The sequence below is a fragment of the Pongo pygmaeus genome, chromosome 1 (genome assembly GCF_028885625.2).
Source record: "Pongo pygmaeus isolate AG05252 chromosome 1, NHGRI_mPonPyg2-v2.0_pri, whole genome shotgun sequence".
NCBI lineage: Eukaryota > Metazoa > Chordata > Mammalia > Primates > Hominidae > Pongo > Pongo pygmaeus.
In genome coordinates, this window is record NC_072373.2 from 187,728,164 (window position 1) to 187,780,859 (window position 52,696).

The window sequence follows — 52,696 nt, forward strand, 5'->3', positions numbered from 1 at the left end:
TGGCTGAAACATGGATCAAAAGATGGCCCATGATGAGCAAGTTGGAAATGCCCGATCTCTCTGGTTTAATGTAGAGGAAGGGATTCAAAGCCTTGGGGAAATTTGAATGTTACAATGGATTTGTCACTTAAGACCTACTAACCCATACAAAGAGAGTCCAGAAGACATATCTTGCACAATACTTCTAAAAATAAATTTATGAGGGTGTAATCCCAGCACTTGGGGAGACCAAGGCAGGCAAATCAGTTGAGGTCAGGAGTTTGAGATCAGCCTGGCCAACATGGTGAAATCCCGTCTCTACTAAAAGTACATACACAAAAAATTAGCTGGGTGTGGTGGTGGATGCCTGTAATCCCAGCTACTCAGGAGGCTGAGGCAGGAGAATCACTTGAACCCAGGAGGCAGAGGTTGCAGTGAGCCTAGATCACACCACTGCACTCCAGCTTGGGCAACAGAGCAAGACTCCATCTCTAAATAAATAAATAAATAAATGAAATTTATGAAGGGATCTCCAACATCCTTGATCACTGTCCTCTGTAGGCCAGATTTTACAGTGGGAATCACAGCCACTGAACTGGAAAACAAAGGTAGTCAGAGTAATTAGATTATGTGGTGGCAGGGGCCAAGTAGCAGCACTAAACTACCAAAGGTATGTGGGCATAGTTACTATAATGGACAGCAGAGTCAAAGCAGCAATAGGAATAGCCTGACTCCTGCAGACTTATGGCATTGACTAGTTAATCATGGTGTTCCTAGAAGTGATCTGTATAAGCAGAAAGGTTCCAGGTCAGGTGAGCAATAAGTCTAACTCAAATCATTTTAAAAAAGAGTCACAATCCCTAAAGGAATTCCCAGACTTGAGCCAGTTTACAGATCCAGAACCCCTTGAATTAAGGGAAATCCAGGTCCCCTGGAGGAAGGATCTTGGTGCACTACCAAAAATTTATGCTGTTCATCTTTCCCTCAACCTTCCTCTAAGGGACCTATAGTCTTTCATCACAGTAACTGCGCACTGGGGAAAATAAAATCATCAGATCTTTCAGAGACTACTGGACACTGGCTCTGAACTGACCTTGATTCCAGGAGACTCAAAATGTCACTGTGGCACTCCAATCAGAGTAGGGGATTATGGGGGCCAGGTGATTAATGGAATTTCAGTTCATGTCCATCTGTCAGTGGGCCCAGTGGGTCCCCAACCCATCCTGTAGTTATTTCCCCAGTTTCAGGATGCATAAGGAACAGATATACTTAGAAGTTAGTAGAAGCTCCACATTGGTTCCCTGACAATGAAATGAGGGATATTATCATGGAAAAGGCCACTAGAAGCCACTAGAACTGCCTCCACCTAGGAAAACAATAAAACAGAAGCAATACTGCGTTCCTTTCATTGCAGAGATTAGTGACACCAGATGCAGGGGTGGTGATTCTCACTACATCTCATTCAACTCTCCTAATTGGCCTGTGCAGAAGACAAATGATCTTACAGAATTAGAGTGGATTATCATAAGCTTAACCAACTGATGACTCCAACTGCACCTGCTATACTAGATGTGGTTTCATTGCTTGAACAAATGAACACTTCCTCTGGTACCTGGTATGCATCTATTGATCTGGGAAACGCCTTTTGCCAGCCCTGTCTATAAAGCCTACCAGAAACTATTTTCTTCTGGCTGGAAGATCAGAAATATACCTTCACCATCCTACCTCAGGGGTACATCAACTTGCAGTCCTGCCATAATTTAGTTTTCAGGGATCTTGATCATTTTTTTCATTCTACAAGATATCGCACTCTTCCATTACATAGATGACATTATGCTAATTGGACCTAGTGAACAAGAAGTATACTTGAGACTTAGTGGTAAGACATTTGCATGTCAGAGGGTGGGAAATAAATGCCACTAATATTCAGGAGCCTTCTATGCAGTGGAATTTCTAGAAGGCTAGTGGTGTGGGACATATCCCTTCTAAGGTAAAAAATAAGTTGTAGCATTTGGTCCCTCCTACAACCAAGAAAGAGGCACAATACCTGGTGGGCCTCTTTGGATTTTGGATTTTGCCTCCAAAATGGTCCATTTACAAAGCAACCCAAAAAGTTGCTAGTTTTAAATGAGGCCCAGAACAAAAGAAGACTCTATAATAGGTTCAGCCTGCTGTGCAAACTGCTCTGCCACTTGGCCCATATGATCCAGCAGATCCTATGGTGCTTGGTGAGTCTATGGCAGATAGGGATGCTGTTGGGAGCCTATTTAGCAGGCATGCATAGATGAATCACAGTGCAGGCCTTTAGGATTTGGAGCAAGGCCGTCCATTATTGGCAGATAACTACAGTCATGAGTCACTTAATGACAAGGATATGTTCTGAGAAATGTGTTGTTAGGCGATTTTGCCATTGTGCAAATATCATAGAGTTTACTTACAGAAACCTAGATATTATAGCCTACTCTACTAGACTATTGCACCTAGACTATAAACCTGTACAGCATGTTACTGTACTAAATACTGTAGGCAACTGCAATACAATGGTAAGTATTCATGTATCTAAACATAGAAAAATACAGTACAAAATACAGTATTATGATTTTATGGAACCACAGCAGTATATGTGGTCCATCATTGACTGAAACATTACACAGTGCACGACTGTACTATTCTTTTGAGAGACAGCTCTTAGCCTGTTACCGTGCCTTAGTAGAAACTAAACACCTGGAATAGGAACAGCTCCGGTCTACAGCTCCCAGCGTGAGCGACGCAGAAGACGGGTGATTTCTGCATTTCCATCTGAGGTACCGTGTTCATCTCACTAGGGAGTGCCAGACAGTGGGCGCAGGTCAGTGGGTGAGTGCACCGTTCACCAGCCGAAGCAGGGGTGAGGCATTGCCCCACTCGGGAAGCGCAAGGGGTCAGGGAGTTCCCTTTCCAGGGGTGACAGATGGCACCTGGAAAATCGGGCCACTCCCACTCGAATACTGTGCTTTTCCAACAGGCTTAGGAAATGGTGCACCAGGAGATTATAGCCCGCACCTGGCTCAGAGGGTCCTACGCCCACGGAGTCTCACTGATTGCTAGCACAGCAGTCTGAGATCAAACAGCAAAGCGGCAGCGAGGCTGGGGGAGGGGTGCCCGCCATTGCCCAGGCTCGCTTAGGTAAACAAAGCAGCCGGGAAGCTTGAACTGGGTGGAGCCCACCACAGCTCAAGGAGGCCTGCCTGCTTCTGTAGGCTCCACCTCTGGGGGCAGGGCACAGACAAACAAAAAGACAGCAGTAACCTCTGCAGACTTAAGTGTCCCTGTCTGACAGCTTTGAGGAGAGCAGTGGTTCTCCCGCCACGCAGCTGGAGATCTGAGAACAGGCAGACTGCCTCCTCAAGTCTCCTGACCCCCGAGCAGCCTAACTGGGAGGCACCCCCCAGCAGGGGCAGACTGACACCTCACACAGCCGGCCGGGTACTCCAACAGACCTGCAGCTGAGGGTCCTGTCTGTTAGAAGGAAAACTAACAGAAAGGACATCCACACCAAAAGCCCATCTGTACATCACCATCATCAAAGACCAAAAGTAGATAAAACCACAAAGATGGGGAAAAAAACAGAGCAGAAAAACTGGAAACTCTAAAAAGCAGAGTGTCTCTCCTCCTCCAAAGGAACGCAGTTCCTCACCAGCAACGGAACAAAGCTGGAGGGAGAATGACTTTGACGAGCTGAGAGAAGAAGGGTTCAGACGATCAAATTACTCCGAGCTACGGGAGGATATTCAAACCAAAGGCAAAGAAGTTGAAAACTTTGAAAAAAATTTAGAGGAATATATAACTAGAATAACCAATACAGAGAAGTGCTTAAAGGAGCTGATGGAGCTGAAAACCAAGGCTCGAGAAGTACGTGAAGAATGCAGAAGCCTCAGGAGCCGATGCGATCAAATGGAAGAAAGGGTATCAGCCATGGAAGATGAAATGAATGAAATGAAGTGAGAAGGGAAGTTTAGAGAGAAAAGAATAAAAAGAAATGAGCAAAGCCTCCAAGAAATGTGGGACTATGTGAAAAGACCAAATCTACATTTGATTGGTGTACCTGAAAGTGACGGGGAGAATGGAACCAAGTTGGAAAACACTCTGCAGGATATTATCCAGGAGAACTTCCCCAATCTAGCAAGGCAGGCCAACATTCAAATTCAGGAAATACAGAGAACGCCACAAAGATACTCCTTGAGAAGAGCAACTCCAAGACACATAATTGTCAGATTCACCAAAGTTGAAATGAAGGAAAAAATGTTAAGGGCAGCCAGAGAGAAAGGTCGGGTTACCCTCAAAGGGAAGCCCATCAGACTAACAGTGGATCTCTCAGCAGAAACCCTACAAGCCAGAAGAGAGTGGGGGCCAATATTCAACATTCTTAAAGAAAAGAATTTTCAACCCAGAATTTCATATCCAGCCAAACTAAGCTTCATAAGTGAAGGAGAAATAAAATACTTTACAGACAAGCAAATGCTGAGAGATTTTGTCACCACCAGGCCTGCCCTAAAAGAGCTCCTGAAGGAAGCGCTAAACATGGAAAGGCACAACCGGTACCAGCCACTGCAAAATCATGCCAAAATGTAAAGACCATCGAGACTAGGAAGAGACTGCATCAACTAATGAGCAAAATAACCAGCTAACATCATAAGACAGGATCAAATTCACGCATAACAATATTAACTTTAAATGTAAATGGACTAAATGCTCCAATTAAAAGACACAGACTGGCAAATTGGATAAAGACTCAAGACCCATCAGTGTGCTGTATTCAGGAAACCCATCTCACATGCAGAGACACACATAGGCTCAAAATAAAAGGATGGAGGAAGATCTACCAAGCAAATGGAAAACAAAAAAAAGCAGGGGTTGCAATCCTAGTCTCTGATAAAACAGACTTTAAACCAACAAAGATCAAAAGAGACAAAGAAGGCCATTACATAATGGTAAAGGGATTAATTCAACAAGAAGAGCTAACTATCCTAAATATATATGCCCCCAATACAGGAGCACCCAGATTCATAAAGCAAGTCCTGAGTGACCTACAAAGAGACTTAGACTCCCACACATTAATAATGGGAGACTTTAACACCCCACTGTCAACATTAGACAGATCAACCAGACAGAAAGTCAACAAGGATACCCAGGAATTGAACTCAGCTCTGCACCAAGCGGACCTAATAGACATCTACAGAACTCTCCACCCCAAATCAACAGAATATACATTTTTTTCAGCACCACACCACACCTATTCCAAAATTGACCACATACTTGGAAGTAAAGCTCTCCTCAGTAAATGCAAAAGAACAGAAATTATAACAAACTATCTCTCAGATCACAGTGCAATCAAGCTAGAACTCAGGATTAAGAATCTCACTCAAAACCGCTCAACTACATGGAAACTGAACAAACCTGCTCCTGAATGACTACTGGGTACATAACGAAATGAAGGCAGAAATAAAGATGTTCTTTGAAACCAACGAGAACCAAGACACAACATACCAGAATCTCTGGGACACATTCAAAGCAGTGTGTAGAGGGAAATTTATAGCACTAAATGCCCATAAGAGAAAGCAGGAAAGATCCAAAATTGACACCCTAACATCACAATTAAAAGAACTAGAAAAGCAAGAGCAAACACATTCAAAAGCTAGCAGAAGGCAAGAAATAACTAAAATCAGAGCAGAACTGAAGAAAATAGAGACACAAAAAACCCTTCAAAAAATTAATGAATCCAGGAGCTGGTTTTTTGAAAGGATCAACAAAATTGATAGACTGCTTGCAAGATTAATAAAGAAAAAAAGAGAGAAGAATCAAATAGATGCAATAAAAAATGATAAAGGGGATATCACCACTGATCCCACAGAAATACAAACTACCATCAGAGAATACTACAAACACCTCTACGCAAATAAACTAGAAAATGTAGAAGAAATGGATAAATTCCTCAACACATACACCCTCCCAAGACTAAACCAGGAAGAAGTTGAATCTCTGAATAGACCAATAACAGGAGCTGAAATTGTGGCAATAATCAATAGCTTACCAACCAAAAAAAGTCCAGGACCAGATGGATTCACAGCCGAATTCTACCAGAGGTACAAGGAGGAACTCGTACCATTCCTTCTGAAACTATTCCAATCAATAGAAAAAGAAGGAATCCTCCCTAACTCATTTTATGAGGCCAGCATCATCCTGATACCAAAGCCGGGCAGAGACACAACCAAAAAAGAGAATTTTAGACCAATATCCTTGATGAACATTGATGCAAAAATCCTCAATAAAATACTGGCAAACCGAATCCAGCAGCACATCTAAAAGCTTATCCACTACGATCAAGTCAGCTTCATCCCTGGGATGAAAGGCTGGTTCAATATACGCAAATCAATAAATGTAATCCAGCATATAAACAGAACCAAAGACAAAAATCACATGATTATCTCAATAGATGCAGAAAAGGCCTTTGACAAAATTCAACAACCCTTCATGCTAAAAACTCTCAATAAATTAGGTATTGATGGGACATATCTCAAAATAATAAGAGCTATCTATGACAAACCCACAGCCAATATCATACTGAATGGGCAAAAACTGGAAGCATTCCCTTTGAAAACTGGCACAAGACAGGGATGCCCTCTCTCACCACTTCTATTCAACATAGTGTTGGAAGTTCTGGCCAGGGCAATTAGGCAGGAGAAGGAAATAAAGGGTATTCAATTAGGAAAAGAGGAAGTCAAATTGTCCCTGTTTGCAGATGACATGATTGTATATCTAGAAAACCCCATTGTCTCAGCCCAAAATCTCCTTAAGCTGATAAGCAACTTCAGCAAAGTCTCAGGATACAAAATCAATGTACAAAAATCACAAGCATTCTTATACACCAATAACAGACAAACAGAGAGCCAAATCATGAGTGAACTCCCATTCACAATTGCTTCAAAGAGAATAAAATACCTAGGAATCCAAATTACAAGGGACGTGAAGGACCTCTTCAAGGAGAACTACAAACCACTGCTCCAGGAAATAAAAGAGGATACAAACAAATGGAAGAACATTCCATGCTCATGGGTAGAAAGAATCAATATCGTGAAAATGGCCATACTGCCCAAGGTAATTTATAGATTCAATGCCATCCCCATCAAGCTGCCAATGACTTTCTTCACAGAATTGGAAAAAACTACTTTAAAGTTCATATGGAACCAAAAAAGAGCCCGCATCGCCAAGTCAATCCTAAGCCAAAAGAACAAAGCTGGAGGCATCACGCTACCTGACTTCAAACTATACTACAAGGCTACAGTAACCAAAACAGCATGGTACTGGTACCAAAACAGAGATATAGATCAATGGAACAGAACAGAGCCCTCAGAAGTAACGCCACATATCTACAACTATCTGATCTTTGACAAACCTGAGAAAAACAAGAAATGGGGAAAGGATTCCCTATTTAATAAATGGTGCTGGGAAAACTGGCTAGCCATATGGAGAAAGCTGAAACTGGATCCCTTCCTTACACCTTATACAAAAATCAATTCAAGATGGATTAAAGACTTAAACGTTAGACCTAAAACCATAAAAACCCTAGAAGAAAACCTAGGCATTACCATTCAGGACATAGGCATGGGCAAGGACTTCATGTCTAAAACACCAAAAGCAATGGCAACAAAAGCCAAAATTGACAAATGGGATCTAATTAAACTAAAGAGCTTCTGCACAGCAAAAGAAACTACCATCAGAGTGAAGAGGCAACCTACAAAATGGGAGAAAATTTTTGCAACCTACTCATCTGACAAAGGGCTAATATCCAGAATCTACAATAAACTCCAACAAATTTACAAGAAAAAAACAAACAACCCCATCCAAAAGTGGGCAAAGGACATGAACAGACACTTCTCAAAAGAAGACATTTATGCAGCCAAAAAACATGAAAAAATGCTCACCATCACTGGCCATCAGAGAAATGCAAATCAAAACCACAATAAGATACCATCTCACACCAGTTAGAATGGCAATCATTAAAAAGTCAGGAAACAACAGGTGCTGGAGAGGATGTGGAGAAATAGGAACACTTTTACACTGTTGGTGGGACTGTAAACTAGTTCAACCCTTGTGGAAGTCAGTGTGGCGATTCCTCAGGGATCTAGAACTAGAAATTCCATTTGACCCAGCCATCCCATTACTGGGTATGTACCCAAAGGACTATAAATCATGCTGCTATAAAGACACATGCACACATATGTTGATTGTGGCATTATTCACAATAGCAAAGACTTGGAACCAACCCAAATGTCCAACAATGATAGACTGGATTAAGAAAATGTGGCACATATACACCACGGAATACTATGCAGCCATAAAAAATGATGAGTTCATGTCCTTTGTAGGGACATGGATGAAATTGGAAATCATCATTCTCAGTAAACTATCGCAAGAACAAAAAACCAAACACCGCATATTCTCACTCACAGGTGGGAATTGAACAATGAGAACACATGGACACAGGAAGGGGAACATCACACTTCGGGGACTGTTGTGGGGTGGGGGGAGGGGGGAGGGATAGCATTGGGAGATATACCTAATGCTAGATGACGAGTTAGTGGGTGCAGCGCACCAGCATGGCACATGTATACATATGTAACTAACCTGCACATTGCGCACATGTACCATAAAACCTAAAGTATAATAATAATAAAAAAAAAGAACTTGGTAAACAAAATGTCAATATTTACAAATGTGCTATTTATGTTAAGATCTTATAGGTGTGAAAATTGCTAATAAAAATTATGACTTACTGGAGTTTAAAAAAAAAAAAAAAAGAAACTAAACACCTGACCATAGGCCACCAAGTTACCATGTATGTTACCTGGGCTGCCCATCATGGATGAGGTGTTATCCGACTCACCAAGCCATAAAGTTGGGTGTGCATAGCAGCTCCCCATCATCATATAGAAGTGTTATATACGCAGTAAGTCCAGAGCAATCCCTAAAGGCACTAGTAAGTTACATGATTAAGTGGCCCAAATGCCCATGGTCACTCTTACTACACTGCTTTCTTTCTCTCTCTCAGCCTATACCTATGGGCTCATGGGGAGTTCCCTATGATCAGCTGACAGAGAAAGAGAAGGTTTGGGCCTGGTTTAAAGATGGTTCTGTACAATATGCAGGCACCACTTGAAAGTGGACAGGTACAGCACTACAGCCCCTCTCTGGGACATCCTTGAAGGACAGTGCTGAAAGGGAATCTTCCCAGTGTTAGAACAACAGGCAGTGTACTTGGTTCTACACTTTGCTTGGAAGAAGAAATGGCCAGATGTGCGATAATATACTGATTCATGGGCTATAGCCAATGGTTTGGCTGGATGGCCAGGGACTGGGAAGGAACATGGTTGGAATATTGGTGACAAAGAAATTTGGGGAAGGAGTATATGGAAAGACTGCTCTGAATGGGCAAAAGATATGAAGATATTTGTGTTCCATATGAATGATCACCAAAGGATGACCTCAGCAGAGAAGGATTTTAATAACTGAGTGAAGAAGGTGATCCATTTTGTGGATATCAGTCAGCCTCTTTCCCCAGCCACCCATGTCAACACCCAATGGGCTCATGAACAAAGTGGCTATAGTGACAGGGAGGGAGGTTATGTGTAGGCTTAGCAGCATGGATCTCCACTCACCAAGGTCAACCTGGCTATAGCCACTTCTGAGTGCTCAATCTGTCAAGAGCAAAGACCAACACTGAGCCCCTGATATAGGACCATTCCCCAGGATGATCAGCCAGCTACCTGGTGGCAGGTTGATTATAATGGACCATTTCCATTATGAAAGCAGGAACATTTTGTCCTTACTGGAATAGACATTTACTCTGGATACATATTTGCCTTCCCTGCATGCAATGCTTCTGTCAGCTACCATTCAGGGACTTACACCTTGCCTTATCCACCATTGTGGCATTCTATGCAGCATTGTTTCTGTCCAGGAAACTCACCTCACAGCCAAAGAAGTGCAACAGTGGGCCCATGTTCATGGAATTCATCGGTCTTGTCGTGTTCCCTACAACCTGAAGCAGCTGGCTTGATAGAATAGTGGAATGGCCTTTTGAAGACTCACTTACAGAGCCAGCTAAGTGACAATACTTTGCAAGGAAGAAGCAAGGTTCTCCAGAAGGCTGTATGTGTTCTGAATCAATGTCCAACATACAGTACTCTTTCTCTCATAGTCAGGATTTATAGGTCCAGGAATCAAGGGGTAGAAATGGGAAGGGCACCACATACTAATTCCCTAGTGACCCACTAAAAAAAATTTTGCTTCCTGTTTCTACAAAGGTATGCTCTGCTGGATCCAGAGGGAGGACTGCTTCTACCAGGAGACACAATTGAACTAAATTCCATTGAACTAGAAGTTAAGACTGCCATCCAACCACTTTGGGCTCCTCATGCCTCTGAGTCAACAGGCCAATAAGGCCTTACGGTGTTGGCTGGGGTAATTGATCCAGACTACCATGGGGAAATCTGACATAAAAGAGGTAAAAAAGAATATGTCTGGAACACAGGAGATCTCTTAGGGTGTCTCAGTATTACCATGTCCTGTGGTTAAAGTCAATGGAAAACTACAACAACCCAAACCAGGCAAGACTATGAATAGCCCAGACCTTTAGGAATGAAGGTTTGGTTTACCTCCCCTCCACCCCCATAACAACCTTGGTCTCCTAGGTTAAGAAGCATGACCAGCTGACGTTCTTGCTGAAGGCAAAGGGAATACAGTATGGGTAGTTGAAGATGGTAGTTGTAAGTATGAGCTACAGCCATGTCATCAGTTACAGAAAAGACTGTAATTGTCATGAGTATTTCATCGCTATTTTTTTAAAGAATGTGTGTATGTACACATATATTAAACAAATATCTTTGTTTTCTTTCCTTTCTTATCCCTTATCATGTAACATAAGATGTATTGACTTTATACTAGTATTCTATGTACTAGTATTGTTAATACTTAAAATACATCTTAGTATTTTAAGTATGGGATATCAGAAGACTACATATCACTCACAGACTTTACCTCCTCTTCTGGAAAAGGGATTACTGCATTTTTTGTTGTATGCAGGATAGTTGTATCAATGTTAAGTGTAATTATGACCCTGTTATGGTCATTATTTGGAGAATAGCTATGGTTTAAGGAGATACATAAGGATGCCAAGTTCACAAGGGGCAGACTTGTGATGGTTAATTTTATATGTCAACTTGACTGGGTTAAGGGATGCCCAGATAGCTAGTCAAACATTATTTCTGGGTGAGTCTATGCTGGTGTTCCCAGAGGAGATTAGCATTTGAATCAGCAGACTGAGTAAAAAAGATCCACTGACACTAGAGTGAGCAGTTATTATGTAATCCATTAAGGGTCCACTTGAGTAAAACCAAAAGGCGGCCAGGCGCGGTGGCTCATGCCTGTAATCCTAGTGCTTCGGGAGGCCAAGGTGGGTAGATCACGAGGTCAGGAGTTCGAGATCAGCCTGGCCAACATGGTGAAACCTTGTCCCTACTGAAAATACAAAAAATTAGCTAGGCATGGTGGCAGGCACCAGTAATCCCAGCTACTCAGGAGGCTGAGGCAGGAGAATCGCTTGAGCCTGGGAGGTGGAGCTTGCCGTGAGCTGAGATTGTGCCACTGCACTCCAGCCTGGGCAACCGAGCGAGACTCTGTCTCAAAAAAAAAAAAAAGAGGAAGAAAGTTTTCTCTTTCCCTTCTTGAGCCATGACATCCATCTTCTTTTGCCCTTGAACATCAGAGTTCCTGATTCTCAGGCCTTCACACTCCAGGACTTATACCAGCAGTTCCCTGCACCACTCCCCACCCACTTCCAGTTCTCAGGCCTTCAGCCTTGGACTGGTAGTAATACCATCAGCTACCCTCATTCTCAGGCCTTTGAATTTGGACTGAATTGCACCACTTGCTTTTCTAGTTCTTTAGCTTGCAGAGAGCATAATGTGGGACTTCTTGGCCTCTGCAATCATGTGAGCCAATTTCCATAATGAACCTCCATTAGGGTTTTCAAGAGAAACAGAACAAATATATAATCTATTTGTTCTGTTTCTCTTGAAAACCCTAATGGAGGTTCATTATGTTTCTCTTGAAAACCCTAATAGAAGTGGTGAGAAATGGACAGCTGTCGTGAGCCCAGATATAATAGCATCAGGGTTTGTGTTTGGCCAGGAGGGTAGGCTATTCCCTCTTCACTCCCAGAAGTCCACCTCCACCTTTATCTCAGACCCACATATGCTGAGAAAGGAGTGTCACAGTGGCTATCTTCCCTTGCTAGCTCCTCCCTCCAGGGAGGTAGGAGGGAAAGGCAACATGAGCTGTTCTTTCCTGGAGTCTGCATGGCTCCTCTTCCGGCTCTGCTCCTATTTTCCCATACTTTCATTTTTAAAAATTTTTTAAAATTCTACTTGTTTTCTTTTTTTAAAAATTTTTATCTTTGATGACAGTACAACATGAACATAATTTCCACATTGTTTAAAAATCCACATAACTCTTTTAATAAATAAAGCATATTCATGGCTTAGATTTTAAATCACATTTACAGATGAGAGAAAATTTCTAGGCCTAAACAGGTAACGGTGAAGCGACTACTGTTGGAAGGAGTGGTGTGCCACATGCGCCTTAAGCCTCAAGAGTGGGGACTGCAGGGCCGAGAACACCAAAAACATCACCTCTAGGCCAGATGGAGAGCCAAGACCCAGGAAGCCCATGCAACCACCATCTGCCCCCTCCCCTAGTGCTGCAGAACCAACCGGACGCTGTGTTACTTTCAGATGAACTGGAGGTGGGTCCTGATCATATTACATGAAGCTTTCCACCATTGTGAATAATTAGGCAAGGCGTTAGTGACAGAGGAGGATCACTGATAAATACAAAGCAATATTGGATCAGTAAAGAGGAAGCTACAGAAACATTCGTGTTTCTTCAAATATCAGAATCTTCCACATCACAGCAGGAGAGCTGAGAATGTGCTCCACCTCCTGAAGGCTTAGTCCAAAAATTTCCTGTTGGCATTTGCACCATACAAGGCTCCCCGGACTTCTGGCATCATCTGCTGAGCTGTGAGATCCAGCCGGCTTTCTGGGGTTTTGGAAACCTTTATTTTATGATTCCCATTATAGATCTCAACACCACCAGCTATATCCTCAGGCAGGTAGGACTCCTGGTCGATTTGGACATCAACATTGTTTTTGGTGGCAATTTTGTACATAGGGATTGCCTTTTGCACCGCAGCCTTTACCAGAGGAAGGTCTTGTTTCTTGCAACGAACAATCATTCGGTGCTCCAGCAACTTGTACAAACCCTGGAGAACCAGTCCATCTAGCAGCACTTGATACCTGGTTGTATCTTTTACCACCTTGCTGAGTCTCTGTTTTGCTTCATTTAGTAGGTCTGTGATAAGGTCATCTCTCGCTCTGAGGACTTTGAGCCTTGCTTGATTCATCAAATTGGACATCTGAATTTTCTTCTGCTGCTCAATCTGTTTCTCTTTCTTCTCATAATATTCCACAATCTTTAGTCTTTGGGTTTGCACAAGCCAGCCTTTCTCTATGTTGAACTCTTCTTCTGCCTTTGCATCTATTTCTTCTGCTTTCTCATTGGCTTCTTACTCAATGAAAGCCATCATATGCTTTATCTGCTTTTGCACGTCAGCATCACTGACAGCTATGGCAAGAGTAATGCTAGGCCAGAGAGCAGCAGGCTCGAGTTTAGGTTTGAAGGGGAATGTGGGAGGATTGGGCAGAGGAAATCCCTGTGTAGATCTTTACTTTATCAATTTCCTTTACTTTATCAATTTCCACACTTTCTAAGCAAGCCTTGGCTTCAAAGTGACCACAGTCAGGTTCTCCAAATGAGTACAATTTTTTATAGATGTCTTTCCTCTGCACAGCCAAAGTAAAAAGTATGAGCAATTCTACTAAACTGAGTCTCAAGCCCAGACACCCCTCACAGCCTCCCTCTGAAACTGGGCAGTAATGTTTCCATCTCAGGAGTCATGCTGTCTTTGGGAAAATGCACTGTTTCACTGGGTGCCTGGCAGCATGGTCTCTGCTTTATCCCAGTCTGCCCCTATGTCTGTGCTTTGGTGAGTATCTCAATCTCTCTTTTTAGGTAGGTTCCTCACGCTGTTAACAGAGTAATGGGTATAACCCTGAGTCAAGACCTGGGCCTATCCTGGGAGTCTTCTGACCTGCTTATTCCCATGCCCCAGGCTCTAAGTGTCAAGAATTTGACAGGAATGCTCAATAAATGAAAAATAACAACCTTTAACTCAACCAACATCATATATGGCAACCCAAACCTTCTCCAGGACTCAATCTATTACCAAGGCTCTAGGCAATCCATAATAACCTAGATCTAGGCCAAAACCAAATCACAGTAACAAATACCCTTCATCTAGTCTCTTCCTCTAGACTAGTTGCTCTTTGTCTTTTGTTTGTTTTTAAGACAGAGTCTTGCTCTGTTACCCAGGCCGGAGTGCATGGCACAGTCACGGCTCACTGCAGCCTCAGCCTCTCAGGCTCAAGCAATCCTCCCACCTCAGCCTCCCGAGTAGCTGGGACTACAGGTGCAAGTCACCACACCTGGCTTAGACTGGTTGCTCTTTGAAAGCCACTGGAACACTGTCCCCAAGAGAGATCAGCCCAACAAAAAGAAGTTATCAATAAGCGTTTAGTGAATTTGACTTTTCCTCCATACACTACAGAGCTACCACCTACAATACCCTAAAAACACTTTTCCAACATTTCTTCTCTTAAGTAACAAACCCAGTCGCCTGTAATCTAGGTTTTATTCATTTAGACAAGCATTTACCTAGGTCGCTGAAGAAAAGCAAGACAGATATCCCTTGCCTTCAACATGCAGTCACAGGAGAAATAAAGGACACACAATTAAGTTATAGTGTAGTATCATGATTCTTGGCCAAAAGAAAGAGTAAATGTCAGCAGTAAATATGAATGATATAGTGAGGTACTACAAAGAACTTTGAAGTAAGAGAGGTAAGGTTGCCCACCATACTGGACATCTATTTTGGCTGCCTGCCATCCAATCACCCTTTTCAAGGAAGATTGCTCCTTCCCTACTCTCAGTCCATATGTTTATGGTATAGTTAACTCCATCCCAAACTCCAAGGGTCAACTTCTGACCCCAGGCATGACCATTAAAGCATCACCTTCCCCTGGTCACAGTGATTAGTTCCAGAATGGACCCATTACCCACCCATTAGTGAGACGCAATGATTCTTTTGTGAGAACAATTAAAAGAGAGGCAGTCCATGTTTTAGCTATACTTTAGCCCAGAGGGATAGCTCCAGCAGTCTTGTACCACAAAGGGAAAGAAAGCCTGTCTCTGAATGAAGCCAACACAGTCTGTAGCTACCATGTCTGAGACCAGACTTTTCAGCTACATGAGCCAAAAAATTATCTTTCCTTGAACTGAAATTGACTGCTTAGCTATAAAATCAATCTATAATACATATAATCAGACCTTGGTAAAGTTACTTCAAAAAATTTTATGTAATTGTTCCCAAGTCACCTGGCTCTCTAGGGGGTTGGTCAGTCAAGGAAGCCATATGTTCAGTGGGGACACAGGTTTTAGAGCCAGACATTCATGGAGCTGATTCTGGCTTCTTAACCTTTCTGAGTGTTAGTTTCTTCATCTGTTAAATGTAGATAACAATAGTGTCATGTAATTTTTTTTTTCATGTCTGAGGGCAGATTCTGTGAGCACAAAATAAAAGACTACTTACAGGAGCTTAGGTTTTAAGTTAATATTTAATTTATTAATTTAAAACTCAATACCTAGGTTTATTTATGTCTTAAAATTCAGTCCATAAGTATACTAGTCTATCTGTAAGTCTATTATATATATATCTATTATATAGATTTACAGATAGAATGGTATACTTATAAACTGAACTTATACAAAATAATAATTCAGTTTAAGGGGATCTTTTATAATTGTTCAAGTAACTCAGACAGAACTATCTAAACTCTTAAACGGTCTCACTTATAAGCTTATACAACATAATTATACTAGAATTTTAAACTGAATTTGTAAATTTCTTATAGTCTTTTTTCATTCTATACCTGTCATACGCCTAACCAATCAAGTTCCATCCCTGAGGAGGCAGGACTAGATTGCAGCTCTGAGTCTGATGGACAGAGCAGCATGTGGAGGCTCGCATGGTGAATTTTGGCTCCAGAACCACTGCAGGAATAAGTCAGGAATCCTGTGAGGACCCACAGACCCTCTGAAGGAAGTGAACTGCTCTTGCAGGACCTAGGAGACACCCCAAATACTGTGAATGCCCAAACTGCGGAAGTGGGAAAGGGAGATCCTCTGCCCCTGAACACATGCCGCCACCAGGGAAACTGAAGGTCTAGTTTTTGGGAGAAGATTTCGACCTTACCTGGAGCTGAGTCAATTTAGAGAGCTGAGTGAAATACAGGGGTAGAGGAAGCAGTGGGAAAGGCCCTGGGAGCTCGCTGAGTCCCTAAGCAGGCCATTCCTGCCTGGCATCACAGGGCTCGTTTGAGAGGGTGGCCAGAGATGCAGGGAAAATGCCACAGAGAGAAGAAAGTCTCCAGATGAACTTTGTAACAATTTGGAATAGTTGAGAAGCCTCCTGACCAGAACTTGGGGGAGGGTGTGAATCCTGTGTGCAGACTCCACCGGTGCGGGAAGAACTAAAGACCTTTCCTTTCACAGCTGGGAGGCAGGTAGCCTGGGGCAAGTTCTCAGCCCTGCTTACCCACTGCCTGGAAACAGACTCGGTGCTGTTAGCAGGGGCATAGTGGGAGTGAGAGCAGTCCTTTGGATTTTCTGGGAGCTGGGTGAGGCTTGTGACTGCCAGCTTTCCCCCACTTCCCTGACAACCTGCGTGACTCAGCAGAGGCAGCCATAATCCTCCTAGGAACATAACTCCGTTGACCTGGGAACCTCACTCCCATCCCCCACAGAAGCCGCAGCAAGACCCATCCAAGCAGAGTCTGAGCTCAGACATCCCTAGCCCTGCCCACACCTGGTGGTCCTTCCCTACCCACCCTGGTAGCTGAAGACAAATGACATATATTTTTGAGAGTTCTAGGGCCCCACCCACCACCAGTTCCTCTTCATACTACCACAGCTGATGCTCTCTGGAAAGCACTACCTCCCAGCAGAAGGCCAGCCACACAAAGATACAGCATTAAACCACAAAAGCTAAGAACCCTCATAGAGTCCACTTCACCACCCTGCCACCTCCACTGGAACAGGAGCTGGTATCCACAGCTGAGAGACCCATAGATGGTTCACATCACAGGACTCTGTGAAGACAACCCCCAGTATTACCACAGAGCCTGGTAGACTTGCTGGGTGGCTAGACCCAGAAGACAGATGACAATCACTATAGCTCGGCTCTCAGGAAGCCACATCCATAGGGAAGAGGGGAGAGTACTACATCAAAGGAACACCCCTTTGGACAAAAGAATCTGAACAACTGCCTCCAGCCCTAGACCTTCCCTTTGACAGAGCCTACCCAAATGAGAAGGAACCAGAAAAGCAATCCTGGTAATATGACAAAACAAGGTTCTTAAACACCCCCCAAAAGTCACACTAGCTCACTAGCAATGAATCCAAATCAAGAAGAAATCCCTGATTTACCTGAAAACAAATTCAGGAGGTTAGTTATTAAGCTAATCAGGAAGGCACCAGAGAAAGGTGAAGCCCCATCCAAGCAAATCCAAAAAACGATACACGAAGTGAAGAGAGAAATATTCAAGAAATAGATAGCATAAAGAAAAAGCGATCAAAACTTCAGAAAACATTGGACAAACTTAGAGAAATGCAAAATGCTCTGGAAAGTCTCAGCAATAGAATTGAACAAGTAGAAGAAAGAAATTCAGAGCTCAAAGACAAGGTCTTCAAATTAACCCAGTCCAACAAAGACAAAGAAAAAAGATTAAGAAAACATGAACAAAGCCTTCAAGAAGTCTAGGATTATGTTAAACGACCAAACCTAAGAATAGTTGGTGTTCCTGAGGAAGAAGAGAAATCTAAAAGTTTGGAAAATATATTTGGTGGAATAATCAAGGAAAACTTCCCCAGCCTTGCTAGAAACCTAGACATCCAAATACAAGAAGTGCAAAGAACACCTGGGAAGTTCATTGCAAAAAGATCATCACCTAGGCACATTGTCATCAGGTTATCTAAAGTTAAGATGAAGGAAAATATCCTAAGAGCTGTGAGACAAAAGCACCAGGTAACCTAAAAGGGAAAACCTATCAGATTAACAGCATATTTCTATGCAGAAACCCTATAAGCTAGAAGGTATTGGGGCCCTATCTTCAGCCTTCTCAAACAAAACAATTATCAGCCAAGAATTTTGTATCCAGCAAAACTAAGCAGCATATAGAAGGAAAGATACAGTCTTTTTCAGACAAACAAATGCTGAGAGAATTCTCCACTACCAAGCCACCACTACAAGAACTGCTCAAAGGAGCTCTAAATCTTGAAACAAATCCTGGAAACACATGAAAACAAAACCTCTTTAAAGCATAAATCTCATAGGACCTATAAAACAACAACAACAACAACAAACATCAAAGTACACAGGCAACAAATAGCATGATGAATGGAATGGTACCTCACATCTCAATACTAACATAGAATGTAAATGGCCTAAATGCTCCACTTAAAAGATACAGAACTGCAGAATGGATAAGAATTCACCAGCCAATTTGTCTGCTGCCTTCAAGAGACTCACCTAACACATAAGGACTCACGTAAACTTGTAAAAGTGTGGAAAAAGGCATTTCATGCAAATGGACACCAAAAGCAAGCAGGGGTAGCTATTCTTATATCAGACAAAACAAACTTTAAAGCAACAGCAGTTAAAAAAGAGACATTATATAATGGTAAAAACCCTTATCCAACAGGAAAATATCACAATTCTAAACATATATGCACTTAGGCAAACTGTGACCTGTCCGGGCAACTACCCCTCCACCTACACAGAATCACCAAAGGCCAGCAGAGAAGATTGAGGATGCAGAAATCACACCTGGTGTGATGATGGGCTTGCCCATCCATTACTGCTATAATCAATGCCAGTCTTGGAGTTTGGCCAGTCTTGTTTTTTAGGCACCTTTGCATGATAATGACTCTTGAGCAGAGCAAAAAACAAGGAGGATTATGTGTGACTGGGTGGCCTGGTAGAATCCTCCCATGTTTTGAATATTTTATGCCTTTTTTTTGTTGTCATTTTCTATGTCATTTCTTGTACCATAGCACAAATCCTAGCGGACCCTAGGAGCAAAGAGGGGGGCAGACCTCATGCCTAACACTGTTCTGTTTTTATATAAGACTCAAGACCAGGCCTCATTCCAGGGCACAGTCCCAAAATTACTGATCATGTGCACTTGTACAGTATATTACTGTGACCACAAGGATGTGGCAAAGATTCTCATCTTTCTTCAAGAGGCTTTTGCTCATCTGATTGAGAATTAATCAGATCATGTTGGCTACATAAGGAAACAGAAGGAGGGATTTCAGGAGAGGCTGGCTCCTCCACAAGGTTAGTCCTCAGACTCAGAAAGTGAAACCTTATTGGGAAAAATTGGACTGCCCTGAATTTAGCACCAATTGCATTAACACACATCTCTTCCACAAATAACAGACTTAAAATAACAGTGTCCTTCGTATTAATATCTGTGCCATTCATTTAGAATTAGCAGAGCTAATATGAAGGGGCTGAACTAGTAGCCACATCTTGTCCATCACATAGACTAATAGAAAGGAGGCTGTGGCTAAAGCAGAAATGGAACTTCTGGATCTGAAATTAGCCAATATAATGTTCTTCTGTATTTGGGTATTTTTCATCTTAATTTTTACAGCATATACTCTTCTTACCACTATCCTTAGAATCCGAATGTCTAGATAAGTTGAGGACACATACCTGCATTGTTGAGCTTCTCTACTGGGGACGCCCCTGGCATTATTTTATTCCCAAGCCAGCAGACTGGCCCAGACAGCCAGGCTGTGGCTGGTCCAAACCAACTCCTATGGTGGAAAATGCAGCTTCCAGGTCCCACTACCCTGACATTTCCTTGGAAGGAAGAATCTGGTGGCCTGTGGAGGAAACCAGCTTTCTATGAGAAAGGACTGAAGGATTGCGCACCCTGCACAAGTACAGATTGACCAGGAAATGACAAGTGTCTTCTGTGTGTCACAGGGAGAGCCAGGAGTGGCCTTCTCTGCAGGCCAGCAAGCCTGCAGCAGCAGGTGCCCCCAAGTCAGGTGCTGACTGTCTGCTGTCCGCTCCTGTAGAAGGTAGGGAGCACAATACCTAGGGACTAAGGGATGTTTGCTAGTTATGTTTTTTTTTTTTTTCTTGGTTAAGAAATCAAATTTGCAGAATTTAATCTAAAAGTTGTATTATGCTTTGAAAACTCCATCCCTCCTAAGAATCTTAAAAAACTTGAAATGTTCGCCAAATGTCCCCATGGGATTTTTGACCAAAAGTAAGGTCATAACTGAAGAAATTTTTAGTTCTTTGATCACTTCAGTGACAATACCCACTGATGAATCTTCTCCATGATTCGGGTTTTTTTTTCGTTGTTGTTTTTTACACTTCTTAACCTGTTGATCTATTTGAGGTCTTTTGTGTTTATCAAACTTATTCTTAAGTTTAAAAAGGAAATTAAAAGGGTGATTTTTTAAGATTTTAAAGTTTGCTAACATATTAAAAATCTTCATATGCTTATTAAATAGAGCAGTTCTTGTCACCCAGTGTTGTATTCTGTCTTTAGCTAGCCAAATTGTCCTTGAATTTGGGTTTTCCACAACCTCAAAGGGTTATTTAAAATCTTTTGTTGTATTTTAAAATATTTTTTGGAAGAGCTGCTAATTTTATTTTAAAAAACAAAGTTGTGAAAATATGCCTCCTTTTTAAAAAATAACCCCTCCATCCGGGATATGGAATCCAGCACCACAGTGCACAGGTCAGGGCTTGGAGGGAGCCTCTGTGCAGATGTGCTTTCTTTACAGTGGCTGTAAAAAGTTTGTATTTATTATGTATAAAATGTTGAATAATAAACATATATGCACCTAACACTGGGGCTCCCAAATTTATAAAACAATTACTAATAGACCTAAGAAATGAGATACACACCAACACAATAATAGTAGGAGACTTCAATACTCCACTGACAGCACTAGATAGGTCATCAAGACAGAAAGTCAACAAAGAAACAATGAATTTAAACTATACCTCAGAACAAATGGACTTAACAGATATATACAGAATGTTCCATCCAACAACCCCAGAATACAGATCCTATTCAACAGTGAATGGAACTTTCTCCAAGATAGACCATATGATAGGCCACAAAAGGAGCCTCAATAAATTTAAGAAAATTGAAATTATATTAAGCACTCTCTCAGACCACAGTGGAATAAAACTGGAAATCATCTCCTAAAGAAACCTTCAAAACCAGGTAAATACATTGAAATTAAATAAACTACTCCTGAATGATCACTGGGTCAAAAACAAAATCAAGATGGAAATTAAAAAATTCTTTGAACTGAACAACAATAATGACACAACCTATTAAAACCTCTGGGATATAGCAAAGGCAGTGCTAAGAGGAAAGTTCATAGCCCTAAACGCCTACATCAAAAAGACTGAAAGAGCACAAACTGACATTCTAAAGTCACACTTCAAGGAACTAGAGAAACAAGAACAAACCAAATGCAAATCCAGCAGAAGAAAGGAAATAACCAAGATCAGGGAAGAACTAAATGAAATTGAAATGAAAAAAATACAAAAGATAAATGAAGCAAGAAGCTGGTTCTTTGAAAAGATAAATAAAATTGATAGACCATTAGCAAGATTAACCAAGAAAATAAGAGAGAAAATCCAAATAACCTCAATAAGAAATGAAATGGGAGATATTACAATTGACACCACAGAAATACACAAGATCATTCAAGGCTACTATGAACACCTTTATGCACATAAACTAGAAAACCTAGAAGAGATGGATAAATTCCTAGAAAAATACAACCCTCCTAGCTTAAATCAGGAAGAATTAGATACCCTGAACAGACCAATAACAAGCAGTGAGATTAAAGTGGTAATTAGAAAGTTACCGACAACAACAAAAAAAAAAGTACAGGACCAGACAAATTCACAGCAGAATTCTACCAGACATTCAAAGAATTGGTACCAATCCTTTTGACACTATTCCACAAGATAGAGAAAGAGGGAACCCTCCCTAATTCATTCTATGAAGCCAGTATCAACCTAATACCAAAACCAGGAAAGGACAAAACCAAAAAAGAAAACTGCAGACCGATACCCTGATTAACATAGATGCTAAAATCTTTAACAAAATACTAGCTAACCGAATCCAACAACATATCAAAAAGATAATCCACCATGATCAAGTGGGTTTCATACCAGGGATGCAAGGAGGGCTTAACATAGGCAAGCCAATAAATGTGATACATCACAGAAACAGGATTTAAAAAATCACATGATCATCTCAATAAAGGCAGAAAAAGCATTTGACAAAATCCAGCATCCATTTGTGATTAAAACTCTCAGCAAAATCAGCATGCAAGGGACATACCTCAGTGTAATAAAAACCATCTATGGCAAACCCACAGCTAACACAATACTGAATGGGGAAAAGTTGAAAGCATTCCCTCTGAGAACTGGAACAAGATAAGGATGCCCACTCTCACCATTTCTCTTCGACATAGTACTGGAAGTCCTAGCCAGAACAACCAGACAAGAGAAAGAAATAAAGGGCATCCAAATCAGTAAAGAGGAAGTCAAACTGTCACTGTTTGCTGACAATATGATTGTTTACCTCGAAAACCCCAAAGACCCCTCCAGAAAGCTCCTTGAACTGATCAAAGAATTCAGCAAATTTTCCAGATACAAGATTAATGTACACAAATCAGTAGCTCTTCTATACACCAACAGAAACCAAGCAGAGAACAAAATCAACAACTCAACCCCCTTTACAATAGCTGCAAAAATAAATAAATAAATAAAATACTTAGGAATATACCTAAACAATGAAGCAAAAGACCTCTACAAGGAAAATACAAACACTGCTGAAAGAAATCATAGATAATACAAACAAATGGAAACACATCCCATGCTCATGGATGGGTAGAATCAATATTGTGAAAATGACCACACTGCCAAAAGCAATCTACAAATTCAGTGCAATTCCCATCAAAATACCACCATCATTCTTCACAGAATTATTTAAAAATTCTAAAATTCATATGGAACCAATAAAAAGCCCACATAGCCAAAGCAAGACTAAGCAAAAAGAACAAATCTGGAGGCATAACACTACCTGATTTCAAACTATACTATAAGGCCATTATCACCAAAACAGCATAGTACTAGTACAAACATAGGCACATAGACCAATGGAACAGAATAGAGAACCCAAAAATAAACCAAATACTTACAGCCAACTGATCTTCAACAAAGCAAACAAAAACATAAAGTGGGGAAAGGACACCCTTTTCAACACATGGCACCAGGATAATTGGCTAGCCACAAGTAGGAGAATGAAACTGGATCCTCATCTCTCACCTTATACCAGAATCAACCCACGACGGATTAAGGACTTAAATCTAAGACCTGACACTAGAAAAATACTAGAAGATAACACTGGAAAAACCCTTCTAGACATTGGCTTAAGGATTTCATGACCAAGAACCCAAAAGCAAAGGCAATAAAAACAAAGATAAATAGCTGGAACTTAATTAAACTAACGAGCTTTTGCATGGCAAAAGGAACAGTCAGCAGAATAAACAGGCAACCCACAGAGTGGGAAAAAATCTTCACAATCTATGCATTTGACAAAGGACTAATATCCAGAATCTACGATGAACTCAAACAAATCAGCAAGAAAAAAAACAAACAATCCCATCAAAAAGTGGACTAAGGACATGAATAGACAATTCTCAAAAGAAGATATACAAATGCCCAACAAACATATGAAAAAATTGCTCAACATCACTAATGATCAGGGTAATGCAAATCAAAACCACAAGGTGATATCACCTTACTCCTGCAAGAATGGCCATAATCAAAAAATAAAAAACAGTAGATGTTGGCATGGATGAGATGATCAGGGAACATTTCTACACTGCTAGTGGGAATGTAAACTAGTACAACCACTGTGGAAAACAGTATGAAGACTCCTTAAGGAACTAAAAGTAGAACCACCATTTGATCCAGCAATCCTACTACTGGGTATCTACCCATAGGAAAAGAAGTCATTATATGAAAAGGATACTTGCACACACATGTTTATAGCAGCACAATTCGCAATTGCAAAATCATAGAACAAACCCAAATGCCCATCAATCGATGAGTGAATAAAGAAACTGTGGCATATATATGCAAAGGAATACTACTCACCCATAAAAAGGAATGAATTAACAGCATTTGCAGCGACCTGGATGAGATTGGAGACTGTTATTCTAAGTGAAGTAACTTAGGAATGGAAAACCAAACATTGTATGTTCTCACTGATATGTGGGAACTAAGCTGTGAGAATGCAAAGGCATAAGAATGACACAATGGGCCAGGTGCGGTGGCTCACGCCTGTAATCCCAGCACTTTGGGAGGCCTAGGCGGGCGGATCATGAGGTCAGGAGATCGAGACCATCCTGGCTAACACGGTGAAACCCCAACTCTACTAAAAATACAAAAAATTAGCCAGGCGTGGTGGCGGGTGCCTGTAGTCCCAGCTACTCAGGAGGCTGAGGCAGAATGGCGTGAACCCGGGAGGCAGAGCTTGCAGTGAGCGGAGATTGTGCCACTACACTCCAGCCTGGGTGACAGAGCAAGACTCTGTCTCAAAAAAAAAAACAAAAGAATGATACAATGGACTTTGGGGACTTGGGGAGAAGGGTGGGAGGGGGCGAGGGATAAAAGACTACAAATAGGGTGCAGTGTATACTGATCAGGTGATGGGTGCACCAAAATCTCACAAATCACCACTAAAGAACTTACTCATGTAACCAAACAACACCTGTACCCCAATAACCTATGGAAAAATTTTTAAAATAAATATAAATTAAAAAAAAAATAAAGATTTTCCATGCTGATAAGCAAATCCTTCCCAAGTACTCAACTAAAAGTTATTATGTATATTAGACATGTAAATCTATTAGGTCTAATTGTCAAATATTCCAATACTATTTATAACTCTAATTAAATTTTCATACACCTCACAGGTCTAATTGATCAAATTAAGCTAATCTATTGGATTCTTCAATATGCCATATTACATTAAAATTATACTTTAAGTATCATACTCCCCCACACATGAACTTATTATAAACACAAAATTATTAACATAATAGGTTTGACTTATTTATCATCTCTATTTTTAATTCTAAGCCTTTTCAGGTTTGAAAAGCCACTCGCTCACTGAGTTCTAGCATCTCCAGGGAGTTCGGATTACTAGGTCGAGAATTCACAACCGTGATAGAGTTACTATCTCAGGGGGCCAAGTTGAGGTGACTGGCTCAACAGTTCATGGCTATGAGATAGTTACCTTGTCAGGAAAACTGAGGTTGATATCTTAAACAAGTTGAAGCTATACAGTCGACAATTTATTAACACAATAAGGTCATTATCCATTAGAGATTTGACATTGGGGAGCAGGATCTGAGCTTTGCAGGCTTCCAGACTGATTCTACCTGAGCTACATGTGGATACAGTGAATCCTTTTTGTAGTCACCATGACAACAGAGGACTTCTAGTTCATATCCTTCTACTGGATTCAAATTACACCCTTCTGTAATTCATCTGGTCAAAGTTTGCAACCTCACTCAGGTTGCAAGAATAGAAACTTCTACCACAATTTGAGTAGATACGTGAGCCTCTTAAGATTTTTTTTTTTTTTTTTTTGAGACAAAGTCTCACTCTGTCGCCTAGGCTGGAATGCTTTCAGCTCAGTGCAACCTCCACCTCCTGGGTTCAAGTGATTCTTCTGCCTCAGCCTTCCGAATAGTTGGGATTACAGGTGCATGCCACCCAACTCAGTTAATTTTTGTATTTTTAGTAGAGATCGTGTCTCACCATGTTGGCCAGGCTGGTCTCGATCTCCTGACCTCAAGTGATCCACCCACCTTGGCCTTCCAAAGGCTGGCATTACAGGCGTGAGCCACTGTGCCTGGCCATCTTATGATATTTTAATGTATTTTTACATTTTACATTTTTACATTTTTACATATGATATTTAATGTATTTTTAACAACTACGTGGGTGACCTTTCCACCCATCTCCCAAAATTCTGCTGTAATTGGTCTGGCTAAAGCCTAGGCATCAGGATTTTTCAAATCTCCTCTGGTGGCTCTAATGTACAGCCAATGTTGAGAATCACTGATATGCCTTCTCCTTCAGCTCTAAAGACATATTAATTTTATTCCATCAGAGCTTGAATACCTCTCATACCTCTTTGTCTGCCATGAAATTGTGTTGATGACAGTAAGTTATAATATGGGATAGTGGTTGAAACTTCAGGCCCTAGAAACAAACTGTTTAGGTTTAATCTTGAGTGAATTTCTTACCTTCTCTGTGCCTTAGCATCACTAATTGTAAAATGGGAATAATAATTGTGCTATCATAAACAATAATGGTGGACGCTGCAGCTCCCAGAACAACAGCCACAACATCAGGAGCAGGAGTGGCAGTGATGGCAGGTCACCTGCAGGTATTTTATGCATGGGGTTTGTAAGAAGGAGATAACTGTTGCCACTCGTATGGCCTCTCTGACAGTCCGTGTGGTGTAGTGTGCAATTATTTTCAGCAAGGGTACTGTATTTATGGAGACCGCTGCAGATATGAGCATAGCAAGCCACTGAAACAGGAAGAAGCAACTGCTACAGAGTTAACTACAGTGTCATCCCTTGCTGCTTCCTCAAGTCTCTCATCGATAGTTGGACCACTGTATTTGAAATGAATACAGGCAAAGCTGAGTCAAGAAATTCAAACTTTGCAACTGTATGAGCGGGTTCAGAGGACTGGGTGAATACTACTGAGTTTGTTCCTGGGCAACCCTACTGTGGCTGTACTGCGCCTTCCTGCACTGAAGCTCCCCTACAGGGCTCAGTGACCAAGGAAGAATCAGAGAAAGAGCAAACCGCTGTGGAAACAAAGAAGCAGCTGTGCCCCTATGCTGCAGTGGGAGAGTGTCAGTATGGGGAGAACTGTGTGTTATCTCCAAGGAGATTCGTGTGACATGTGTGGGGTGCAGGTCCTGCATCCGATGGATGCTGCCTAGAGATCACAGCATATAAAATCGTGCATTGAGGCTCATGAGAAGGACGTGGAGTTCTCATTGGCTGTGCAGCACATCAAGGACATGGTGTGTGGGATCTGCATGGAGGTAGGCAGTCTATGAGAAAGCCAACCCCAGCAAGTGCCACTTCAGGATCCTCTCCAAAGGCAACCACACCTACTCTCTCAAGTGCATTTGCAAGTGGAGAAGTGCTAAGCAATTTGAGAGCAAGATCATAAAGTCCTGCTCAGAATGCCATATCACATCTAACTTTGTCATTCCAGGTGAGTACTGGGAGGAGGAGAAAGAAGAGAAGTAGAAACTCATTCAGAAATACAAGGAGGCGATGAGGAACAAGGCGTACAGGTATTGTGGTAAAGAACATGGGAGCTGCGCATTTAGAGGGAACTGTTTTTACAAGCATGTGTACCCTGGTGGCCATAGAAACGAGCTACAGAGACAGAAAGTGGGAACATCAAGCAGATACTGGGCCCAGAAGGAACCACTTCTGGGAACTCATTGAGGAAAGAGAGAACAGCAATCCCTCTGACAACGATGAAGAAGAGGTTGTCACCTCTGAGCTGGGCGAGATGTTGCTTATGCTTTGGGCTGCAGGTAGGGACGATAAACTGACAGACTCTGAAGATGAGTGGGACTTGTTTCATGATGAGCTGGAAGATTTTTATGACTTGCATCTATAGCAACCTTGAATGGCATGTGAACTGGTCTGCTGACCCCAGACAGCAGCTGTGCCCTGTGGTGGTGTGGCAGTGCCTGTGTTCTCTCCTAGGCAGGCCTATCAACTCCAGGTGCTGCGGTAAGAATTTTTACCCAGGGCCTGTCTTCTCAACCCCTACCCTTTCCCTGAGGAGTGTGTTTTCCCTGTTGAAAAAACTTACAAAAATAAATCTTAAAGTTAGTTTTTTGTAACATGAACGTAACTGTCAGTTAGTGTAGGTGTGTTGCGCCATCTGTTTTCAACCAGATTGTGTTTATGGACTTTTCACACACTCATTTTGAGGACCCCAGGTTCAAAAGTAAAAGCAGTGGTCCTGCTTTGGGGTCCAAGAATAGGAGTGATGGGTGAAGGGACCTAAGCTGGCCAATAGACTTCTGCTCCAGACATGGGACGTGGATCCTTGAGGTTTCTGGTGAAATCTGCACATCTGTGTTTTTATATCTGTTCCCTACCCTGTAATCCCTACCACGTGCACTTGTTCTGTGGTTTTTGGTCTCTTGTTTAATTGCACACAAGTGATACTACTGGGTAACCAGAACCAGGTGCAAATGTGTTGAGATTTCTACTGTTTTGCATGCCAGGAAAATTGAGAAAGAATACATATAAAATATGCAGAGGCATAACATCAATGCAGAGTTGGAAGTTGACTCCCAAGGGCTGACATGGTGTATGAGAGTGTGGGTGTGTGAAAAGCTTCTCATCCCTGCATAGATGCAGTATTCTTAGCCTTAGCAGAAAAAAAGTGGTTTAGTGGTTTAAGCCTTGTACGGCAGATAGATCTTAAAGGGCAAAGCAGTATATTGGTAGTTGTCAATATAGCAGTGCTAGCTCTGTCTATATAAACAGAGAAATGGGGTTAGCCATAGAGGTTAAAACTACCTGGTTATCCCATATGTTAACACAAACTGGGTCTTGGATACACAGTTGTATTTAATGTTTTATGATCTAGCCTTTCCAGTACAGGCACTTTCTGAAAAACCTTTGTCTTCATTTGGGGCATTTTGTTGTCGAGTTTTTGTGTTTGTTTTTGTGGGTATTTGCCTCATTCCACCCCTGAGCTTTCACATAGACAGATGTGATTCAAAACTCTGTTCTAAGGTGTTTATTGTAGTGGACTAATGGGTTTGCAGTAATAAGTCATACTTTTCCACTGAAGGGGAGGGCTTGGGAATCCCTAAGACTAGCTAATTTAAGTTGTTTGAAGAATTCCTTGATTGGAAATTTTACCTTTGTGTTTTGTCGCTTTGTTTCCTGAAAGTAACTTGGGGATGCTCCTGGTTTGTCCATTTACTGGTTTGATTCCTTGGATCCCACCCATTCTTTCACTTTATGAAAATACAAATAATTGTTGCAGAGGTCTCTGTATTTTGCAGCTGTCCTTTTGTAAGAAGCACTTTTCCCAAATAAAACAATTCAAATAATACTAATAATTGTCACTATCTGTAAGATGCGAGGAATAATTATTCCTATCTTCTAGGGTTTTTTTTAAAGTAGGGTTAAATGGCATTAATTACACATTAAAGGCATTATACATGTAATGCTTACTGCACAGCATTTGCACATATTAGGTGCTTAATAAATTTTAGCTATTCTTGGCTGGGTGCCAACGGCTCAGGCCTGTAGTCCCAGCACTTTGAGAAGCCAAGGCCAGCGGATTGCTTGAGTCCGGGAGTTCCAGACCAACCTGGGCAACATGGCAAAACCCCGTCTCTATAAAAAATACAAAACAATTAGCTGGGGGTGGTGGCGCATGCCTGTGATCCCAGCAACTCAGGAGGATGAGGTGGGAGGATCACTTGTGCCCATGGAGGGAGCAGAAGTTGTAATGAGCTGAGATTCTGCCACTGCACTCCAGCCTGGGCAACAGAATAAGACCCTGTCTCAAAAAAAAAAAAAAAGCTATTCTTATCATCATTATTTTCTATGTGAATTATCCTGTAATCTGAAAATAAATCTCTTCCTCTCAATCCTTATACTCCCTCTTTCTTTTTCTGATCTTATTGTATTGATCAGGACCTCTAATATCACGGTGAGCATTGATGGTGACAGAAGTACCCCCATTTTATTGGCCCGTTTAGTTACTAGTGTTAAATAAAATGCTTCCAAAGTTTAGAAGCATTCCTCGCACATTAAAGTATGAGGTTTGATGGAGGTTTTGCTATAGATACCCTCTTTCATATTAAGGAGGTTCTCTTCTTATTTTTAAAGGGGAAGTGAATTTTATTGCTTGCTTTTCTATCATTAAGAGAGACGATCATACAGTTTTCCTCCTTTGATTTATTAACATGAATTCCACTTGTTGAAAAGATATCATTCCCTCCACCATGGCGCCTCCCAGCCAGGAGCCCAGTCCCTACGATGAGACTGAAATGTACTACTCCTTCCACTAGCTCATCCAAGAGCAGAGCCGCTGGGAGGCCCAGGAGGGGCTGGAGCTGTAGCAGAGGGAGCGTGGTGGTGGCCACAGCGAGTGGCCAGCAGACACTCTTGGGACCCGAGGGCACTCACAGCACGGCCACACTCTGCGTCCTGGCCAGCATGCCCGGCCTCACCATTGGCCAGCCCCTGCTTGCGGACTTGGTGCACTCCTCCCGGCACAGCCTCCGCCTGTACGACCTGGAGCTGGACCCCACGTCCCCGGAGAAGGAGGGAAGTGGAGCCTCCTGGTGAAGGAGCTCCAGGGCCTGGCAGTGGCGCAGCGGGACCACGTGCTTCGAGGGATGCTCCTAAGCCTGGCCAAGAAACGCGGCCTGCGAAGAGCCGGACCCTGAGCTGGAATTGGAGGGGCCTGCGGGGCCATGGCAGGGTCTGCTCCTGCTGGCTCAGGATATGTCTGTGTGCTGGCCTTGCACAGCTTGGGGGTGGCGCTGCTCTCTGGCCTGCAGGCCCTGAAGCCGTGGCACTACGCCCTGAAGGGCATCGGGGGCCAGTTCAGCTCCAACGTGCTCTCCTACTTCCTCTTCCTTAAGACCCTGCTGGCCTTCAACGCCTTCCTGCTGCTGCTGCTGGTGGCCTTCATCGTGGGCCCGCAGGCCGCCTTCACGCCTGCCCCGCTGGGCCCTGCCCGCGTCTGCTCAGGCCTGGAGCTCCTCAGACACAGGCTGCTTCACCCACATCGTCATGTATTACAGCCACTACAGTAATGCTAAACTAATGTTAATACCGGGTGGGCAGCACCTCTGGCATCCACGCCATCACTATCTTCTGCTCCTGGGACTGCAAGGTGACGTAGAAGCGGGCATCCGCCCTCTAGCAAGACAACAGACAACATTTGCACCGGGAGAAGGAGCTGCTGGCCCGAGCAGCAGCTGCGGCAGAGCCCCAGGAGCGTGTGCGGGAAGCTGCGGCAGGCGGCCGTGCTGGGGCTCATGTGGCTGCTGTGTCTGGGGACCGCGCTGGGCTGCGCTGGTGGCCGTCCACATCTTCTCGGAGTTCATGATGCAGAATCCGGAGGCTGCTGGCCAGGAGCCCGCGCTGCTGGTCCTGCCTCTGGTAGTCGGCCTCCTCAACCTGGGGGGCCCCTACCTGTGCCTTGGCCTGACCGCCCTGGAGCCGCATGACTCCCCGCTGCTGGAGTTGTACGTGGCCATCTGCAGGAACTTCATCCTCAAGCTGGCCATCGTGGGGACGCTGTGCTACCACTGGCTGGGCCGCAGGGTGGGCGCCCTGCAGGGCCAGTGCTGGGAGGAACCCGTGCTGTACGGGTTCCTGGTGATGGACTTGTCCTCACGCCGCTGGACACGCTTTTCGGGGAATTGATGTGGAGGATTAACTCCGAGAAGAAGCTGAAGAGACGGAAGCCTGAGTTTGACATTGCCCGGAATGTTCTGGAGCTGATTTACGGCCGACTCTGACCTGGCTGGGGGTGCTCTTTCTCGCCCCTCCTCCGCGCGGTGCAGATCATCAAGCTGCTGCTTCTACATCAAGCTGCTGGTCTTCTACATCAAGTAGACCAGCCTTTTGGCCAACTGCCAGGCACTGCTCCCGCCCTGGCTGGCCTCCCACGTGAGCACCGTCTTCCTCACGCTGCTCTGCTTCCCCGCCTTCCTGGGCGCCGCCGTCTGGCCTCTGCTACGCCCTCAGCCATCTGCGGCCGCTTCCGGACCCTGGACACCATGTACGAGGCCCGCAGGATGTGGTGCCCCAACTGGAGGCGGCGGGCCCCAGGGGCTCCTGGCTGCCCTGGGCACACCGGTACCTGGTGGAAAACACCTTCTTCGTCTTCCTGGTGTTGGCCCTGCTGCTGGCCGTGATCTACCTCAACATCCAGGTGGTGCGGGACCAGCGGAAGGTCATCTACCTGCTCAAGGAGCAGATCAGCAACGAGGGGGAGGACAAAATCTTCTTAATCAACAAGCTTCACTCCATCTACGAGAGGAAGGAGAGGGAGGAGAGGAGCAGGGTTGGGACAACCCAGAAGGCTGCGGCACCCCCTGCCCTGCTCAGACGAACGGGATGCCTAGGGGGCCGGCGATGGGCCTCGCAGGACTGCCCAGCGCCCTGAGACCACACTGGTCCCTCCCAGTGACCCCGCTGGAACACCAGGACAAGGAAGAGACTGCTTCTCCTCTCGAAAGCTGTAGCCGTGCCTAGGCTGGAACCGAAAGGGTAGGTAAATCCGACTTGGACACCCCCAGTGAACTCTGCCCTGCCTGGGACTCTATTTATTTTGATTAAAGGGGTTTTGCAGAACAGAAAAGAAAAGATATCATTAAGAAGGTGAATTTATCATATAAGAAGAGGGAAAGAGGGAAAGGCATCAAGATTAACTAAAAGAAATAAAATTAGTTAAGTCAGCAAATCCAAGAGAAACTATACAGATCAGCTAGATCTTATGAAGAGAGAGGAGAGAAACGAACAAAAGTTATGGAATGTTTCTATTTTTGTGACCATCACTGTGAGGATTTCAAGAACACAGTGGGTGGTCAACCAAGTAAGATTAACGTCTCCGAAATGGCTGCAATGCATATATTCTTTCTATCTTTTACTGCTCTTGCTTCTTTCCAATTACAATAAGATTCTATTTTGTTAATTTTTTTTCAAGTGAATGGTGTCAGAAAAAGGGTGCATTTTGTTTTGTTTTGTTTTCAGTTTTTTTCCCCAAACTTTTTATTTTGGAAAATAATGTCGGCCGGGCGCAGTGGCTCACACCTGTAATCCCAGCACTTTGGGAGGCCGAGGTGGGCGGATCACTTGAGGCCAGGAGTTCGAGACCAGCCTGGCCAACATGGTGAAACTTGTCTCTATTAAAAATACAAAAAATTAGCCAGGCATGGTGGCTCGTGCCTGTAATCCCAGCTACTAGGGAGGCTGAGGCAGGAGAATCACTTGAACCCAGGAGGCGGAGGTTGCAGTGAGCCAAGATCACGATATTGCACTCCAGCCCAGGCAACAGAGCAAGACTTTGTCTCAAATAAAATAAAATAATAACAAAAAATAATCTCCACAAAAGGTGAAATTATAGTATAATGAATTAATAGTTTCTCCATCACCTAAATTCACTGATTGTTAACATTTTGCCATATTTTACTTATCTATCTATATAATTTTTTCTTTTTTATTGAACCATTTGAGAGTTGCAGACATCATGGCATTTTAAATCAAAACTCTTCAGCATGCCTCTGTTTAAGAATAAGAACATTCTCCTATATATCCACAATGCCATTATCACATCCAATAAATTTAACATTAATATAATTGTATCTAAATATAAAACATATTAAAATTTCATCAATTCTCCCCAAAATTTCTTTTCTAACTTTTTTCTTATTTGATCTAATTAGAGATACCACATTGCATATGGTTGTCAGGCATTTTTAGTATCCTTTAATTTTTCTTTTTACATTTTTGAAAAATAGAGACAAGTTCTCGCCATGTTGCCTAGGTTAGTCTCGAACTCCTGAACTCCAGTAATCCTCCTGCTTTGGCCTCCCAAAGTACTGGGATTATAGGCATGAACCACTACGCCGCATGAACCACTATGCCTAACCCTTGAATTTTAATCTTTAATCTGGAATAGTATACACACAAATGCATGTATGCATATAACACACACACATACATATATATATAGTTTTTCATAACACTAATATTTTTGAAGAGTCCAAAGAAGTTGCCTTGTTGAATGTTCTACAATCTGGATTTATCTCACTCTTCTCCCACAGTTAGATTCAGGTTAATCATTTTGGCAAAAATACTACATACATGATGCTGCATACTTCCTATTACTTCACATCAAGAGGCACCTAATGTCAGTTTGTCTCATTATTGGTGATAAGTTTGACCACTTGGTTAAGGTAGTGTCCATCAGATCTCCATTACAAACATGTTTTCCTGTTTGTAATTAATCACATAACCTATAGAATATACTTTGAAACTGTGTGAACATCCTCTTCTGCAACAATCTTTTACCCACTGGTTTTAGCATCCATTGATGATTCTTGCTTGAATCTGTTTATTACACTCATGATTGTAAAATAGTGATCTTCTAAGGCAATAACACCACAAGCAAATGCTATTAGAGAACTTAGCTCTACCTTAGGAGGAGGACTGGGGAGGCATTTTCAAGAGATTCAAGCAGAAGACGAAGAGATAATGTCATAAAAGAAAAGATTATCTTGAGTTTCTACAGTCAAGAAAGTTTCTAGGTTTTAGATCCACAGAACAGTTGTTTCTCCTGTCAACTTTAGCCAAGTCAGTTTATGTTAATAAATCATGCAGTTGGGGTGGGTTCGGTGGCTCATGCCTGTAATCCCAGCACTTTGGGAGGCAGAGGCAGGCGGATCACCTGAGGTCAGGAGTTCAAGACCAGCCTGGCGCACATGGCGAAACCCCGTCTCTACTAAAAGTACAAAGAAATTAGCTGGGCATGGTGATGTGTGCCTGTAATCCCAGCTACTCGGGAGGCTGAGGCAGGAGAATTGCTTGAACCCGGGAGGTGGAGGTTGCAGTGAGCTGAGATCATACCACTGCACTCCAGCTTGGGTGACAGAGCAGGACTCCGTCTCAAAAATAAATGAATAAATAAATAAATCATGCAATTACACATCTATTTTATCTGTGTTGAAATCATTAGCCTTGTTGTCTGGAATGAACCCAAATGTTCATTCCCCTAGTCCTCTGTATAATTTGGCTTGGATCAGAGTAATTGTAGTGGCTGATTGCTTACATTGTTCTCGTTGCCTGTGCCATTGCCTCAGATGAAGTAATGAGACTAGGCTGGGAAGCCAAAAGCATGATGGAGTTTCTAATTTTGAAAACTCCTTATGTTTCTGGAATAAGCTATACTTTGACCATGAATGCATTATTTTTAAATTTAATACTGGACTTAAAATTAATATTTTATTAAAATTTTTGCATCCATGTGATAAATAAGATTGTGCATTCTATTGCCCTTAAATGTTTTTGTTATCAATATTATTTCAACCTCTTAAAAATGAGTTGAAAATTTTTTTCCCCTTTGGAACAACATGTATAAGATAAGAACCATCAGTTCCTTTGAAAGTTTAGTAAAAGCTCACTAGTAAAATGGTCTGGCTTGTGGGTGGATCATGAGGTCAGGAGTTCGAGACCCGCCTGGCCAACATAGTGAAACCCCATCTCTACTAAAAATACAAAAAATTAGCTGGGCGTGGTCACGGGCATCTGTAATCCCAGCTACATGGGAGGCTGAGGCGGGAGAATGGCTTGAACCTGGGAGGCGGAGGTTGCAGTGAGCCGAGATTGTGCCATTGCACTCCAGCCTTCTTGACAGAGTGAGACTCCGTCTCAAAAAAAAAAACAAATGGTCTGACTTTAGTGACTTTAATGATAATAAATAATTTGCAGCATTCCCCTAAAAAGAATACAATAAAATTCATACTCTATAAAAGAATAGAGCCATAAAAATCAAAGAATACATGTGACAACATAGATAAATCTCAAAACTATAATATTGGACATTTCAGTTTTTTTACAGTTGCTTTTGTTATTTTTGTTTGTTTTGCCATTATGGACAATGCCGCCATACACAGTCTTCTACATGTTTCTTGGTGCCCACACGCAAGAATTTCCCTAGGGAATACACCTTGTAGTAGAATTGCTAGATTGTAGGGTACATGCATGTTCAACTTTTTAAGGTAATGCCACACAATTTTCCTATGGGAATTTTCCAATTTATAGCAATATTAGAAACATACGAAAGTTCCTATTACACCATATTCTAGTTAACATTTGGTATTATCCAACTTTTATATTTGGCGGTTGTGAAACTGGATTTTACTGTGGTCTCAACACACATTTGCCTGACTTTGAATGAACCTGAACATTTTAAAATATGTTTACATATTGTTTATGCTTTTTATTGAGTGGAAATAATATTTTTTTGTCCATTTTGCTAACTGAATTGTCTCTTCTTATTGACTTACAGAAATTATTTACATATTCTACATATCAAATCTTACTTAGCTTTATGTGTTGCAATTATTCTCTCATTTTGTAGCTTATCTTTTCACTCTTTTTTTCTTTTTTTGAGACAGAGTCTTGCTCTGTTGCTCAGGCTGGAGTGCAACGGCACAATCTCAGCTCACTGCAACCTCCACCTCCCAGGTTCAAGTGATTCTCCTGCCTCAGCCTCCCGAGTAGCTGGGATTACAGGCGTGTGCCACTATGCCCGGCTAATTTTTGTATTTTTAGTAGAGGCAGGGTCTCACCATGTCATCCAGGCTGGTCTCGAACTGCTGACCTCAGGTTATCTGCCCACTTCGGCCTCCCAAAGTGCTGGGATTACAGGCGTGAGCCACTGCACCCGGCCCTTTTCACTGTTTTTATGTGAAATGTTTAATGTTAACGTAGTCAAATTCATTGATTTTCTTTTAGTTTGTCCATTTTTGACCAAATTAAGAAATATTTTCCTATCCAGTAGTCAAAAAGATAATCTTCTATACTGTTTTGTATAATAATTTTTCTGTTTATGTATAGGTCTCAAATACTCTAGGAATTGACTTTTGTCTATGTTGTAAGATAGGGATCCATTTTATTTTTCCCCTTATAATCAATCATCCACATACCATTTACTTTAGAAGGTCTGTGAATTGTCTCTTTTAAAATTTTTAATTTTGAAATAATTTTAGATTCACAGGTAGTTGCAAAGATAGTACAAAGATAGTCCCTGTATACCCTTCAACCAGTTTCCCCCAATGGTTGTATCTGACATAATTAAGGTACACTATGAAAACCAGGAATAACACATGGATACAATGTATGTGTATAGTTCTATATCATTTTATCACATGTGTATATTTGTGTAACCACCACAACAATCAAGATACAGAACAATTATATTATTATAAAGATCTCCCTGTGCTACTCTTTATATTCACACATACCCAATTGTCTTTTTATTCTGTTAAAAGTATCTTTCAAAGACCAGAAATTTTGAATTGAAAAAGAAAACAAACCACCCAATAAAAAGTGGAAAAAAATATGTAAACAGACACTTCACCAAATAAGACATATGGATGCAAATAAGCACATAAAAATATTTTCAACATCATTGGCCACTAGGGAAACAAACATGAAAACCACAACGGTATACTTTGGAAAACAGTTTGGCAGTTTTTTAAAAAGGTAAGCATATACCTACCACTTGAGCCAGCCATTTCTAGTTATTTATTTACCCAAGAGAAATGAAAGCATATTGATGGCAGCTTCAGCCCATCTAGAGTGGCCACTGCAAAGTTGCTGGCTTTGCAATGGAGGAGACCCAGCTGGAACTGCATGCACCAAAGAGCCAGGAGCTGGAAACAGGCAGGAGCCCCACCTTTTTCCAAGTTGGCAGGGTGGGAGACCTGCCATCCAGGCACAGCTGCAGCCACCCAGCTGTGGCTATGGATCCAGGCATCCTTGCACTCTCGGGGGCCCAGGAAGCCCACCTGCCCCTGCAGGCTTGGAAGTACCTGCTCCCCCTGCCTGGCCTCTCCCTACATCCAGTGCATACTCCGATTTTGGAACAAAGTTGAGGCCAAGCCTGGGCACTGTCACAACCGAGCAGGGTGTGGGAGTGCACTCAGGGTGGCGTTGACACACCAGCCCCCTGCCGCCTCGGCCACCTCCAGACTCTGAGGTTGAGGGGGTTCTGAGGGCATCCAGGCACAGGCCTGCAGGCACCCCTCAGCACAAACAGCCTGGTCACTGTGGATGACATGATTGATGGTGGCAGGAGGCTGACAGGCTCCTGGGCAGGTCCCCAGTGAAGCCCCATCTTCATGCCAGAAAGTCCTGAAGCATGGGAACTGGGCTGTCAGTTCTGGATGGAGTCTGCAGCCTGGAATGAGAACTTATGGTGCTTTTTCTGGGCCCACCTGTGGCCACCCATGGATCAATAAGCACACACTTCCTCCCTTCTGAAGCCCATAAAAAACCCAGAGTCGGCCAGACTCAGAGTCACGCAGATGTTGGGACAACGTGCCTGCAGATAGGAGCTACCCACTCTGGGTCTCCTCTCCTTTGAGGGCTGCAGACTTGACAGGATGAACTGCCTGTGGAAAGGAGCTACCTACGCTGGGTCTCCTGAGAGCTGTACGGTTGGTCAATAAAGCCCCTTTTCGCCTTGCTCACCTTCCAGTTGTCTGCATACCTCATTCTTCCTGGATGCAGGACGAGAACTCGGGACCCGCCAAATGGTAGGGCTGAAAGAGCTGTAACACAAACAGGGCTGAAACACATCCCACCCCCTCCCACTGGCTTGCCACATTGCAAGTGATGAGAAGGAGAGAAGAGCTGCAGTCCTTCAGGGAGTCCAAACCTAAGGGCTCTCTGAGCCAGGGCTGTGACACCCTCTTTGGGGCTCTGTGGTTCCCGGTATCTCCAAGCTTTCTGGAGCCACTGCATTCCCTGGAGCCCATAGTGGAAGCCACTTGCAGTATGCCTGGTCCAGCCACAGCCTCACATGGAGCCAGCACCTGTGCCAGTGCCTGGAGCTGCCCACCCACAGCAGCTGGTGTGCCTGGCTGTGTGCAGTGGCTGGACCCCATGCACCTCTCTTACACACCTCTCATCACTGGGCACCTGGCTTGCCCTTGGCAGGCATGGGATCTGGGCCAGTAGCACAAGCTGAGCACAGCCTGTCAGGTTGAGTGGGCAGAATGAGCCTAGCAGACCCAAGCACAACTCGGGCAAAGGTGCCACTGGCCACAGAGGCTTCCGGCTGGAAAAGTGACACCCTAAGGATCCTGTGACAATTTGGCTATACAAAGAATTCTACAGAAATGTTCATAGCAGCTTTATTTGTAATAACCCCAAACTGGACACACTCAAAATGTCCATCAAGAGGTGAATGGATAAACATATAAATGTATGGCCATCCAATGAAATAAAATTCAACAACAAAAATGGATAAAAATTTATATACACTACATAATGCATGAATCTCAAAATAATTATGCTGAGTGAAAGAAGGCAGACCAACCAAAACAAGAATACATACTGCATTATCCCATTTATATAAAATTCTAGAAAATGTAAGCTAATCTACAGTGACAAAAGCAGATTCAATGTTCACCTGGAAGCCAGTGGACAGAGAAGAGGGATGAGGGAAAGGGATCACAAAGGGCATGAAGAAAGTTTTGGGTGTGATAGATGTGTTCGTTATCTTGATGTGGTGATGGCTTTATGGGTGCAAACCTATGTCAAAACTTATCAAATTGTGTCAGCTGTGCCTCAATAAAGCTGTCAAAAAAGAAGAACCCATCAAAGATTTCTTTCCTTTATTTTATTTTTTTTTTGAGATGGAGTCTTGCTCTGTTGCCCAGGCTGGAGTGCAGTGGTGCGATCTTGGCTCACTGCAAGCTCTGCCTCCCAGGTTCACACCATTCTCCTGCCTCAGCCTCCCAAGTAGCTGGGACTACAGGTGCCCGCCACCATGCCCGGCTAATTTTTTGTATTTTTAGTAGAGACGTGGTTTCACCACGTTAGCCAGGATAGTCTCGATCTCCTGACCTCGTGATCCACCCACCTCGGCCTCCCAAAGTGCTGGGATTAGAGGTGTGAGCCACCACACCCAGCCAAAGATTTATTTCTTGCTTATGACACATGTCCATCATGAATTGGCTAGGAGTATTGTCCTCATCCTCAGTCTGGGACCTTGGCTGATGGAGAAGGTACTTCCTAGAACAATCCTGGTTGCCATAGCAGTGGTAAAAGAGCACTGTGGCAAAATATGCACTGATTCTTAGAGCTTCCACTCAAAGAAACAAGGCTACACCTAACTTTTGAGGTGCTTATAACTTTGGAAATATATATTACTAGTGACTTGTAACTCCTCATTATGTGGCCATTTGTATCCGTAATAATGCTTTTTTCCTTATAGTCTATATTTTCTACACACTAAATTTCTTTTAATTGGTAATTCCTTGGGATAATTTTTTAAATTCTTGTACTTTCAACCTTTCTGCATGCTTACATTTTAGGTTTGTTTCTTATAAATAACATAGAATTTGAAGGTTTCTTTTTTTCTTTCTTTCCTTTTTTCTTTCTTTCCTTTTTTCTTTAGTGACAGGGTCTCACTCTGTTGCCCAGGCTGAAGTGCAGTGGCATGATTATAGCATACTGCAGCCTTGAACTCCTGTAAAAAGATCCTCCTGCCTCAGCTTCCTGAGTAGCTCGGATTACAGGGATGTTGCCCAGGTTGGCCTGGCATTCCTGGCCTCAATAAGTCCTCCTGCCCCAGTCTCCCAAAGTGCTGGGATTACAGGAATAAGCCACAGGGGTTTTCTTAACTAATCTGAAAAATTTTTGTCTTTTAACTGGTTAGTTCATTCCATTTCACATTTATTTGGACAAATATTTCTATTTGTCCTATTTTTCTTTGGGATTGATTTGTTTTTATTAATCCAGGTTTTCCCCTTTACTAATTGGAATTCAATTTATTGCTTTAGTGCCTTCCTTACCATTTTCACAGGCATGCTTAATCTCAAAAATTAATATTATTTCCCTTTACCTGAATAATTACAGAATTTTAAATGCCTTACTGCAAACATCTTCTTCTAATTATTTCAATATATAAACCAGATCAATACCATTCAATACAAGCCCACAAAAGCAAGCAAAGTGTTTTGGTTTTCTTTTTCTCCTAGATCACTTTTTCACTAAGGTGTAGCTCATTGAGGGTATCATCTTTGTCCAGAGATCTCAGTTACAAATCTTCACCCTGCATAAATCCAAGTCCCCATTTTCTTGTCATTGTCTTGTCATTAGACTCACAGCCCTGAGTTACAAGACCAGTAAACATGCTCAGAACATCCAAAGTGTCAGCACCCACTTGTCACTTGTTTTTCAGCTTCCTCTTTGTTTTTTACCTCTAGGAATTTTCCTTATTTTCTTGAAAGCTGGTAATGACAGACACTGCTGCTCCACTCCTACCAGTGCCCCATCCCAGCTAATGTGCATGCACCCCACTGTGCCTCTGCAGCTGCTGGCATGTGCCAGTGAGCACAGATCCTGCTGCCACTGCCCCTATGAAGTACTTTGGTTGGCACACTCCACTGGAATGTTGTGTGGCCGGCAGTCTGGGAATACCTCAGCCTCTCCAGTGTAACAAGTTCCTAACCTTCGGGGACCAGACAACAAACCCGGGGGCTCAGTACCACGCCCCCAGAGTTACAGTACAAAGCCCAGGAGTGTTGAGCTCTGCCTTGGCCTCTTGAAATCTTCTAGAAACAAAGCTAGTCAACTGAACCCACCTTATGCCATTATCAAACCCCCAAGGACATCAAAGAATATAAAAGCAAAACACCCCCTCAAAGGGACAGCACATTCAAAGATTAAAGGAACATCAGCCCACATAGATGAGAAAGAACCAGCACGAAAACCCTAGTAAGAGTGTCTTCTTACCTCCAAATGACCACACTAGTTCCTTGGCAATGGTTCTTAACCAGGCTGAAATGGGTGAAATGACAAACATAGAATTTAGAATATAAATAGGAACAAAGATCATCGGGATTCAAGAAAAGTTGAACCCAATCCAAAGAATCTAAGGAACACAATAAAATGATACAGGAGCTGAAAAATAAAGTGGGCATTTAAAGAAAAAAGCACACTTATCTGATAAAGCTGAAAAACACTACAAAAATTTCATAATACAATTCCAAGTATTAACAGCAAAATCGACCAAGCAGAGGAAAGAATCTCAGAGCCTGAAGACTGGTTCTCTGAATTAACTCAGGCAACAACAGAAAAAAAAAAAACAGAATAAACGAAACTTCTGCGAAATACAGGATTATGTAGAGACCAAATCTATGACTCTTTGGTATCCCTGAAAGAGAGGGAGAGAAAGCAAAGAACTTGGAAGACATATTTGAGGATATCATCCATGGAAATTTCCCCAACCTCACAAAAGAGGCCAACATTCAAATTCAGAAAATGCACAGAACCTGAGGAAGATACTATATAAGATGACCATCCCTAATACACATAGTTATCAGATTCTCCAAGGTCAGCATGAGAGAAAAAATATTAAAGGCAGCTAAAAAGAAGGGGCAGGTCACTTATAAAGGGAACCTCATCAGACTAACAGTGGACCATTCAGCAGAAACTCTATTATCCTAAAGAGATTAGAGGCCTACATTCATCATTCTTAAAGAAAAGAGACTGCATTCAAGAATTTCATATCCAGCTAAATTAAGCTTCATAACTGAAAGAGAAATAAGATCCTTTTTAGGCAAGCAAATGCTAAGGGAATTCATTACCACCAAACCTGCCTTACAAGAGGTCTTTAAGAGAATGCTAAATATGGAAAGGAAAAACCATTACCAGCCACCATAAAAACACACAGACTATTGACACTATAAAGTAATTACACAATCAAGTCTGCGTAATAACCAGCTAACAGCATGATGACCAGATCAAATAAACACAAATCAATATTAACCTTGAATGTAAGTGGGCTAAATGCCCCCAATTAAAAGGCACAGAGTGGTAATTTGGATAAAGAAGCAAGACCCAAATCTATGTTGTCTACAAGAGACCTATCTCACATGCAGTGATACCCATTGGCTCAAAGTAAAGGGATAGAGAAACATATACAAAGCAAAGGAAAAAAAAGCAGGGGTTGCTATTCTAATTTCAGAGAAAACAGACTTTAAACTAACAATGATAGAAAAAGACAAAGAAGAGCATTACATTTTGGTAAAGGGTTCAATTCAACAAGAAACACTTAACTATTGTAAATAAACATGCATCCATTACAGGAGCATGCAGATTCATAAAACAAGTTCTTAGAGACCTGCAGAGGGACTTAGGTAACCACACAATAAGAGTGGGAGACTTCAACACCCCATTAGCAGTATAAGACAGATCACTGAGGCAGAAAACTAACAAAGATATTCAGGACCTGAACTCAGTACTTGACCAAATGGACCTACCAGACATCTACAGAACTCTCTACCCCCAAACAGCAAAATGTACATTTTTCTCATTTGCACATGGCACATGCCTTAAAATTGACCACAAAATTGGCCATAAAACAATTCTCAGCAAAATGAAGAAAGCAAAATCATACCAGCCACACTCTTGGACTACAATGTAATAAAAATAGAAATCAATACTAAGAAGATCACTCAAAGTTATACAATTACATGGAAATTAAACAACCTGTTCCTGAATGACATCTGCATAAACAATGAAATAAAGCCAGAAATCAAGAAATTATTTGAAACTAATGAGAACAAAGATATAAAATACCAGAATTTCTGGGACACAGCTAAATCAGTGTTAAGAGGGAAGTTTATAGCATTAAATGCCCATATCAAAAAGTTACAAAGATGTAAGCCAAGTTAACAACCTAACATTACACTTAGAGGAACCAGAAAAATAAGAGTAAACCAACCCTGAAGCTAACAGAAGACAAGAAATAGCCAAAATTAGAGCTGAACAGAATGAAACACACACACACACACACACGTAAAAGATCAATAAAACCAGAAGTTTGTTCTTTGAAAGAATAAATAAGATTGATAGACTGCTAGATAGACAAATAAAGAAAAAGAAGATCCAAATAAACACAATCAGAAATGACAAAGGAGACATTAACACTGACACCAGAGAAATACAAAAGACCCTCAGAGACCATTACAAACACCTCTGTGCAAACACAAACTAGAAAGCTTACAGGAAAGGGATAAATTCCTGGAAACATACAACCTCTCAAGATTGAAACAGGAGGAAACTGAAACCCTGAACAGATCAATAATGAGTTCCAAAATTAAGTAAGTAATAAAAGGCCAGCCAGGTGTGGTGGCTCACATCTGTAATCCTGGCACTTTGGGAGGCCGAGGTGGGTGGATCACCTGAGGTCAGGAGACCAGCATGTCCAACATGATGAAACCTCGATTCTACCAAAAAAATATAAAAATTAGCCAGGCATGGTGGCAGGCGCCTGTAATCCCAGCTACTTGAGAGGCTGAGGCAGGAGAATCACTTGAACGTGGGAGGCAGAGGTTGCAGTGAGCTGAGATTGCACCATCGCACACCAGCCTGGGTGACAAGAGCGAGACTTTTTCTCAAAAAAAAAAAGCCTACCAACCAGAAAAAGCCCAGAACCAGATGGATTCACAGCCAAGTTCTACCAGATATATAAAGAAGAGCTAGTACCATTACTACTAAATCTATTTCAAAAAAATTTAAGAAGAGGGATTCCTTTCTAACTCAACCTATGAGGCCAGCATCATTCTGATACCAAAACCTGGCAGAGAAACAACAAAAAAAGAAAACTTCAGACCGTATTTTTCATGAACATCAATGCAAAAATCCTCAGCAAAATACTAGCAAACAGAATCCAGCAGCATATCAAAAAGCTAGTCCACCATGATCAAGAAGGCTTTATCCCTGGGATGCAAGGTTGGCTCAATATATGCAAATCAATAAATGTGATTCATCATGTAAACAGAACTAAAAGCAACCACATGTTAATTTCAATAAATACAGAAAGGGCTTCCAATAAAATTCAATATATCTTCATATTAAAAATTCTCAACAAACTAGGCATTGAAGGAACATACCTCAAAATAATAAGAGCCACCTATGACAAACCCAAAGCCAGCATAATTAAGGGGCAAAAGCTGGAAGCATTTCCCTTTAGAATCAGAACAAGACAAGTATGCCTGCTCTCACCACTCCTATTCAACACAGTACTGGAAGTCCTAGCCAGAGCAATCCGGCAAGAGAAAGAAACGAAAGGCATACAAATAAGAAAAGAAGAAGTCAAACTATCTCTGTTTGCAGATGATATGATTCTATACCTAGAAAACCCTGTAGTCTCTGCCCAAAAGCTCCTAGACCTGATAAACAATTTCAGCAAAGTTTCAGGATATAAAAGTTTCAGGATATAAAATCAATGTACACAAATCAGTAGCATTTCTATACAATAATAACATTCAAGCTGAGTGCCAAATAAAAACACAACCTCATTCACAATAACTGCAAAAAATGAAAATAAAATAAAATACCTAGTAATACAGTTAACCAGGGAAGTAAAAGATCTCTACAATGAGAATTACAAGACACTGTTGAAAAAAATCAGAGATTACAGAAACAAATGGAAAACCATTTCATGCTCATGGATAGGAAGAACCAATATTGTTAAAATGGCCATACTGCCCAAAGCAATTTACAGATTCAACACTATTCCTATCAAACTACCAATAACATTCTTCACAGAATTAGAAAAAACTATACTAAAATTCATATGGAGCTTTAAAAAACAGCCTGAATAGCCAAAGGAATCCTAAGCAAAAAGAACAAAGCTGGAGGCATGACACATTACCCAACTTCAAACTATGTTACAAGGCTACAGTAATCAAAAGAGTATGGTACCGGTACAAAAACAGACACATAACCCAATAGAACAGAATAGAGAGCCCAGAAATAAAGTTGTACACCTATAACCATCTGATCTTTGAGAAAATCAACAAAAACAAGCAATGAGGAAAGGACTCCCTATTCAATAAGTAGTACTGGAATAAGTGGCGAGCCATATGCAGAAGATTGAAACTGGAACCCTTCCTTACACTATATACAAAAATCAACCCAAGATGGATTAGAGACTTAAATGTAAAACCTAAAACTATAAAAATCCTTGAAGAAAACCTAGGAAATACCATTCTGGACATAGGCCCTGGCAAAGATGTCATGAAAAGATGCCAAAAGCAATTGTGACAAAAACAAAAATTGACAAATGGGACCTAATTAAACTAAAGAGCTGCCACACAGCAAAAGAAACTATCAATAGAATAAACAGACAACCCACAGGATGGAAGAAAATATTTGCAAACTATGCATGTCACAAAGGTCTAATATCCAGAATCCATAAGGAACTTAAACAAATTAACAAGCAAAAAACAACCTCATTAAAAAGTGGGCAAAGGACATGACAGACACTTCAAAAGAAGACATAAACATGGCCAACAAGCATATGAAAAAATGCTCAACATCACAAATCATTAGATAAATGCAAATCAAAACCACAATGAGATACCATCTCACACCGGTCAGAATAGCTATTATTAAAAAGCAATAATAATAATAACAGATGCTGGCAAGGCTGCAGACAAAAGGGAATGCTTACACACTGCTGGTGGGAATGTAAATTAGGTCAGCCACTGTGGAAAGTGGTTTGGCTATTTCTCAAAGAACTTAAAACAGAAGTACCATTTGACCTAGCAATCCCATTAATGGATATATATATAATCAAAGGAATATATTGTTCTACCATAAAAGACACATGCATACATATGTTCATCACAGCACTATTCATAACAAAGACCTGGAATCAACCTAAGTGCCCACCCATGGTAGACTGGATAAAGAAAATGTGGTATATATACACTATGGAATACTACTGAGGCATAAAAAAGAACGAGATCATGTCTTTTCCAGCCACATGGATAGGGGTGGAGGCTATTATCCTTAGCAAACTAAGCATGAATAGAAAACCAAATACTGCATGTTCACATGTTCTCACTAATAAGTGGAAGCTAAACATTGAGTACACATGGACACAAAGAAAGAAACAATAGACACCAGGGCCTGCTTGACAGTAGAGGGTGGGAGGAGGATGAGGATTGAAAAACCACCTACTGAGTACTATGCTTATTACCTGAATGATGAAATAATCCATACAACAAACCCCGAAAACACACAATTTACCTATATAACAAACCTGCACATGTACCCCATAACTACAAGTTTTTTTTAAGTTCTTTATAAACTGGAAAGTTCTATGCCAATAATGAGCATTATAATTAGATTTAGCCACAAAATGTATGCACATTGTTTTCATTAAAATTTACTTGTATAATCAAAAAATAAATAAATACAAACTGAGTCTCTGTAAACTAAAGAAAAAAAGTTGCATGCGTCTAAGTGGATATTTGCTGTGTTTTATGTAGCAATTGCACAACTGTAGGTGCTTTATAAACAGTTTTTTAGTCCACAGAATTATCAGAATTGGAAATTCATTTTTGTTTTTCTCCTTCTTTTTCCTCTACATAGAAATATGTTTTTCTATGTTTAATTTTTTGTCTATAGCTGGTTTGATTTTTCTCTCTTTTTTCTCTTTTCTGACAAAGATCCAGAAGATATCTACAACTGGTTTGAAAGTTATATTTTTATACTTCTGGAGGTTTCCCCTAACTTACCTACGCTCACATTTATACTTTTTTTTTTCTTATGACTGCCTAAAACTCATGGTATCTAAATCTTCACCCCAAACAAATTAAGAATCTTGGCATGCATTTACCTCCTCTCTCTGTTTCTTGATTACCTCCCTGACAACTTTGAAATCATTGGAAGCTTTAACTCTGGATTGTTAGGGAAATCTAATCTTTTTAAAATGGCATTTAATTATTTAGACAACAAAGACCATTTCTAATTTCCTTATACCATCCATCCCATCCCTCTATTCTTCAGTTTAATGGCTGCTATCTGGAGGACAACTGAAACAATAGCACTGGGTGAAAAAGCAATATCCTTGGTCTAATCCAAGACACAGACTTATTTCCCATTACATAACTGAGAAGTGTAAAGGGTGCTTTTCAAAAGTTTTGAGCAGTCTTGGTTTTGCTCTTTGAGACTCCTGAACCCCTATCATCTCTTTCTTTCCAAATCTGTGCATTCTAGGACATAAACAGTCAAGCCAATTCTTGCCTTAGCTCATTTCTTCCTTTTTATTTTTTTGTGGTAAAAAAAATACATAAAATAAATTTACCCTCTCATTTTTTTTTTTTTGAAATGGATTTTTTTTTCTTTTCGCCCAGGCTGGAGTGCAGTGGCACAATCTCAGCTCATTGCAACCTCTGCCTCCCGGGTTCAAGTGATTCTCCTGCCTCAGCCTCCCGAGTAGCTGGGATTACAAGCACCCACCACCACGCCCAGCTAATTTTTACATTTTCAGTAGAGACAGGGTTTCCCCATGTTGGCCAGGCTGGTCTCGAACTCCCAACCTCAGGTGATCCACCCGCCTCAGCCTCCCAAAGTGCTGGGATTATAGGTGTGAGCCACTGCACCCGGCCTACCCTCTCAATTTTTAAGTGTACACTACAGTCTTGTTAACTATGTGCATATTGTTATATGACATCTTCAGAACATCTTCACCTCACATGTTTGAAACTCTGTACCCATGGAATAATAACTTCCTATTTCCCTCACTCTATAGACTCGCAACCACCATTCTACTTTCTGTTTCTATGAGTTTGATTGCATTAGATACCTCATTTGAGTAAAATCATGCAGTGTTGCAGTGTTTGCTTTTTATGATTGGCTTATTTCCCTTAGCATAATGTCCCAAAGTTTCATCCACGTTGCAGCATATGACAGGATTTCATTCTTTTCAAAGGCTGCATAATCTTCCATTGTATGTGTATTAGGGTTCTCTAGAGGGACAGAATTAATAGGATAGATGTATATATAAAGGGGAGTTTATTAAGGAATATTAACTCACACAATCACAAGATCTCACAATAGGCCATCTGCAAGCAAAGGAGCAAGGAAGCCAGTCTGAATCTCAAAGCTGAAGAACTTGGAGTCCAATGTTCAAGGGCAGGAAGCATCCAGCATAGGAAAAAGATGTAGGTTGGGAAGCTAAGCCAGTCTAGTCTGTTCATGTTCTTCTGTCTGCTTTTTATTCTGGCCATGCTGGCAGCTGATTAGATTGTGCCCACCCAGATTAAGGGTGGATCTGCCTTTCCTGGTCAACTGACTCAAATGTTAATCTCCTTTGGCAACAACCTCACAACACCCAGGAACGATATTTTGCATCCTTCAGTCCAATAAAGTTGACACTCAGTATTAACCATCACAAGTCCACCCCTTGTCAACTTGAACCCATACACATCTCCTGAGATCATACATAATCTTCAAATAAAGACAATAAAAACATAATCTTCAAATAAAGACATAATTACACCTAACATAATACAACTATCCTTTGGGCACCAATCCCCAACCCAAATGCTATTACATAAAATTAACAACACCTAAATGCTGATATGAAGTCAATAAATCTTATATCACATGATAAAGGAAAAAAGGAAATAAAAATGAAGAAAATTTTCTTAGTACAAATGTATACATGCACAAACATGTTTTTAACAAAAGAAGGAGAAATATTCATGACAACTACAGTCCTCATTTCTGCATCTGGTCACGTGGTCATAGCAGGTATTGATGACTACTTTCTTCTACTACCTATTCCTTATTCCCTTTGCCTTCAGTAAGCACCTCAGCAGGTCATAATTTTTTGCCTGGTGGAGTAACCCAAACCTTCATTCCTGAAGGGTCTGGGCCATTTGTAGTCCTGCCTGGATTGGGCTGTTGTAGTTTCCTACTGACCTTAGTCACAGGGCATGGTAATACTAAGAGACACCCTAATGGATCTCCTGTATTTCATGCATACTCTTCCTTACTTCCGTGGTAGAGTAGCAGACTGATTTCATCTTGATAGACTGGGTCAATCACCCCAGCCAACACTGTAACTCTCTTCTTAGCCTGTTGGCTTAAAGGTAGGAGGAACCCAAAGTGTCCAGGTGGCAATCTTAATTTCCAGTTTAATGGAACTGTTGTTGTGTCTCCTGGTGGCAGCATTCCTCCCTCTGGAACTAAGACCTCTAGGTCAGCAGAACGTAATGTCACAGGAACGGAAAGCAAAAATTTTGCTAGTGGGTAACTAGGGGTGATGATGAGTGGTGCCACTTCCACTTCCACCCCTTGATTCCTGGATTCATGATCTTGGCTATAGGAGAAACAGTACCATATATTGGACATTGATTCAGAGCATACACAGCCTTCTGGAGAACTTCGCCCCAGCCTTGCAAACTATAGTCACCTAGTTGGTGTTGTAATTGTGACTTCAAAAGGCCATTGCACCGTTCTGCCAATCCAGCTGATTCAGTATGATGGAGAACATGGTAAAACCAGTGAATTCCATGAGCATGAGCCCACTGCTGCACGTCTTTAGTCGTAAAGTGAGTGCTTTGGTCAGAGGCAATGCTGTGTGGAATACCATGATGGTGAATAAGGCATTCTGTGAATCCATGGATGGTAGTCTTGGCAGAAGCATTGCGTGCAAGATAGGCAAACCCATATCTGGAATAAGTGTCTATTCCAGTGAGGACAAACCTCTGCCCTTTCCATGATGGAAGAGGTCCAATATAATCAACCTGCCACCAGGTAGCTGGCTGATCACCCTGAGGAATGGTGCTATATCAAGGGCTCAATGTTGGTCTCTGCTGCTGGCAATTGGGCACTCAGCAGTGGCTGTAGCCAGGTCAGCCTTGGTGAGTGGAAGTCCACGTTGCTGAGCCCATGTGTAACCTCCATCCCTACCACCATGGCCACTTTGTTCATGGGCCCATTGGACAATGACAGGGGTGGCTGGGGAAGGGGCTGAGTGTGTCCACCGAACGGGTCATCATATCCACTTATTAAAATCCTCCTCTGGCTGAGGTCACCCATCGGTGAGCACTTACATGGGAAACAAATATCTTCACAGTTTTTGACCACTCAGAGAGGTCATCCACATACCTCTTCCCCAAATTTCTTTGTCACCAATTTTCCAATCATGCTTCTTCCAAGTTCCTGACCATCCAACCAAACCATTGGCTACAGCCCATGAATCAGTACATAATCGCATATCTGGCCATTTTTCCTTCCGTGCAAAGTGCACAACACGGTGCACTGCTCAAAGTTATGCCCACTGGGAAGATTTTCCTCCACCGCTGTCCTTCAGGAATGTCCTGGAAAGGGGCTGTACTGCTGCAGCTATCCAGTTTCAGGTGGTGTCTGCATATCATGCAGAACCATCTGTGAACCAAGCCCCAGTCTTCTCTTCATCTGTCAACTGATCATAGGGAACTTTCCATGAGGCCATCAGTGCAGGCCGGGGAAGAGAAGGCAGGGTGGCAGAAGTGGAGACCATGGGCATTTGAGACACTTCTTCATGTAACTTACTTGTACCTTCAGGACCTGCTCGACCCTGATCACATATATACCACTTCCATTTGATGATGGAATGCTGCTGTGCTGCCCCACTTTATGGCTAGATGGGTCAGAAAGCACCTAGTTCATGGTAGGTAGTTCAGGTTGCATGGTGACTTGATGACCCAGTCAAATGTTCAGTTTCCACCAAAGCCCAGTAACAGGCCAAGAGCTGTCTCTCCAAAAGAGAGAAGTTATCTGCAGCAGATGGCAGGGCCTTGCTCCAAAATCCTAGAGGTCTCCGCTGTGATTCACCTGTGGGGTCCTGCCAAAGGCTCCAAATAGCATCTCTATCTGCCACTGACATCTCAAGCACCACTGGATCTGCTCGGTCTTATGGTCCAAGTGGCAGAGCAACTTGCACAGCAGCCTGGACCTGTTGCAGAGCCTTCTCTGTTCTGGACTGCAATAAAAACTGGCAGCCTTTCAGGTCACTCAATAAATGGGCCAGAGTAACACACCCACATGGGGAATGTGTTGCCTCCGTATTCCAAATAGGACCAGTAGGTGTTGTGCCTCTTTCTTCATTGTAGGAGGGACCGAATGCAGCAACTTATCCTTCACATTAGAAGGAATATCTTGACAGGCCCCACACCACTGAACCCCTAGAAATCTTACTGAGATATGAGGTCCCTGAATTTTAGTCAGATTTATTTCCCATCCTCTGGCACACAAATGTCTCACCAATAAGTCCAGTGTGTTTGCTACTTCTCACTCACTGGATCCAATCAGGATAATGATATCAATGTAATGGACCAGTGTGATATCTTGTGGAAAAGAAAACCAATCAACTTCTCTCCAAACAAGATTATGACACAAAGCCAGAGAGTTGATATACCCCTGAAGTAGGACAGTAAAGGTATATTGCTGGCCCTGCCAACTGAAGGCAAATTGCTTCTCGTGGGCCTTATGGACAGGAATGGAGAAAAAGCATTTGCTAAATCAATGGCTGCATACCAGGTACCAGGAGATGTGTTAATTTGCTCAAGCAATGAAACCACATCTGGTACAGCAGCTGCAATTGGAGTCATGACTTGGTTAACCTTACAATAATCCACTGTCATTCTCCAAGATCCATCTGTCCTCTGCACAAGTCAAATAAGAGAGT

At 42.0% G+C, this 52,696-nt stretch overlaps 3 pseudogenes; 2 read left to right on the forward strand and 1 right to left on the reverse strand.

The window, feature by feature from the left end:
* Positions 1-12,960: 12,960 nt before the first annotated feature.
* On the reverse strand, positions 12,961-20,012 carry LOC129006140 (V-type proton ATPase subunit E 1-like; annotated as a pseudogene).
* A 6,687-nt stretch (positions 20,013-26,699) lies between these two features.
* Positions 26,700-28,174, forward strand: LOC129014546 (E3 ubiquitin-protein ligase makorin-1-like; annotated as a pseudogene).
* A 2,233-nt stretch (positions 28,175-30,407) lies between these two features.
* Positions 30,408-32,546, forward strand: LOC129012946 (transmembrane channel-like protein 6; annotated as a pseudogene).
* The last annotated feature ends 20,150 nt before the right edge of the window (positions 32,547-52,696 follow it).